Below are 72,089 nucleotides of genomic sequence, written 5' to 3'. Positions count from 1 at the left end.
ACTTTGTCCTACACTCGATGCTTGTGGCATCCCTCACGGCCTGCTCTCTCTTGCAACGTGTTGCTTTGTAAACATTGTAAGTGGCGTCCTTGGAGAAATTTTGGTTATGATTCTGTAAGAGACAGAGAGAGAGCCATGTCATTATTGAGAATAGATATTTGAGAGAAATTAGAGTCGAGTAGTGCTATGTGTTGTGTATGGTGCCTGCAGCCGAGTATCAACTTCTAATTTGAGCCGTCAGTGTATTCTTTTTTCTTTAATATACTTTGTTTATTGTTGCTAGTGAATTTTCATACAACCTCATAGCACAGTAAAAGTATTTTCAAAGTTATGCCAACTTTCAGATGATGGTCAGTCTATGGTGTGTAATCATAGTCAACTTATTTCGCTGTTAACCACTTATGTCTGCCAACTTTTCCAAGGTGTTGAGGTTCACCCAACCCCACACGTTTACCGTTGTTCTTCCACTCCTGGCCTTTGTGTAAATATTCTGACTTATGTGGGGGCAGCTACTGGTGTGGCAGCAGGGAAGGGCCCTGTGACTTGTTGATGAAAAGGTTTTTTCATCCGAAAAAGTAGCTTTGGACCAAATAATCTACATTTATTTTTATAAAGTCATTGGCAAATGCAAGCCATGCCATCACGTGTCTTTCATGCAGCTTGTCCTTCCCTGCTGGGACGCTGTGGTGGACGCCTACTTTGTGTAGACGCCGCCGGAGTGTCCTGGCAGATGCGCCCAGGTGAACCCGTTCCCTCACGGCCGCTGCATTCGTGAACAGGTGACATTCGGCCTCTGCTAGGATTTAAGCGTTGGCCTCCTTCCTTGTCAATCATGGTCTCCCTGGGCAAAAGTAATATCATGTATACAGAATTAAGAGTTCAAATATGTCTTGTCTACATTGCACACCCAAAATTAGTCATTTTAATATATCCCAAATGGAAGCAAACCATAAAAAATTACTCACCACAGCCAGTTTGCCAAGTTCTCAGACTCCTTCCAGTGGGTTAACCAACATTTCACAGTCTGCTTGGTGACACCAACCTCCTTTGCAATTTCTGACACATTGTAGACTGCAGCTCATAAGCCAATAATTTGCCTGTGACTCGCCAATCGATGTTATTTAGCGTCCAGCCTGGGCTGGGTATAAATCAGTGGCCAACCACTATTAGGCTAGGCCCTTATTCACAAAAGAGCCCTAAAAGTGGTTGTAAGTGGGATTTTGGGGTAAAAGTTGGTAACATAGCCAGTTATAGGCATTTTGCTCTTCTGAACTCAAAAATGGGTTTAGTAAGCTGAATTTTGAGAGTAAATGCTTCAAATAATGTAACAGCAATATCTATGCTTCTAGGGTGGAGAAGACAATTATGACATCTTCATTCATGTATGTGACAATTTTGAACTTCCTTAGGGAATTTCCAAATGGTCACTATTACAATATAGTACATATTTTTGCAAATGGTTGCTCGTGAAATGTGTAGTAAGTCTATCTTAGTCGCTAAGTTATGTTTTGAGGGGTGAAAAATACAATTACTGTATAACAATTCTCTACATACATCTTAGATCTGAAGATGTAGTTTTTAAATTTAAAATAGTGCTTTAATGCTGTCATCACGCCACAATGTCAATTACAGTATATACAATACAGTGGTCCCTCGGTTAACGAACATAATTCGTTCCAGAAGGTCGTTCGTTAACTGAAAATTTCGTTAATCGAAACCATTGTTTCAATGGATTTTTGGGTAATTGGTTCCAGCTCACCGAAAAATTAACCTAAAGTAAAAAAAAAAAAATGCAGTAAAGTACACTTACTTTGAGGTGTGCATGTAGAAGGCTCCTGGTTGATGATGATGATGATGGGAATTAGAAGTGGGGGTGGAGGAGAAGGGAGAAGAGAAGGCAGTGGGGTGGAAGAGAAGTCACCCCATGCTTCATGCTGCCATTTCACCCATAAAATTTTAAGTTCACTTGGTGTAATTCAAGATTATTTTCTTTAAATCAACACTGCACTGCATTGTATATTGTCAATATGTAAAATAAATTTCAGAATGAACAATAATTGTACAGTATAGTCTGGATTTACGCGGTCAATTGAACCTGTGGAGGTCCGCGTAAAACGAGAAACGAGTAAATGAAATAACAGAACATATGGGATTAATTGGAATAGAGACTGGGCCGACCCCCAAAATCCAAATTTTGCCGACACAATATGTACGTTGTAGTAAAAATAGTATCTTAACTTTATGATGGTATGCACACGCACATATCTTAATAAAAAACTACACTACTGTACAAATAAAGGTGTTTAACACTTACGGTAGTAAAAGAGATGTGTCGGCATACGTGGATGGGGACTGGTTCTGAGGCAGAGGGCAGATTACTGGCCCTCAGGTGAATCACTGTCACTATCCACCACAGTTGTCAGGGCCTCCCTGACAAATCCCTCAAAGTCCATGTCATCACTGTCACTATCACTGACTTGGGCTGGCTGTGGTGGGTTGTGGGCGAAGAAGTCTGTGATGTTACGCTGACGGCTAGTGTTGATGTTTTCATGGTAAATCTGGATGTACGGCTCCATAGTTTGTAACAGATGGTTGTTGAAGACTTCACAGCGTTGATTTGTCAGGGTCGTTGGAAAAGACGAGCTTGAGCTTCTCTGCAAACTCGATGGCATCTTTAACATTACCATGTGTTAACTTGTGTTCTTCTTGGGCTGCCGCAACACCTGCCTCCACAATGACGTCATCGTCTTCCAACATCTCGTCGGCTGTCACCTCAGGATCCCTGATCACCTCCATAATATCTTCGTTGGTGGTCACGGAGAAGCCTGCAGCTGTAACACTCTATGCAGCTTCTCTTGCAAGGTCACTGCCACTGCAACAGACTGAACCTCACCAGTCACAGGTTGCCTCTGCCTCCCACCTGGGATACCTTGCAACACATGCCGCCATGTGTGACAAATCGTTGCCACAGACAGCTGCTTCCATGCCTCCACCAAAAAATCAACAGCTTTCTTGACGTCAAATTTCTTCCAAAACTGTTTGACGTGAACTTCTTGCTCCGCCAACTCTCCTTGCTCGTCGTCGTCGCTCTCACTATCGGTGTCACTCAGGTTCCGCAACTCATCTTTGGTGTTAGTCAAGTCATTAAGGAGCCGAAATTTCTTTGCGGAGAAAGAAGCCTTAACATTGCAGATTAACTCCTGGTCCATGGGCTGGATTAATGACGTAGTGTTGGGAGGAAGGAAGACCACGTTTATGTTGGGGTGATGATCCAACTGTAGGGGCGAGTGTCCTGGTGCGTTGTCAAGGAGCAACAAAATGTTGAATGGAACATTCTGTTGCTCGAAGAATTTCTTCACGTCGGGAACGAAACAGTCATCAAACCAGGAGAAGGACAGACCAGTGAACATCTACGCCTTCCTGGAGGTTAGCCAGTGGACATTAATCTTGCTCACGTCCATGTTCTTGTAGGCGTGCGGCTTACGGGTTGTGTGGATCACCGAAAACTTGAGCTTACAGGTACGGGAGGCATTGGTGGTAAACAGAACGGTGATGCGCTCCTTCTGCAATTTCCGGCCCCGACACTTGCTGGCAGACTGGACAACGAAGATCTTGGTAGGTAGCTTTTTCCAAAACAGACCGGATTCATCCATGTTGAACGCCTGGTTGTCGGTGTACTGTGCTTCCTCCATAACTTCTCGTAAGAATGGAGGAAACTCACTCGCCGCAACACAGTCAGCACTACCACCTTCACCAACAATGTTAATGTTGGTGATCTTGTTCCTCTTCTTAAACCCTTGCAGCCACCCAGAGGAAGCACTGAAGGGTCTCGGCTCTGCAACTCCCATCTTGCGTGCCACTGCCATGTACAGTTCACGGGCGTACTCTTGAACTGACCGCGTGTCCACCGCCATGTTCCGTCTTGCCTGACGAATCAAATAGCTCACCAGCAAATTCTCAGTCTTGAGCAGCACCTTATTTTGAGAGTACTTCACCATCGAAGCACCTACATACTTTGTGATGCTCATGTGTTGTTTTATCTTGGCGGCATTCTTCTTGATCGTCCTGATCGTAGATTCATTAACGCCATGCTGGCGCGCCAAATCAACTTGCCTGGTACCTTTTTCCAACTCCTGCACGATCTTGTACTTAACTTCATAGCTTAAAGCTCGTCGTATCTTCTTAGGCTTGGGGCGGCTTGGTCCAGGTAGTTCAAGGTTTTTCTATGGTGGTGGGGGTCCAGCGGAAGCCATTGTTGAACAGATTAGCGGGCACACTAGAGAATTGTATACGCGGTAACTGAGAACAATGTGTAATGAGTGATTATCAGACCATAGATTACAAGCCCAGAGAAGTATAACACATATAACAGCGAATACATATAGCAAAGAGCGTGTAAAGACCTCGTGGTACCTGAACATACCAGGTTGACACACCCCAGGCCAAGACCCAAGGGACTTGACCTCATCCGCCAATTACTTGAATTAACGGGTGACCTGACCTACCAAGACACACCTGGGCATGACCACACCTGGACACAGCTGTCCAGATCTAACCAGTTTAGTGTTAATTGCTAAGGTCAAACGCCAGCTGTGAGCCCCCATATAAAGGCTCGGCAGCCCTGCCCACGGGTTCATTACCATTCTGATTCTCATACGGGTCTTATTCAGAGAGATTGGTCATTGAGAGGTCATTCTGGTCACTCACACAGAGTCACGCTCGTCCTCTCCCCCCCCCCCCAGTTCGGGAGGGGGACTTCCCGACCAGACCCCAGCTAAGCAGAGACTCGCATACGAGAGCACAGCCAACACCCACTGGGCCTACGTCAGGTTACACGTGAGTCATTGTCAGACCTATCTCTAGGGCGAGTTACCTACTGTCAGTGTATAGTAACGTAAAACATAATGTGCTAATACCCCGATATATTGATGATATTAACGTGTTCATGTCATTGAGTGAATTAATAAATAGTTGTATCGAAGGGGTGTTTGAGAAGTTGTCCCATAAGAAGAATAGATATGTGTATTGACATATAAGATAAGCGTATTGACTCGGAGTAAATAACATCCCTGCCACGCTACCCAAGTTCCTATCTTTACATTACTACTCTCTATACTTCCTACTTATATGTAATCTTCTTCTATGCAAGTTCTGTCTTGTTGTAATGGTGGCAGCGAACTATAACGTTAACCCACGCCCTCCTTGCTTAGTTGTTATAGTGATAGTGTACTTAACGTAAACTCATGCCCTCCCCCGTTTAGCCATAACACCTGGCTCGTCAATTTGAGTGTTGTTCAAAAGTGCGTGATAAGGAGTTCCTGCGTAGTAGCGTGAAAAGTGTCTTAGTGTGTCATCTTTACAGCTAAAGTGAATGTCTCTCGTAGTGGTATGAGCGAATTTTTACTAGCAATATGTCCAGTGCTTAATGTATTTCTCAGTGCCCCCCGCGATCTGTGTAGTTCTCAATATCCCTAGTGCATTTTAATTGTTGATCAGTGTTAAATGTACCCATTGTGTTTTAGTGATGGAAGCCGTGTCTGTACTAACTGTTATAACCTAACATGTCTTTTAACCTACATCCTCCTCCCTGTCCTAATCCTTATCTCACCCTCCTTATCCTTACCCTTCCGTCCCTGCCCTGCCCTGCCCCATCCTTCCCCCCCCCAGCAGCCCTGGCTTGGCCCGGCCAACCACACCTCAGCTCCTCCCCACCTCACCCGCCACGCCTCGCCTCCTCCCCACTCCACCTGCCTCGCACAATCCAGGGTGACCTCACTAATCCCCCGTCTTTTGTCCCGTAGCAATGTGTTCATGATGATGGTTAATGTAATGTAATATTGCGATAAATGCAGAGCTTCACACAGTGTTTTTATGCTAGTATGATTTGTGATGTACTCTTTGACGTGTAGTGATAAATGATATTCAGTGTAGTGAAAAGAGCTTCACTCCCCGACCCAGCCTGATGAGAACATTGTCGTGACGGAAACCATAGTTGTCAAATATTGACGTAACGTATAAAGTAAATTTATTTTTTATAGATGCACTTCCAACTAATCCATCATCCCTTTAGGATTGTTTCTCTGTCAAATGTCACACACAGTACCACCCCATGGTTCCAGCCAGACGTCAACCACAGTACATACGAGCAGAGAAGCAGCGTGATGAATGCAGCACCCAACCCACCACCCACCACGCCACTTCTTTCAAGTCCTCCCTTGGTCTAGGATTAAGAAGATTTTATATTTTTCTACTTTAGGAAGTTAAGGAGTGTGGAATGCTGCGCCACACAACGAACCCTGGTGAGCCCACCCAGGGAGGGATTCACCACTGTGGAAGGTGTGAGACAGGACAGTCTTTGGTTTCGCCGACACTCACGTATGGAGGGCAAACCCTGGTCCGCGGAACCTGCCTCACAAGTCATCCAAGGCGACGACAGCCCAAGCAGTGGACCGGCTTTAATCCCGGCCGGAGGGGCGGAATTGGAAAAATGAAGCTGTACAGGAGAAAAGCGCAGATGGAACAGAAAATCATCTGCAATATGTTGAAAATGATGTTGTACTGAGAAAAAAGGGCAGATGGAACAGAAAATTCATCTGGAATACGAAAATGATGCTCTAAAACATAAGAGGAAGAATGCAGATGGGACAGAAAACTCATCTGGAATAGCATAGAAACCAGGAGGAAGTGAGAAGTCAGAAGGTAAGGAGAAACGACCCACAAGGTGCGGTATGGAAGGAAGAAAGACATGCCATGTGAAGAAAGAAGACAGAAGATGAGCTGTGCTGACATCAAAAGAAAGTCGACGATGAAGGTGGATCATCAGAATGACCAACCCACAACCGCCGTTGTGCTGCCGGCATCCCCTATTTTCAGATACCAGCTGGATGGAAGACGTGCGCTATGCTGGACCCACACTAATGTTGTTGATGTACAATAAAAAGTTATAAAACCCTAACATGTGAACTAGGAGCACTTTTTATGTATTTGAAGTATTTCATTCTTTGATTTTTGTTGATATTTACTACAAAGAATGTTTTTTTTATTTTCACTTTTTCTATGAGTTCAATTGATAAATGTTTTGCACTACGAAATGCAATGTTGTAGACATATTACTGACTGAGATGGATTTTTATTTTGACATGGGCTGGTAAGGAGATGTAACACCTGTTGTTGTTGTTGTTGTAATTTGCAAGTTTGTCTCGGACACAATGCTAAATATGAAGGATCTTTTCATTCTATGTTCACTTACTGTGTTTTTTTCTCCTGGCATAGAAGCTTTGATCTTGGCGGGAGGTATAATGTCAGATCAAACTAGCGCCAGTAGAAAAACATACACCTATGAGATTATTGTTGTAAATGTGAGACTGTATTATCGCCTCAGGGCCTATCTTAGATACTGCACATGATAATACTGTCTACACTATATGTGTCATCAGTTCTCTGTGATGGAAGCTTTGGTTTTGGCGGGAGGTGTAATGAGTGATTATCAGACCATAGCTTACAGGCCCCAAGAAGTATAACACATATAACAGCGAATGCATATAACAGAGTGTGTGTAGAGACCTCGTGGTACCTGAACATACCAGGTTGACACACCCCAGGCTAAAACCCAAGGTACTTGACCTCGTCCGCTAATTACTTGAATTAACGGGTGACCTGACCTACCAAGACACACCTGGGCATGACCACACCTGGACACACCTGTCCAGACCTAACCAGTTTAGTGTTAATTGCTAAGGTCAAACGCCGACTGTGAGCCCCCATATAAAGGCTCGGCAGTCCTGCCCACGGGTTCATTATCATTGCGATTCTCATACGGGTCTTATTCAGAGGTCATTCTGGTCACTCGCACAGAGTCACACTCGTCCTCTCCCCCCAGGTCGGGAGGGGGACTTCCCGACCAGACCCCAGCTAAGCAGAGACTCGCATAAGAGAGCACAGCCAACACCCACTGGGCCTACGTCAGGTTACACGTGAGTCATTGTCAGAACTATCTCTAGGGTGAGTTTCCTACTGTGGGAAGTGTATTCATTCATGTTGTGTCCGAGAGTCAGTATCGAGTAACGTAAAACATAATGTGCTAATACCCCGATATATTGATGATATTAACGTGTTCATGTCATTGAGTGAATTAATAAATAGTTGTATCGAAGCGGTGTTTGAGAAGTTGTCCCTTAAGAAGAATAGATATGTGTATTGACATATAAGATAAGTGTATTGACTCAAGAGTAAATAACATCCCGGCCACTCTACCCAAGTTCCTATCTTTACAATACTACTCTCTATACTTCCTACTTATATGTAATCTTCTTCTATGCAAGTTCTGTCTTATTATAAATGCGACTGGCGTGGGGTAGGTCAACGGCTTCTTCCCTCCCGTGGCAGGGCATGTCATATTACATTAAACCAATCACAGCTAGCAGGGGAGGGAGGTAAGGATGCGTGGCCCAATCACAGTCCGATATGTCATATAACGTCAGCGATAATGCAACAGCGACACACTGCGCAACCTTACTCGCGCCGCTTCCCGCTTATGGTCAAGCATGGGCCACGTGAATAAAAAATGGCACGGCGTGTCTGGACCTTTCCAGCCGCTCCGCGAAAATGACCAAATTTACCGCGTAATTAAAGCATTTCAATTCCGGCAAGGCACCGCGTAAATGACCAAACGTGTTAACCAAAACTATACTGTACTGTATAAACGTAAAAATAGTTTATGTTCAAGAGCGTCTCAAGCAAGATGCTTCCTCCACTGAGCAGACACAAACTGACGCCATTCTGGGGGAGTCAAGTGACTGTTTGGTGCACTAAAAACTAGTTCCCTGTACTTCAATTGTTAAATAATTATTAAAATGACTAAAAATTTTAATATAAGACTTGGAAAATTATTGAATAGTACAACCTTCTTGATATTTACTCAAATGGTAACGAATTTAAGCCCTAAAACCGATTACTGTATTGGCAGACTAATACTACAGCTGGTGAGCAGGAGTAAGCATGTTGTGAAAAATTCGTAAGGAATTCGTTAACCGAATTTTTTTCGTTAACCGAATTGATTAATCTTATGGAAGGTAATTTGTTAACCGAAATTTCATTAACAGAGGCGTTCGTTAACCGAGGGATCACTATGTATTTATGCACAAAGTAGTGTGCCAGAATTATTTATGAGTTTACAAATATTAGGTATAATACAACTTATGTTAGAGTATACAATCTGCATATTTTTTAAATTTTCTCAAACTGCATGAAATGCCCACAAAGTTAATCATTGTTTTTATTGATGCAGATTATCTTAGGCTTATACAAACACGCATTTGTATGCTCCAGTCCATACCAAGGTATTCTTCCAACATTTGCAACGTAGTGTTCCACAGCCACTTTTGCACTGGCATGAAATCATCTCCATTAACCTCTTTGGCACTGGGTCTATGGTCATCAAAACAGGCAACAGATCTTCGTCAGTCAGTGCCCATCCCATGGTGTCTGGCAATGGAATATCAGGTGTTGCTCTGTTTGTCTGCTTCCTTATAATCAGTGATTAAATAATGAGTTCTCCTGATGTGGTATCTTAAGGCATTACTTGTTGGAGGTAGAGTTTCAACACATCAGTTTTCCCAACAAGTTCAGTCTTGCCTCATCTACTGATTCCACATCTCCTTTTACTTTGTATAACTTACAAATAAACCTTTCTGCTTCCTTCACCACGGAGTAGTGCATAATAATACTTGAATGCTGCCCATGCAGACCTTTTGGTGTGGCCACTTACTTTAGATGTAGTGTCACATGATCACATCCTATAGTTGCATGAAATGCAGGAGTGATGGCAAGCATTCAGGTGGTAAATTGGCAACAACATCCCTTACAGGGATAACACATTGTTTTTTGGCAGTTCCAGCCATCATCCAAATTTTGTTTATTGATATTTGAAAAGAATGTGCAACTAAGAGAGGCAAAACATCTGTATCCCTTGCAGATACAATTACAGTGTCAGCATCAGCATGCATTGCATGTAAGACTACTCTTGTGTCAGCTTCTTCATGATTGGCTGATAGTCCAGAAACATTGATATTTTTTAAATACTGTACTTCCTGCTCATTCTCAAATCCTCTTGCAAGTACCAAACATTTGTTATCTGGGGCATTGGCAATTATTTCCTTGGAGAAGAAGTTTGTCAAATCTTGTTTGTTTTCATTGAGGGCAAGGAAGTTTGCCTAGTTGTGTGGTAGAGGCACCTGCTGTCATGGTCACAATAGCATGGTTAGTCCGTTCAACACTTTATTATCCACATTAAGCTCCACCGCCCACAAAACATGTGTGAAACTTTTTGAGTCCACCAGTGGAGACGTCTGTTTTACCCCCACTTCAGGGCGTCTTAATCATCCGTTTTCTCTCTTGTACTGCCTCAAGGACTCGGGTATTTCTTAATACCTCATATGGTGTCCAGGATTTGAAATTGAGTGAATTAATTTATTGTACAGTGAATGGTGTTTACTTACTGTGAGAGAAAGCATTCTAGGGTATTGAGTATATGTTGAAGGCATCATATACCTTTAGGTGTAGAGTATATATTGTGAAGACGATGTGTTTTGAGTGCCCATTTGGCAGCTGTAAATCATTATGTTTCGTGTGAACTTATGCGATAGCATTTCAAAATTGAAGTCATATCTTTTTGATCTATGAACATCAAAGAATCCAATGAGAGTATAGAAATTGTTGTCAGTCCTGTATTATAGAAAATACATAGTGTACTGAAATGTAAACAAAACTCCTACTTATCGCTGGAATATAACGGAAAATCTGTTATCTGCTTGCAAAGCTCTGCCCATAGTACACTGCCTTTCTTAGTACTTGACATCAGTTTAATTCTTGCCTTTCAAAGCTCAGTCACTGCTTAGTTTAAAAAGTTAATCTTAGAAAACTAATATAAGCTTTTAGCCTCATTTTCACCTGCCGACGTGTAAGTTTAAACTTGGTAACTCGGGGTTGTGAGAGTGAGGCAGACTGTCCTGACCTCACTGCCTCACACTAAAGCACGACCCCATTCTGTAAATAGGTGCCAGATAGACCAAGGGAGGTTTTGGTAGGCCAGGACAACATCCACACTAGTATTTGGGAGTAGATAACGTCGTGAACACGGATTATGTGCTCTCAGCCAGCCGCTCAGAGGTGGCCAGAATTCACCGTCCACCTGGTGATCTCACAAGAGAAGTAAACACGACCAGCTCATAGCAGTGTTGTTTTGAATTAGTCCACCTCTAAGTAGAGATTACTTTGGGTGTGTTATTCATCCAAGTATCCCTGTATGTAATCTCCTCAGTTGAATGGGTGTTTGGAGTCAACATACTATGAGGGTCGCTAATTTTTCTTGGCAAATGTAACAAGGAGCCCAAGGAGGTATTCAGTTGTGGTGCTACCACTGCTATGTTACTGGCAAGAGCAATTTCTCAAGTAACCTGTATTGATGGTGCTCAAGTGTACTATATGTATGATTATAGTGTTGTGTTTTTTTTAAGGTACAGCAAGTAATGGTGTATGTTGGAAGATGTACTGTACCTAGTTGAAAAATATCTGAGTGGAGCCATGGAGATGATCGTGGTAGTTGTGTGCTACTGGAAGTAGTCATAAGTCTAGCATTATTTTAATAAATCATTTTTTATTGTATGTTTGGGGTAATATTCTCCTACAGTGTCCACTTTTGTCCCTTTCCATATCTTGGTACCAGTATTACAGATACTCAGTGTCACTGAATTGACCTAGTAGAATATAACTTATATTGCTGGAATTCTTACAAGATAGCAATTAATTTAAGTACATAGACATAAAATTTTTAGATATTAACTTATTTCATTTGAGTACAGGTTTGCCCTTACGACAATTATTTCTTTTACTATTTTTTACAATATGTATTTAAGATGGTGTGTGCATGTAAATGAGTAAAAATAAATGAAGAAAGTTACGTATATCTACTTGAAAATACGAGTTGAAAAACAACCATAATACCTCACAGCTTGGCCCAGTAGCCTGGTGGTTGCAGTGATGATTCTAACCTGGCTACAATGCCATGATTAATCACGATTAAGCATTATTATATCAGTAAACACTAATAATAACAGTAAATCCAGTGAAATATGGCAGGGAGGGAGGGAAGTTAAGTGCCCTCTCGTAATTTTGTCCGGACTAAAAGAGGTGTCGGACCATCAGTTCCTGGAAAATCGGTGGTGTACCTGTAGTTTGTTCAATAAATTGAGACATATTTTGCCATCTTTGTATTATTTATACATAAGTGGCACGGCACTGCACATGTATTATTTTCAATTCCAAATTAAATTTGCTAAGAAAATAAAATATTTTCAAATTAATTTTCACTTTCTGCACAGACAATCTGGCTACTTTGTAAGTCAGGTAGTGTGCCTGTCACTACACTACAGGCAAAGACCGTAATGCGATGAATCAATATTTGCTTAATCAGTTTTATGATGTTAAAAAATTAAAACCATTTACCACTCTGATATGGCTAAAGATCAGTTTTACAATGGTCGCTACCTGAATAACTTTTTCTGCGTTGTCACTGCTATGAAACTGTGATGGGCAATAACTGCATAATTCCGAGATATGATGACACAATCTCGGAATGGCATAACACATGTGACCCATGAGGGCTGCGCAAGAGGTTCTGCCCATCCCCGGTGATTGCCAGGCTAAGCAGTTGAACGTGTCACATTGGCCAGAGGACAGACAGATTCTCTTGAAGGCCACTCATGATAACCCAAAGGTTACAATACTAAAAATGTTATATATGTGGTATCATGGTGTTTGAATCACATGGATGTCACAGTGTGATGTGAGTAACAACTTTTTATTCAATATTAAAGTGAAGCCACCGCCGTAGTAAGGGCACAAATGCCACCGTGCCCGAAATCGAGTTACCACTACAGCAAGTTTTGATAAGTTTTCCTTGATCACAAAGTGTGTCGTATGTGGATGACCCAGCACCTGCTGTGAGTGAAAGTGAGGCGAGTGAACCTGAGGCTGGGCCATCACGGGGCCATAAACGTCTGTGCAGGCCTCACACAAGGAAAAGTATTGTTGCAAAAAGGCTTTGTAAAGAAGGTAAGGCATATACCAGTCTTATGACCAAAAAAATTACTACCAGCAAGGCAGGTAGGCCCCCACATGTGCTGATGAGTGTTTCTCGAAAGTCACCTTTTTCTCTATTTTAAAAAAATGTCAATTGTGCCCTCACTACTGTGGTGACCTAAATTACATTATATTATAAATACAGTACTGTACACTATTACTATTTTTATAACATGAGTTAAATGAATTACAATACTATTATTAATCATGTTTGCTGCTCTTGCTTTGAATCCATATATTGAATTCCCTCAATCTGTAGATTAGGAAGAACATCTTCAAGGAGTAAGCAGAGAAGTTTTATATTCTTTATACCATCTAATCCATTAAGCTGAAGATTCTGTAGTCTTCTGAAAACAAAACAAAAAACATAATTAACATTAGATAATACTTAGTCATTAATCAAACCTAATTTCTACTCCGAAGATTAAGGATTGGAGTACAAAATCCTATTCTCTGGTAGAGGGAACAAGAAAGACTTATGTATGACTTACACATACCACTCTGAGCATATCACAACAGTGAACAATATCACAAGGTGTGCAATTCATGATAGCAGGAGACATTACCCTAATGGATACATTGCAATCTTCTCAACCAGTTGAATCCATATAAATCCCGTGAGGCTAGTCAAAATGGAGCTTTAATTCTACAGCTTTAGTCCCTCTAACCTTATTCTGTCCACATGGGACTGCATACTCCCAACCCTGAGTTCCTTGGCCAATTTGGGACCATTCAAGATAAGAAGATACTGTAGTGAATACTCTCCCCTACAACTGCCACTGCCGTTAGTCGCTGATCAGCCGATCCCGTGGTGAGTTTCTCTGACAAGCCTAGCGGTCTGAATGCGTGGGGTCGGCCAAGCAGCGACGCTTACTTCCGGTGGACTCGTATATTAGCCCACAGCCTCGCCGTGAAGTCGATTCTACCCAGCGCTCTCAAACAGACAAGACCTCCGCATAACAAGCTCCTCACCACACAGCAACTCTCTAGCACTGCAGTGATATATATATATATATATATATATATATATATATATATATACACACACACACACACACACACACACACACACACACACACACACACACAGTATTACCCCGCCATTAACGCGGTTTCACTTACACACAGTATTACGTTTTCACTTAACGCGTTTTATCATATACGCGGTGCCTCGCCAGAGCTGAACTTTCACTTAACACGGATTTTTTCCACATATACGCGGTGAGTGTCCGGCTCGAGACGCTATTTTTAGATTTGCCCCACCCGCCACCCTGCCTGACTGCCTGTTTTAGCTCATAAAATTCATACAAATTACCCGGCCAGAATATAATTTACATTGCTGGAATTCTTATAATTTGGTGATCATTTTGAATATAAACATCATATATTTTGCATTAGACATACAAATTTTAGATAACATTTTTTCTCTGGGTAACTATGTTATCTTTTGTGCAAAATATATGACATTTATATTCAAAATATTCCTGGTCTTACAAGGAATCCAGCAATGTCAATTATATTATCCTAACTTTAGTTTGAGGTATTATTTATTACAAAAAAGTTAAGTATTCTGGTTTTCCCACACATCTCCTTGGGACGGTTGGTGGGGGGTGGGGGGGAGGGAGGGACCGACCGACCATCTGTTACCCCGTGAAGAATATTTTTTTTTTTTTATTAACTGAAGATATTTGTTTTAGCTCATAAAATTCATACAAATTACCCGGTCAGAATATAATTTACATTGCTGGAATTCTTATAATTTGATGATCATTTTGAATATAAACATCATATATTTTGCATTAGACATAAAATTTTTAGATAAAATGTTTAATCTGAGTAAGAATGTTATCTTTTGTGCAAAATATATGACGTTTATATTCAAAATATTCCTGGTCTTACAAGGAATCCAGCAATGTCAATTATATTATCCTAACTTTAATCTGAGGTATTATTTAATACAAAATGTTAAAATCTAAATTTTTCACCCACTCTTCTCTGGAAGGGATGATTGGTGGGGGGTGGGGGGGAGGGTTGGGACTGACCGCGCGGTTGGAAGAGGAGGAAGGCAAGGTGGGGTACTTTGATTGACAGATAGTGTCCTGAAGATTTTTTTTTTTATTAACTGAAGATATTTGTTTTAGCTCATAAAATTCATACAAATTACCCGGCCAGAATATAATTTACATTGCTGGAATTCTTATAATTTGGTGATCATTTTGAATATAAACATCATATATTTTGCATTAGACATACAAATTTTAGATAAAAAAATTTTCTGAGTAACTATGTTATCTTTTGTGCAAAATATATGACATTTATATTCAAAATATTCCTGGTCTTACAAGGAATCCAGCAATGTCAATTGTATTATCCTAACTTTAGTTTGAGGTATTATTTATTAAAATTTAGTGGTTTTCCCCAAAAAATTTCTCAGAGAGGGAAGAGCCGGCAGTGTAGTGTGAGAGGGGGAGGGAGTTGAGTCCATTATTTGAATGGACATTAACTTGGCGACTGTATTTCTCTATTTCTCTTAAGTATTAATTGTGTGCATGTACCATCATAAAATTAAGATGTTATTTTTACTACAACATAGTTATGTGTCTTCAAAAAGTGGAGTTTGGGGGTCGGGCCGGTTTCTATTGGAATTAATCCCATATGTTCTGTTGTTCACTTAACGCGGATTTCACTTAACACGGGACCCTCTGGGTTCTATTGACCGCGTTAAGTGGGGTACAACTGTATGTGGTATGAGGAACTCGAGAGAGAATTATTTTGTGATTTAGAATATTATTGATATGGATATGTATTTTTGTAAGCTCCGAGGAGGAAAACCTAAATATATTTTGTGGGTTTGAAATGGAATTTGCGCAGGAGCGAATGCATCCCAGCCCGGGGTGGAGAGACGCTACGGCGTTGTTTACATAACAAAGATGCATCGGGTGGGCCCAGTAATAGGTGTGTCCCATGTATTTCTTGCTCTGATAGGGTGTGTTTGATAGATTGAGCATAATAAATGTTATATAAAGAATGTGATGATCTTGTGAAGGTAGTCTGTAAGCCAGAATAAGGCTAATTCTAGCTTTGCTCTACAGACATTCACCCTGGAGTAAGTCGACAACAGCAGCCACTCCCCTGTGTTATGCTGGTGGGTTGGGTTTATTATTTATTGTTTAATTCCTACTACTGTGTGGTACCAATATGTGAATATGACAACAGTTGATGCTTGTTTTGTAAGTATAACGTAATAATGTATAATAACTAGTTATGTCTGATCTAGGTCCCAGCCTTTTCCTTCTCAGGTGATTTCTAGAGTAAATAAATGAGAGAAAACTACAAGGGTGTGTCATATCCCTGCTTTGTGCTTTGCTACACTTGGTGGAGATGCGGAGTATACAATTGCTTGCATGAGTAAGTAGAGATTGACCCCTATAGAGCAAAGAACAAGCAGCACCCAGGCAGTAGTTATTATAGCCAAAATCACCCGGGGAGGAGCACGGCACCACCGCCTCCAGAGGATCGACAGCGGAGGAGAGAGCTTGGACCGGTGAAGCAGTTACCTACACAGAGGAGGACGAATCTGGAAGCAGCCAAGCATGAGTTACCCATCCCCACATCACGTTCCAGAGGAGAATTTGATCGACTTGAGAAGCTCGGAGATAAGTGAATTGTATCATCAAAGTATCCTACCCTTATGTAATCAAGTGCAAAGACTCACAAACCAGATGGAACAGGGGGTGAGCAGTCCCACTAAGAGTGTTAAGATGAAAACTGGGGTCTCACAGTCTGAACAGAGGGGTGAGCCTATGCACAAAGAGGACCATGTTGATGTTTTCCCTCAAGTGGTAGCCCATGAGATGAGGCTCAGGACTTTTTCGGGGACTCCTGATAATTTAGACCAAATTAATGTAGGTGAGTGGATAGCTGAGGCCAAGCGTAACATAAGGTTGCTTGGCTACAAGGGTAGAGGGTCAGTCAACTATATTCTAAAATTTCTCACTGGTCCTGCTCAGAAAAGGGTAGAAAAACTGGCTTGGAGTGACAGTTGTAATAGTGAAGGGGTTCTCGCAGTTTTAAAGGATACTAAGGAAGTGGTTGCCAAAATGGGGACAGGATGAAGTCAGTCTCAACAGGTTCTCCCTGCTCTAGTGACTGAACACTATGATTAGAGCCAACTTCCTCATCCTGATCCTGAAATCCACTAAAATCGGGCTGACTAGGTAGAGGTTCTTGTAATTTTCCTACTGCCTCATTATCTAGAATATCCAATAATCTACTTTTCTTAGCAGAAGCAGGTTTGGTCTAATTGGGTATTAAGTCTCTTACCTAAACTTTCTGTGAACTTGGGATCTTTCCAGTGTTTTACATTTAGAAATTTACTCTTCAAGGCCTTATTCCATCTATTTAATTTGGATCTGCATTAATTCTTCCTTATCTCCTGCAGCTTGAATAATTTAAAAAAATTTGATCATAACTGTATGTATATTATGTATGCTGTATTATATATTATGTATGTATATTATGTATGTGCTCCATTTATATATATTATTTATTCAGCCTAGCTAGCAGCGTGTGGCAATGTTATTACCATGTCCCACATGCTTAATTAATGTGCCTGGTGACATATGGAAGCTGTTAATGTGTCACTTGCCATACGTCGCCTATAGAGCAGTTGACCAGCAGACAGGTTGAAGAGCGCTACTCCCCTTGTGTACATATCTCTTATCCAGTAAATCGAACCTACAAAATCTATACAGGTGTTTGTGTTCGCTCCTGTATATTGAACTTATTACCCAGAACACGAACATGGCGCAGTGAACCGGTTTTACTGGATAATTACGAGTGACAGTAAAATTTTAAGCGCTTATGACTCTCGTATTAACCAACTGGCCAGCCACCTCAAGAATTGTGCAACTTTGAGCAGGCCAGTGACAGTGATTTTCAAAAAGTGTTTAGTGCGCATTGTGTGTTTTCAGCGATATGTGTGACCTTGTTCTCAGCGATTCCTGCCAGACGGCATGTTCTGGCATTTCGTGTGAGTAGCTTTTCACATCCTTCTTCTCTCATCATGTTCAGAGGGCAAAATTGCGCCCTGGCTGATTCCCACCTCCCACAGCTCTCAGGACTGTTTCATTTATACAAGGCTACACACACACACACACACTGGATCATGCGATTTTATATATATTTATATATATAATCTAATTATCTGTGTATTTATCAATTTTACTGAAATCTTGTTGATACCACGGCTGGACCGTCAACACTGATTTGGTATTGAAGCCAGTGGATGAAGGGAAGTTATGTCTCGCGGCCTTATGAGTCATGAGCCGACGCCTCGGATGACCTGAAGTCGGATGATAGCTCAAAGAGAGATGGATGACCAGGCTGACCATGACGCTTCCAGGCCTAATAACATTCTGCGAGCGCCCTTCACCTCGATATTCAGCGTTGTTCCAGAGACAATTGCTTTAATGAAGCTTATGAGAGATGAAAGGCGCGAGGATGTAAGCTAACAGATACGGGCGGATGAACACAGACGGCGCGAGAGGCAGAGAGAGGACCACCAACGAGGATTGGAAGATAAAAATGGTTTGAAGCCTGATATTCTCACTGTTAACCAAGCCCTGGTTTCTAACACTGCTCGGTACTGACTGGTTCAGATACCTCATCAATGGTTCTCTTCACGCCCACCAGCCTCTCACCTAAAGCAGCAGCTCAAACACCGCCCATCTTGAAGCCTGATGAATTTCCAGACTTCGTGAATGGCGTATTATGGACTGATTATTTGCCAATGGTGGATTCCAGTTTGTCAGCAGCCCACAAATCAACTCATCCAGCCGCGTATGTGCTCGTCCTGAAATTCAGCTGTCTTAAACATGTTGCGGTACCTCCGGTTCGTTGTCTGTAGAGGAGTGTACTGGCTATTCTACAACGGCACACCCTCAAAGGACAGCAGGAATTGAAGTTCTGTGCCAGGAGGGAATTGTTTAGCTGCAGATGATGGAGGGCAGATTTCATGCCTTTTGGTGTAATGACTTACAGAGCCTCGGAAGAGGGTAGATAAAGCCCAGGCCACCACCAGCAATGTGAGGACCCAGTTGAAGCAGGCAAGTATCCCTACGGGTGCTAAGGACGAGGAGCTTGTCCAACGCCTCACCTCGACCTCTCTCTCTCAAGGATGTTTTGATGATATAAGTCAGCTCCATGAGGCTTTAGTTAGTGCTACCTCTGCCATCCGAAAGCCCCCTACAGTTGTACGCTACGGTGTCCCGCATAAGAAGGCGGTCTGCCTCCCACGCCCACCACGCCGGCCCACGCCCGGTTCATTTTTGTAACAACTGTGGTAAGCAGCACAGAACACAGGTGTGTCCAGCTGCTGAGTCTACCTGCAACAGTTGTGATCAGGCGGGCCACTGGTCACCATATGGACGTGCCCAGCTATACGTCCAGTGCAATGTAAAAGTGGTCGTTTGGGCCATCTACAGGACAAGTGTTGTTTAACGACAACCCAAGGACAGAAGGTCATAAAGCTTCAGTGCTCTACTAGTGGAGGGTCAGCCTATTGAAGTTGCTGTGGGAATCAGGAGGCACGACGACCCTGGACAAAGCCCGACCCATATTAGAGGGTGTACTCCTCGCTCCAGGACCAAAGCCCCCAGCACGCCAGCGCCGCCATTGTGACCTTGCACGCAATGTGCTGCTATCCTGTTCAGATGCTGCCCGACACCGGCAAGCTGAGGCCACGGGGTCATCGGGTCCCAGCATTTGCAAGCTTAGCCTTCCGCCAACACCAGACCGCTTCAAGGACCCCCTGCGCCACGCAGATGGTTCACAGATGGCCCCAGCCTGGCGGCTATGTCACCTAAGCAACAGGGTCATGCCGCCTGGATTGACGTACACGGTTCCAATTCTTTGTCAGTCCCACACATTGCCAAGAGCTGGGTCATCATCTCCCAGGACTCCCCAACACCGATTCTTGAGGTAAAATACCAACAGGTGTACCAAGGGAGCAGTAAACTACCCTGCTGCTGCCCCACTTATTTTCTGGCCAGTGCACACCTCAGTAGTTGTCCTGTTGTTTACAATCTCCACGCCTTTGCCTGGCCCACGACAGTCGTCATTGTGGGAGCCGAGACAACAAATGGCGCAGTAAGACAGACTCGTGTTCAGCCTGCATCAACCCTCGAAAGATCTCCAATGTCCAGGTGTAAAAGAGCCCCGCCAATGCACTACAAACCCAGCCACAGCAGCAGGAACTCCTTAGTGAGTGACGACAACCCCACCCGGCCCTTTGAGTCTGTGGGGTTTAATGATTTTTTTTCTAGTCAGAAAGTTCTTCCTTGTTATCGCTGCACCGGTTACGTTGTCATCAAGGCGGTAATGACAGTCATTTCTGCCGCCACCATCAGCAAAGCCAGCCACTATTTCCGGACGGGCGTTCTTGCACGCCACAACCATCGGAGGACCTGTGTCTGGGCGAGCCGACTTTGCTGAGTTCTCATCATGGGGGAGTCCGCACGGTTAAGTCATCGCCCCATCTGTGAGTCCAACGGTTGACGCTTGAGTGCCGTCAAATCCTTGCCCATCCTTGCGGTGGCCCCTTCTGGGAATATAATACCAGGCCTTCGATCAGGGTCTTTGAACTCGCGAACACACCTAACCACACCGGACGCCTGCCCAGGTTTTGTGGCGGACGCCTTCGGTTTTCTGTCCCTGCTCACCCTCAACTCTTCCCGCGAGGGCGGCTAAGACAGAGGATTGTGATCGCCGCCGAACGGTTCAAGACGTCAGTTACCCACTACAACGCATCACGCCTGCTTCTTCCCCAGGTTGAGGTCGGCACCTGTTCGTTCAGGACCTCGCACCTCCCTACGCTGGGACAGAAGAAGTATGGTCTCTCAGAAATACGGGGACTACCAGTATTACCAGTGGTCGGCGGTGGAGGAACCACCGCAACAATGCTGCCTTCTGCTGACCTCGCCACCAGTGTTGAGTCCCATACCCTTCCCAGTGATCAAGTCCCTCGACGCTCAGAACGGATCCAAAAGAAAAGGTCCGCTCAAGACTTTGCTATGAGCGTATAGGGGGGAGGGAGATGTATGTATATTATGTATGCTGTATTATATATTATGTATGTATATTATGTATGTGCTCCATTTATATATATTATTTATTCAGCCTAGCTAGCAGCATGTGGCAATGTAATTACCATGTCCCACATGCTTAATTAATGTGCCTGGCGACATATGGAAGCTGTTAATGTGTCACTTGCCATACGTCGCCTATAGAGCAGTTGACCAGCAGACAGGTTGAAGAGCGCTACTCCCCTTGTGTACATATCTCTTATCCAGTAAATCGAACCTACAAAATCTATACAGGTGTTTGTGTTCGCTCCTGTATATTGAACTTATTACCCAGAACACGAACAATAACAAACTGCACAATTCAATGGTGAAAACAAGTTGTCTGAGACACAGCTGCTATGAATTATGCAAGCCAAATAAGGATCTAACTTGGTAATCCAAGTGGCTCTACATCCTTGATAATTACATGTAGTATGGTCCCCTTGGGTCCTGGGTGAAACTACTACTACTGACGGACATTTCCTTGTATGTAGTGTATGAACTGAGCTCTCCAGTCCTTGTAGCTCCTCACTCAACACTAGTTCCCCAGGGACAATTCCATGGTCTCCTCCATCATCTAGCAGTTCAGACAACTGTCCTTCATCCTCCAGTTGGACATCACTCATCTAAACTAGGAGGAACACCATGTGTCACATTGTATTAATATTTCTTATTGTTATATAAGTCACCAGTGTGACAATCATAAGCAACTAACTCACTATATCATACACCTCTCCCTTTTCTTATCTCAATTATCCCTCAGCTCAATGAACTTATTTCTTGATCAAGCTAACTTAATTTTAGAAAACTTATATTTTGAAGGATCATCAAGTTCTCTATTTGTTGCCAATCAGGGTGCACAGACATCATCCCTTCAATTAATTAGCTTGAGTGATAATGCCTGAGTGAGCATCAAGTCACCCGGAAGGGTTGACAGTGCTGAGCTGCTACATAGCGCTCCATTGGTTAACATCGTTCACCATTACTCTAGCAAGATGTATTGGGTTGAGAATTCCACCCTGAATGGTTCTCATATAACCCATACTGAAGGTTCATCCCACCATAACTCTAGATTGCTAGTAAGACCGGTGGTCACCGTCCGGAAGGATCACTAAGACTAGCAGCCTCGCTAAAGTTCGCCTGGAAAGGCTGAACCCGCTACTGAGGACATGAATAAAATAGAGTTATGAAGAGAAAAACTTAACTCTGGCCTGCATGCTGAGAGTAATTAGAAAACCCAGGGCGGAAGCCCGAAAAGTTTTGTGAACGAACATGAGAAGAGGGAGAGGGATGGTGTTCAGACTTGCACGTGTATAATTGGGACAAAGAAAAATTTTATATACAGTACAGTATATATACATATATATCTATATATATATTCTTTCAGTGAAGACGAGCCCGGAAGGGAGAAAAACAACGTCATTCACTGAGTGACTTGAAAGTAGAGGATATTAGTTACTAAAGATCTACTGTCTTCCTAGATAGAGGATGAGTCGTGGTCACCATGGTGCTTGACCAGACTGTATAAAAAATTACCCAAACACAATATCTGAGAGACATAAACAAAATAAAAGTCACTCGATTTCCTCAACGTGCTAAGATGTATAAATACCAAATATAAAATCCTCGTGGCACTTAGTATTTCAGCTATTACAACACAAATTAGCGGAGCTTTCCTTATGCGTATTTACAGCTGATTCACCAGGCAAGAAGATGACAGTAGCAATGCGTGTGGTGGAGGGTGGGGTAGGGGGTTTTGAGAATTGCAATTAAATGCGAGGTAGCAACATGTCCTCCTAATATTACGTATTTAAGTAATTATTAGATGTTTTAATTGCATGTATAGTGGCCTGGCGAGTTAATGCTAGGCATTTACATAGTATAAAGCTAGATGGTGCAATCTGGATTGAACAAAAATAATATAATGCATAATAATAATTAAATTTAGATAAAAAAAAATTTAGGAAAATATTATTCATTCTTGGGAAATTATCAAGTTAGTTTGGGGAATTCAAGGTTTTGCTTTGTGGAAGCCTTGCCCACGAGGCACCCAATTACCGTGTGTTGCCACAAGGAGCCACAGCATTGAGTCTTTGGTGAATGGGCTGTGTACTGGCAGGGTATGACTTATGCAAGTTGCTTTCCTGTTTGCCACGAGGGCTAGCCAGCAGTGGTAGCTGAAAGCGAGAGGATATAAGCAGTGCTTGCACCTTAACACTAACATAATGCAGCCACACGCATGCACGCACACACACACACACACACATTGGAATTAAAATAGCATCCAGAGTGAGGGTTTTGTTGTGTGACTGCCTGGTGGCGAGTTAAAATCAGCTGTAGTGGAGCGCTTGGCAACACCGGTGTATGTTACCACTTCTTTCCACCCCATCTCTCTAATTAACCACACCACTCTGCTTTCTAACTCTATATTCTAAAATGTTATGTAATGTAATGTTGAAGGGATACATCATTGGTTATTTATACTTATACTTTTCAGATTTCTCCCTAAAAATACTTAAGCTTTCGTCTTTATTCAAGACATCTTCAGGTAATGAGACCCACTAATCCCCCACCCAAGAAAGTGTGACCTGACATGCCATCAGAAGGTCAGCAAAATGAACCACTAATCCCCCACAGCTCCATGTGAGTGGAAAATACCAGTCTGTACACAGCTTTATTCAAGCTCGTATCAAATAGATTTTTAGTTTTTAATATACAGTAAATATATTTCACCAAACTTTTCGATAAACTATTTTGGATTATTATAGTATAGAAATGGAGTTTCTAATTTAATTAGAGCTGCATTTACGGACTCCGGTACTTTAGACTCAAGGAAAACATCCCAGCACCCATAATCGTTCTGGGAAGTGGGCGAGTGTCCGTCTGTGCAAGATGTCATGTTTAAATACTCAGAAACTTCTCCCAGTAACTGGTAAAGAATTCGGGGATAGGGTAATTTTTTAGGGTCCTGCACCAAATGTTCAAGCTAATAGGGATATCCTGTACCTGCAAAATATTAAGAAGTTTGAAACAATGCTATGAAATTATGCACTTATGATATTCCTTTACAAATTACACCGAGTCACTTGAGTTATCTAGTGTTGAATTCTATTAGAAAAATTACAAATGACAAACACTGTCAGTGTCAGACCCTCATGGCAAAGAAAAAATAGAGGTTAGTAAATTTCCTAAGCAACACTAACAGGGCAAGCAAAAAAAAAAAAGTCAGGGCAAGTAAATTTCAAAAGTCACTAGCCTGGGCCAAACAAATCCTCAACACAATCTTCCCAGCCTGGCTGTGGTGGAGGTAAGTACCACCCGAGGCTAAAGAAATTATGAGGAGTATTTTCATTTAGCTGTACATCTGGGTATTTTGAAACGTGATGGTAAACGAGAGTTTGTGGGCGTCTTTAGTGATGGCGCCATTGCTGAAAGGGGTGTCATCAAAGATTTTTTGCTTTTAACTGCAGTGATTTTTAAATAAGAAACTCGGTAAATCTCCTTCCTGATGTAAACACGTTCTTATTTTTAACTACTCTGGGCCCATGCTTGGAGTATTAATGCTTCATAATCTCCTTACCACACTAGATAATTGATGCCATGCAAATCAAAATTAACAACTTACCTCAACCGTGCTAAGGCTGTTATACCACGCTCAGTCACTTTGGGACAGTTACTGATGTCAAGGTGCTCAAGAGAATTGGAATACTGGCAACAGATCCGGTCAATACACCAGTCATCTATGTTTGAACAGTTGGCAACACTGAGCCATTTTAGGTGCTGTAGATTCCCTGAAGAGATTAAGATAGTCACTAAAACTTTCATGTAAAATTTGTTATATGCAGTACTTGTACCTAAATTTGTAACAGCACCTTTGTTTTATGTAAATATTCACCCAAATTAATAACACCAACTTATTTACCAAGTTATTCAACAAGTGAGTCAACCTGTTGTTGGAGACAAACACTTGGCTTGCAACAATCTCAAAGGTCGAGTGCAGGTCAGCTGATTTATCAAAACAGCTGACTCACTCCCACGCCTCTCTCAGACAGAGAGAGGCCAGAAGATTCTTACCACTTGAACAGGGAAGTCAGACACGTAACTCAAGTGTTATCTCAAAGCGTTATTCACAACACTTCTCTGGAGAGAATTCAGAGTTTTTTCTCTCAGATTACATCTGTGTATATAGCTGCTTCAACAATAAACCCAAGAAAACAGCTGTAAGTGTTTACATCAAACCCAGCCACTTAAAGAGTTCCAGAACTTAATTAAAACAATTAATGTGATACCAAAACAGCTATCACAAATTTTCATAACCAAATGATATCCATAGTAAGTGCAGTACACTTCATCTTCAATAGATTCCTATTAAATTCCACATATAATATCATTTGATAATTCACTGATATGAAAAATCTTGGAATTTAATCTCCTGCCTTAAATATTCACAGCAACATTCATAAATTAATAATAATAATAATAATAAACGGTTTATTAACAGAGTTGCAGCCGGTGGCTGAAAATATACAGACTTACATTTGATTTAGACATAATGATGTAATATGCATTGAATACATTTACAGGGCTGTACAGTACATAAATGAGGAGTTGTTTATTATTTTAACAATAGACGGGATGGTGCTATTCTTATATCTATTGGTGCGGGCTCTTATGGGCTGAATTTTGTTGTAGTGGCGGACTGCGTGAGTTGGGTAGGGGGCTGCAGGTGGCAGGAGGTGGCGATGGCGAGGGTGGTGCAGTAGTCCACGGCCAAACCTTTCCAGTGCTTGGTGGTGGAGGTCACTGAGGGATGGCATTTCCAGGGTGGAGAGAGCGTTGATGTAGCCGGAGTATTCTGCACCGAGCATGATTCTGCAGGCCCTTTTCTGTACCTTCTCTAGCTGACGTTGTTGGGTGGAGTTGAGAGAAGACAACCAGGCTGGTGATGCATACGTTAGTTTGGGGAGAATAAAGACGTTGTAGATGGTCCTCAGCTCTGGCGTGGGTGTCCCAAGTGACCTAAGTCTTCGTAGCATGTATAGACGGTACGAGGCTGCCTTGACTGTGTTATTTACATGGGCCTTCCAGTCAAGTTTGTTGTCTATAGTTACACCCAGGAGTTTGACAGACTGCACCAGCTGGAGAGGATGGGTACCCACTGTGACTGCTGGGGCTTGCACTGGAGTGGTGGCGGTATTGATGTGCATGACTACGGTTTTGGTGTGGTTGATGGTGACCTTGTTCTCCGTAGTCCATGCCTGTAGCCTGTCCAGGGTGCCTTGGAGCGATGAGTAGTCTGGTGCGGTGTTGTCCACTGAAACCCCCACAGTGCATTCATCCACGTACTTCCACCTGTGAGGAGTGTCCGATAGAGCGTCGTTGATCAGGATGAGGAAGCACAGTGGTCCCATGTTGGTCCCCTGGGGAACACCGTAGGTGAGGTGTTGGAATGTAGAGACCAAGCCCTGATACCTCACTGCTTGGCGACGTCCGCTCAAGAAATCAGTGAGCCATGAGACCAGGTTGGTGGGCAGCCCTAGTGCAATAGCCTTGTTGATAACAGTGCAGTGATCAACAAGGTCAAAGGCCTCCCTGAAGTCCACAAGGGCAACGGCCAGTGATGTCTTACATTTCTGCAAGTTTTTGTGCAGAAAATCCAGAAAGCTCACCAAGCAGTGTGATGTAGAGGAGGATTACATGCATAACACCTTAGTTTCATAGCTATTAAGAGGTTGTCTCAAAACATTCAGCTAGAGATATACTACGTTGTATGCAAACACATAATTGTCACATCTCGGAGAACGTGTCAGCCACTGTATCAGGTATAAGTGAAGCTAACTGTATACCAGCTGTTGGGAATGGTATGTGGTGTGGAATTCCTCCTGACAATCTTGACTTAATTGTTGTCATGCAATCCCATCATACAGCATATGTTTTAGGTAAGACAAGTTTCATTATACAGTACTATAATTTTATTACAGGCATTAATTGCTACACAAATGGGTTAAGTTCCTGAAACACCAATTGTTTGGTGAATTTTCATATACGTAGTGAATAAAAGAACATGTGGAAAAAATAGGGTTCAGTTCCCTATTGACAAAGAAATCCCCAATAGCATACCCCAAAACATTAAATCAGTTCACTATCGCTATGAAAATATGCAGCTAAATCTAATAACAAAAAGCAAGATGAAAGTATAACACAGCCGCCATTTGCACAGACACTAGCTGCATCACACGTGGCATTCCCTCTTGCTCTCACACACAAATAAAAGTTTATTCCTTTTAATTGATTGATTGTGGTTGTTACAACCCTGGCGACACAACAGCTTAGGTCATATGTCGCCGAATTAAAATACAGGGTAAAGGCTTAAAAGACCAAAATCAAATAATGTAAGGGTAAAATATAAGTAACAAATATCATGGAACTTTCATAAAAACAAAACAAAACATTTAAACATTAATAGACAAAGCTCAAAGCTTGTGTAGAAGACTGGCTTCTTCCACGAAGGAGAGGACGTCAGCTTCCATGCTACCCCAAGCACCAAAGAGACAGAGTAAGACCCGTCTCCTTCCCAACACTAGGAGAAGTGCTTACGATGAAGATCTCCGAGACTGAGGCAATCCACCAGGAGGTGTCGAACAGTCAATGAGACCAGGCAGTCATCACAATGGGGAAGGGGGCGCCCTTTCCATTTAAAAACCATGAGTCGGCTGTGTGTGGCCAATACAGAGACAGGCAAAAGCAATCTCGCAGCGGCATAACGGTCCCTGATATCCCCCAAATACCCAATGCAGGGTAGATGTAACGGAGCTTGTTTGCTTCGACAGCATTGCACCTGCATTACCAACTCAAGTGGATGGCAGGCTTATTATTGGCTTCATATCAGAGGCAGGTAGAGAGGAATGATGTGCCACAGGGCAAGAAGAAGCTGCTTTCCCCACAGCATCAGCACGTTCATTCCCCTTCTCCTCCACATGGGCCAGAACCCAGCAAAAACTGACTTTCCACCCTCAACATTGGATGAGAAACAGCCACTGTAAAATATCTATAATTAAGGGATGGGGCGATGAGACACTAGCTAAGGCCTGGAGAGCACTAAGAGAATCACTAAAAATTTTAAAATCGCTATGAGGTTGGGTAAAATAATCTTGAGGGCAAGTAAAATACCCGAGAGCTCTGCTGTAAATATTGATGCCATAAATAAGGAGAACCGTCCTGAATGAATTTGGGAAAGACCAGAATTGTAAAGTAACGAATAAATTTACTTGAGTAACATTTTTGGGTAACTATTTTTTAAAAAGTTCTAAAAATTTTTAGTACCTGTATTTTCACTTTTACTTAAGTATGGTTTTCTAGTACTTTTACTCCGATACAATTGAAAAAAAAATCACTACTCGTTACATACCCCAAACAAACAAACAAAGAGTTTTTATTTCTGTGGTATAATAGTAATATACTTATGGTTAACAATTAATTTATTTATAAGGATACTACTATTTTGCCACAGAAATAAAAACTCTTTGTTAATTGTATTGTCTTGGGGGGAAAAAGAGGGTAAAAAGCCACACAAAAGATATGAAAAGGTCACACTTGGGAATGCATATCATTATTATTGCTTTATTTTAATAATATGATTAACTACTTGATTCCAGTATACATTGCATTTACATGCACAAAATCATATGTTTTCCCGTACAAAACCACATTAAAATCACTTTCAGTAATTGTATGACGAAACTAAAAAAAAAAAAAAATCCACAAAATATCCTTGTAAAATAGAGGTGCGTCTTATGCGGTGGTGCATCTTATATGCCGGCAAATACGGTATTTTACACAAGATAAAATTTTTAGCCATTTGTAATAAGTTCCCCAATTAAAACTAAAATTTGTATGTCTAATGCAAACTATAGCAAGTTTATAATTAAATTAATCACTATCTTATAAGAATTCCAGCAATGTAAAATATATTCTCCCCGGTCACTTTTATGACATTTTATAAGCAAAAAAAAAAAACTCAATCTAAAGGACATAAATAAACAAATAAATACTTCACTAAACCTTCAGCCCCAACTGTCAAACATGTCACTGTCACCTTCCTCCCCTACCCCATCTTCCCAGCCAGGGTTGGATGGTTATAGGCTTACAGTTTTTATCTTATATAATATCACAGACTAAAGTTAGGAGAATAAAATTTGCATTACTAGAATCTTTGCAAACAGCAAATAACTTGAATATAAATGTCATATATTTTGCACAAGAGATAAATTTTTTTAGCCCTTTGCAATAAAATTAATTAGAACATGTCAGTTAAGTGACATTTTATAAGAGAAAAACGTAAAAGTCACTCTGAAGGACAGATAAATAAGCACTAGACCTTGGCATCAACTGTCAAACATATCACCTCACCTCCCCCCCACCCTCATCTTCCCATCAGCTGATCCCTGGTAAACAGACCATTTCATATCCCATAATTTTAGCTGTGTTGATTTATGAGTGCTTGTTTTAACATAATACTACAAAAAAACAATGTTTTGTTTATTCTAGGAGATGGGCTGAGGTGCATCTGGGTAGACTCTTAGTCTTTTTAGTATTTTGTTTCTCTCAAGTACCAAACTAAATTACAGGTATTCCATTGAAACAACACTTCGATTTAGGGCGAATTCGGTTTAAAGCGACCTCTCTTGGACGAATTTCATGTTATATCGACGTTGTACTGTATTATATTGTATTTTAAAAGTATCATATATACCAGTCTTCATAGTAATGTAAAAGAAAGTGTATACTTTTTTGCATTAATGGAAGACTTACCTAGGTTGTATAGAGGCAGAATTGTTATACAAAATAAAAAAACAGCCAGTCTGTCCAACGTCATATTACTTTAACATTCATTTACTTACTACTACAAGGTACTGTAATCACCCTAAAATATGAGTACCGGTATAAAAACCCAAGAAATCCTTGATTACCCTAGATATTGCCAAATTTTTGCTTACCTTAAATTTCACCCAAACGAAGGTGTGATTACCCTAAAATGGGGTATCGCGAGAAAAAAGAAAGATAAAGAAAAAACTTCGAATATCAGAGCATTTAGGATTTGGGAATTTCAGATAAGAGATACCCGACCTGTAGACAGTTTGAATATTCCATCCTGGTCATGAAGACAACTCTAGATTCAAATCAGAGATATTAAGCAGGTTTATGATCCTTTAGTACATAAAAAGATTGTTTTTAACAGTTGAACTTTGCTGTGGGACATGCACATTGGTTGGGGGACTCACTGGCTATAGAATAACAGTCCATAGATAAGATTCACAGATCATCTCTGCAGCCACAGAAAGGTATGTATTGCATTCAATCATTCTCTTTTTTCAGATGTGGAGCCAAAAGAGCACACAATAAATGGGAAACATCAAGAGATAAATAATGATACAGGAAAAATTATAAAACTACAAAAAAGATACAGTGTACAGTACTGTATTGAGAGAGCTAGGTTAAGTGGGATTAATGAAACAGAAACATTGAGTTGCATCACTGAGTAAATATATAGAAGGAAACACCAGAAATGGGGTGCTATAGCAAAGCCATAGGACAAAAAAATTTTGAAGAAAAAAATAATTGTCAAGTACTGTACAATTTATTTTCAAATTTCATACTAAACTCCTTACTTACTCATAGATTCAAGTCCTTCATATATGAGATCAACTCCAGAAGCATCAATCTCTTCTACAAAGATATTTGGGATATAATGGCGAGACAGTTCATACTCCTCATTTTCATCTTTCTGATTCCAAATCGTTGCATTTTTGAAACGAACTTTGCCTCCACGATGAACCAAAAAGTGAGCAGCTGCTAAATCAAATCCAAGCACAGCGACACGATCTTCTTTAAAGCTGTTGAAAGAAAAAAAAAATTATCTAAACAACTCCTAGGAAAGCCTACAGTAAATTGTCCAAGGGGCCAGTACAGTATTCTGAGGCACAGGTACAGTACATTCATACTAGTGTTATTGCCGCTGGCTTCAGCTACAATGCTGGCGTGTGATGCCATTAAATCTTTCGACCTGTGACCTCGCCAGATGTATAAGTGTTTACAGACAAGTCCTGGTTCTGCTGAGTGGACTGTCTTCGACTGGTGGCGGTGCTGCCCGCCCCGCCATGAGACAGATCGCCCTCTCTAGCAATGCTGTGAAGACCAGCCTTCTGCTCGCACTGATGAACACCGACTCACAATCCTGTCCGAAAATTTGCGCTGGGACAATTTACGCAGTACTGTTGTCGCTTGGAAAACCATACTGATCTGCACTGACCCGCACTTGTAAGTACAGCATAAGTGATGACATACCCCTCGGTACTGAAATATAGTTGACTAATTACGCCTGCTCGTTTCTGCCTAACCCGGAGTAATAAGACAATGCAGAATGAAGCGAAGCTAAGATTAATAGAGTTATGAACTTTGAGTTATGTCAGTATGTTTAATAAATTGTAATTAAAATAAAATTGTGCGAGACTAACTAATTATGTATCAGATGGATCACCATGTAATATTATGAACATCTCCTCTGCAGGTTTTGACCACATCAATAAATGTTGAATGTGTCAAAAGGCGGGTTTCAATTATTCCCTTCGACTTGCCAGTCACCTGAACGTCCTTAACCAAGGCGTTTACACTAGTGTACAGTAAATACTACTAGCCGCCCCTTGACCAGTTGAGCCAGGGTTTATGAAGCACACTCCGACCCAGATGCAGTGGCCCTTCAACAGTTATACTATGATAAACACTTAACTAGCCTTCACACTAAACATGCTTCACACACATATACAGTATTTCACGTCATATAAAACCCACTTTTTGCCTGAAAATTGGTGAAAAAATCAGCCTCCGTCCTATATATGAAGTTGCAGTCACCCTCAAGCTAATGAATCCACCCGTTGCTGTCTCCAGTAGGCTAAATTCTACCTAATCCAACTCCAGAATTAAAATATGTTATTGCTTACTTTGACATTATTAGTATTTTTAATTAATTAAAAATTAAATATTGTAAATAAAAAAGGTCAAACTATAACTACTCTGTATTGTACTGATGACAATAACCTGAGACAATTGACGTCTGTACAGCAGACGCCCAACTCTTCAATGGTAGCTCAGCAGTAACAATTTCTGAACTCTTACAAGCATACCTGCAACATTTATTTTTCAATCTACAAATACCTGATACATATGAAGATTTACAGATAACTTTCTTCTCACATTTACATCTGTTAACATCACTGGCGGTATTGTAGCGAGGTTAGACTTGTCTCTGTAACCAGGCTACTGGGCCAAGGTGTTGCTTTTCAACTCGCATTTTTGGGTCAATATACATAAATTTCTTCATTTATTTTTACTGATATACATGCACACACCAACCAAGATACATACTGTATTGTGAAAAAGGTAAAAGAAATAATTGTCCTAAGGGCAAACACATAAAAGGAATAGACATTTCCTTACACACAAGTTAGCTGGCTTAATGAGTGAGCGGGAGGACGGCTGGGCGGTTGGTGGTTTGGGGGAGGTGGCTAGAGAATTGGCGGAGGCAGCGTCGCCATTCTATGGTGAACAGAGAGTACCAATGTACAGTATTTTCTTGATTCAACGAACTAATTTGAGCCACCCTTTTCCATTAAATCGAGCGCGATTCCTTTAAATTCCACACAAAATGCACTGCTTGGTGTGTGGGGTTTGTTTACATCTGCTCAATCTGTGTTCTGCTGCCACCATGTGTGTTGTTTACTGCTACTGTACCTCTCGGTCTACATCTCCGTCAACTAACTACTGTGCTTGGCATTATGCCGAAAGTCTCTCAGAAGTCTCAGAAAGGAAGTGGTGTGGGAAAGAAAGTCAAAAGAGGGTGGCTGGCTATCAATTCGAAAAAAATTTGAAATTATAGAAAAAAAAACACCGAACTCCCTAGTTTAAGGTAAGCATATTAACGGAATTAATCTCGATTTAGCAAACTAGTTCACTATATCGAGTGAAAAATAACAGAAAAAATTTCTTCCGCTAAATTGAGAGTTCATTATATCAGATTCTGTTAAATCGAGAGTACAGGGGGCTCCCCAAATTTGTGGGGGTTAGGTTCTCAAAATGGCCATGAATCGCCAAATCTGTGAATAACATTTGTGGACCCGGTGGGGAGGGGGGGTACATTTTACTTGTGTACAGTAGGATGTCGTTTAACGTGAATTGATTTAAAATTATTGATTTAAAGCAACACCCACAATTAAGGATAACATCAATTTAAAGCGAATCTTTCCTATTTTACGCGAATCAAATCTGGTGCATCATTTGGAAATACACACTATTTTAAGTTTTGCGAGTAATGGTTCCAACCAGATGCCTCTCTGGGCACTCTACAAGGCTGCCACACCCTCAGTTCTCACGCTGATGCTCTAGTGAACGGACATATAGTAATCACGTGTTTTTCGCGGGAATTACGTTCCTGAAACCCCCGCAAAAAGCCCAAACCGCGAATACTCTTTTAGGAATCACTGTACCTGTGGCCACTAAACAGCTCAGTTAGGTCATGCACTTAACCACCCCATGCTCTCCACTCACGGCCCAGTGGTCACACTGATCACTGATACACTGAATCGGCATTTACTAACATCATTATTTGAAACTCATATTGTAGTACAGTGGTCCCTCGGTTAACGAGCACATTTCGTTCCAGAAGGTCGTTCGTTCACCGAAACCATTGTTTCAATGGGATTTTGGGTAATTAGCTCCAGCTCACCGAAAATTACATACAAAGTAAAAATAAATGCAGTAAAGTACACTTACTTCGAGGTGTGTATGTAGAAGGCTCCTGGTTGATGATGATGGGAATTAGAATGAGGGTGGAGGAGAAGGGAGAAGAGAAGGAAGTGGGGGTGGAAGAGAAATCACCCCATGCTTCATGCCATCATTTCACCCATAAAATTTTAAGTTCACTAGGTGAATTCGAGATTATTTTCTTTAAATCAACACTGCACTGCACTATATATTGTCAATATGTAAAACAAATTTCAGAATGACCAATAATTGTACTGTAAAAACGTTAAAATAGTTTGTGTTCAAGAGAGCCACAAGCAAGATGTTACCTCCACTGACCAGAGATACAAACTGACGCCTTGCTGGGTGAGTCCATTGGCTGATTGGAGCACCAAAAACTAGTTTCCTGTACTGCAATTATGATAAATAAGTGTTAAAATTACTAAAAATTGTAATATAAAACTTGGAAAATTATTGAATACGTAGTACAACCTTCTTGATATTTATTCAAATGGGAACGAATTTAAGCCCTAGAACCGATTACAGTATTGGCGGACTAAGATTCCAGCTGGTGAGCAAGCGAAAACATGTTGACATGATTTCTTAAAAATTTCGTTAACCGAATTTTTGTTCATTAACCGAATTGAAGATTTTTATGGAAGGTAATTCGTTAACCGAAATTTCGTTAACCGAGGCGTTCGTTAACCGAGGGATCACAGTATAATAATGGAAAAACGTAAACACAGTTATACAGTATACAAAAAAATTTATTTACAAGGCACGTGTGGACTGAGACTTCTCGGAGCAGTGGGTGTCTGAGGCGGGAAAGGGTGGCATCTATGCCGTGCACCTCACAGGGGATCTACATGATATATATATATATATATATATATATATATATATATATATATATATATATATATATATATATATATATATATATATATATATATATATATATATATATATATATATATATATATATTTAGCAAAAAAACAGCGAATGGTCAAAACCGTGATAAAAAAAGAGAGAGAAAAACACGGGATTACTGTACTGTGTGACACTATCTCCTTCCACCACGCGCATCAACCATCGCCACTATGTCTGAGAGACCAGCCACTACATCATTAACTACCCCAAAGACCAAGAAATCAAGGCAAGCAATTACACTGTTGAGGAAAGTGAAAAGCAGGGGGAGGGCCAGTGAAGCAAGGCAGCAGACAGTACAGTGCAGTACCATGCAGTAACAGTACCATCCAGCTCTCAACTCGACTGCAGGGAGTGCTTGCTGCATATACAGTGGTCCCTCGGTTAACAAACGGTTCGATTAACAAAATTTTGGTTAACGAATTACCTCCCATAAGGACCTTCAATTCGGGTAACGAACAAAACTTCAATTAACGAAATCCTTACGACAAACACGTTTTGTTGTGAGCATCTGCTGAACAGCTGATGGGCTAGTCTGCCAATTCAGTAATCTGTTCTATGTTTACATTCGTTTCCAGTGGAGTAAATATCAAGAAAATTGTGCTCTTTAATATTTGTGCCTTTTTTATATTAAAATTATGGGTCATTCTAAAATTTAGCCATCCAAGTTCTGTCTACATAAAGTTTTTCAACTATTATTTTTGGCTCGATATATGTAACTTTATTCATTTATTGAAACGCATTTACATGCATACACTGTCCTAACGGCAAAGTTGTATTGTACATGTAATAAAAATAATGTACAAAATGATAACTAAAATTTTTGACTAGTGCAAACTATTGCATGTTTACATTCAAATTATTTACCATCTTATAAGAATTCTAGCAATGTAAATTATATTCTCCCCGGTCACTTCTATGACATTTTATAATGAAAAACAAAAACTCAGTCTAAATGACATAAATAAGCATATAAATACTTCACTAGAGATTCGGTGCTAACTGTCAAACATGTCACTGTCACTCCTGCTCACTCCCTCCCTCCTTCCCTCTCTCTCTTCCCCAGCCAGGGTTTTAGGCCTACAGTTTTTATCTTATATAGTATCTCAGATTAAAGTTAGGAGAATATAATTTGCATTGCTGGAATCCTTGCAAGAGAGCGAATAATTTGAATATAAATGTCAAATATTTTGCACGAGATAAAATTTTTTGCTCTTTCTATGTCTAATGGGAGCTATAGCATGTTCATTTTCAAATTACTGTAATCACTATCTTATAAGAATTCTAGCAATGTTAATTATATTCTCCCATGTCAATTCAGTGACATTTTATAGTGGAAAAAGTTAAGGACAGATAAATAAATACACACTAGACCGTGGCATTAACTGTCAAACATATCACCTCACCTCCCTCCCTCTCCCCCATCTTCCCAGCCAGTAAACAGACCATTTTGCATCCCTTAATTTTAGCTGTGTTGATTTATGAGTGTTTGTTTTAACATAATACTACAAAAAGCAATGTTTTGTTTATTCTAGGAGGTGGTCTGAGGTGCATCTGGGTAGACTCTTAGTCTTTTTATTATTTTGTGTTTCTCTCAAATACCAAACTAAATTATTCCATTGAAACAACACTTCAATTTGGTGCGAATTCGGCTTAAAACGGCCTCTCTTGGAATGTAACTCGGGTTATATCGACATTCTACTGTACCTTGTTTAGGCAGGCGGACAAGTTCAAGGGATTATGGCAACACCCACGATCCAAACACTGGCATCTCATTAACTACATCATTGTCAGAGAAAGAGATCGCCGAGATGTCCTCATCACCCGTGCCATGCGTGGCTCAGACCACTGTGACACTGATCATCGACTTGTCAGATCCAAGTTCTCACTTCACGTCGCCCCAAAATGGCGAAGGCAGCAAGCCTCCAGAAGAGGTTTTCATACTAAGCGTCTGGAGGACCCAGAAGTAGCACATGCTTTCAGAGAGCAGCTCGAACTTGGGCTTATAAACAACCCAACAACAAACAAAGTGAATCCCATATGCAGAATGGGATACTCTTAATACAGTGATCCCTCAGTTACCGAAATTTCGGTTAACGAATTACCTTCATAAGAATATTCAATTCGGTTAACGAAAAAAATTTGGTTAACGAATTCCTTACGAATTTTTACCAACATGTTTTTGCCTGCTTTCGCCTGCTCACCAGCTGTAGCATTAGTCCGCCAATACAGTAATCGGTTTTAGGGCTTAAATTCGTTACTATTTGAGTAAATATCAAGAAGGTTGTACTATTCAATAATTTTCCAAGTCTTATATTAAAATTTTTAGTCATTTTAACAATTATTTAACATAATTGAAGTACAGTGGAGTCTGCATTTACGCGGCTTTTGTTTACGCGTTTGGTCATTTACGCGGTGCCTTGCCAGAATGAAATGCTTTAATTACGCGGTAAATTTGGTCATTTACGCGGGTGAAGTATAAATTGTTTACTGCATACAGTCAACCCTCGCTTTACGCGGTCCCACTTTACGCGTTTCCAAGTTTACGCGATACCCTGCCGAAACCGGAATGCTCACTTTCCGCGGTGCATGTACCCCTTTACGCGGAGAGCGGCTGGCAAGCCGCACCATTTTTGGATCCAAACCTCCCGCCATCTCTCCCGCCATGTTGTGTAAGCGGCGCGAGTAGGTTGCGCAGTGTGTGTTTTTGTTGCATTATCAGTGATGTCATATGACGTATCGGACTGTAATTGGGCCATGCATCCTTACCTCCCTCCGCTGCTAGCTGTGATTGGTTTAAAGTAATATGACGTGTCCACCCGCGGGAGGGAGGGAGGAAAGACGACGCTTGACCTAGCCGCGGCAGTTTCATCCCTCCAGGCCACACCGTGTATACGTGATTCCATTGTTCTGTAAAATGGCTTCCGCCGGACCACCGCCCCCAGAGAGAAACCTTTCCTTACCTGGACCCAGCCGCCCTAAGCCAAAGAAGACACGACATTCCTTAAGCTACGAAATTAAGTATAAGATCATACAAGAGTTGGAGAAAGGAACAAGACAGGTTGATCTCGCGCGCCAGCATGGTGTTAACGAGTCTACGATCAGGACAATTAAGAAGGATGCAGCCAAGATAAAGGAGCACATGAACATCACAAAGTGTACAGGTGCTTCTATGATCAAGTATTGCCACAACCAGGTGCTTCTCAAGACAGAAAAATTACTTGTGAGTTACTTGGTGTGTCAGGCCCGACGGAACATGGCGGTAGACACGCGCTCAGTTAAGGAGTACGCACGTGAACTGTATGCTGCAGTGTCACGAAAGATGGGAATTACAGAGCCCAAACCCTTTAATGCTTCCTCTGGGTGGTTACAGAGGTTTAAGAAGAGAAACAAGATCACCAATATCAACATTGGTGGTGAAGAAGCTAGTGCTGACCGTGCTGCGGCTAGGGAATTTCCTCCGTTTTTACGTGAGATTATGGAGGAAGGACAGTACACCGACGACCAGTTGTTTAACATGGACGAATCTGGTCTTTTTTGGAAAAAACTACCTTCCAAGACCTTCGTTGTGAAGATTGCCAGCAAGTGTCGGGGCCGGAAGTTGCAGAAGGAGCGCATCACCGTCCTGTTTGCCACCAATGCCTCCGGTACCTGTAAGCTCATGTTATCGGTGATCCACACAGCATGCAAGCCGCACGCCTACAAGAGCATGGACATGACCAAGCTTAATGTCCACTGGCTGACTGCACGTAAGGCGCGGATGTTCTCTACGCTGTCCCTCTCCTGGTTTGATGACTGTTTCGTTCCCAATGCGAAGAAATTCTGTGAGCAACAGAATGTGCCATTCAAGATTTTGTTGCTGCTGGACAATGCACCAGGACACTTGCCCCTACTGTTAGATCGTCACCCCAACGTAAAAGTGGTCTTCCTTCCTCCCAACACTATGTCTATATTACAGCCCATGGACCAAGAGTTAATCTGTAATGTAAAAGCTGCATTCCCTACTAAAAAATTCAAGCTCCTGAACGACTACAACCAACACCAAGGAAGAGTTGCGTAACCTGAGTGACACCAACACCGATAGCAAGAGCGAAGAAGATGAGGATCAACAGTTGGCAGAGCAAGAAGTACTTTTAAAACAATTCTGGAGAACATTCAACGTCAAGAAAGCTGTGGACTTCTTGGTGGAGGCATGGGATCAGCTGTCTGTAGCAACAGTTCGTCACGCATGGAGACATGTGTTGCAAGGCATTCCGGCCGTTAGGCAGAGTCAATCTGTGACTGGTGAAGTTCAGATTGTTGCAGTAGCAGTGGACCTTGCCAGAGAAGCTGCGCAGAGTGTTACAGCTGCAGGCTTCTCCGAAACCACCAACGACGACATCCTTGAGGTGATAAGGGATCCTGATGTGACTACCAACGAGATGGTAGATGATGATGACGTCAGTGAAGAGGCAGGTGATGCGTCATCCCAAGAAGAACACCGCTTATCCCACAGTAATGTTAGGGGTGCCACCGAGTGTATCGAGAAAGCCAAGCTCCTCCTTTCCGACGACCCTGACGCAAACAGGTATGAAATCTTCACTACCCAGCTGTTGCAGACTATGGAGCCCTACATCAAGGTTTATCACGACAACATAAACACCAGCCGTCAGCAAAGCATAACAGAGTTCTTCGCCCGCAACCCACCACAGCCAGCCCAAGCCAGTGATAGTGACAGAGGTAGAGACAGTGATGATGACTTTGAGGGATTTGTCAGGGAGGCACTAGTAAGTGTGGATGACACCGATGAAGACTCACCTGAGGGCCAGTAGCCTGCCCTCTGCCTCGGAACCAGCCTCCATTCCCCTACGCCGACCCATCTCTTCTAGTAACGTAAGTGTTAACCCCAGCCTTGTTTTTTCTAACATAACCTTCATTTTATTCTTTTCTTATTGACTGTTCCCTTCTATATTATGTGTGGGTGAATACCATCATAAAGTTAAGAGGTTATTTTTAGTAAAACGTACGTATTGTGTCGGGAAAAAGTGGAGTTTGTGGGTCGGCCCGGTCTCTATTTCAATTAATCCCATATGTTATGTTGTTCACTTTACGCGTTTTTCACTTTACGCAGGCCGCTGTGGGTTGAATTAACCGCGTAAAGTGAGGGTTCACTGTATACTGAAGATATTTGTTTTAGCTCATAAAATTCATACAAATTACCCGGCCAGAATATAATTTACATTGCTGGAATTCATATAAGATTGTGATAATTTTAAATATAAACATCATAAAATTTGCATTAGACTTACAAATTTTAGATCTAATTTAAGAATTTTGATTAAAAAGAGCAAAAATTTTATGCTTTGTGCAAAATATATGACGTTTATATTCAAAATATTCCTGGTCTTGCAAGGAATCCAGCAATGTCAATTATATTATCCTAACTTTAGTCTGAGGTATTATTTATTATTAAAAATGTAAGCCTACTGTTTTCACCCAAACATTTCTCTGGTAGGGAGGGAAGGTGGGGGTAGGGAGGGAGGGAGGGACCCAGCGAGCGTGGGAAGAGGGGGGGGAGCGGAGGTGGAGTATTTTGATTGACAGATAGTGTATGGGTGAAGTATAATTTGTTCATTTACTGAAGATATTTATTTTAGCTCATAAAATTCATACAAATTACCTGGCCAGAATATAATTTACATTGCTGGAATTCTTATAAGATTGTGATTATTTTAAATATAAACATCATAAAATTTGCATTAGACATACAAATTTTAGATCTGGTGTAAGAATTTTGATTAGAAAGAGCAAAAATTTTATCTTTTGTGCAAAATACATGAAGTTTATATTAAAAATATTCCTGGTCTTGCAAGGAATCCAGCAATATAAATTATATTATCCTAAGTCTGAGGTATTATTTTTTACTAAAAATGTAAGCCTACTGTTTTCACCCAAACATTTCTCAGAGAGGGAGGAGCCAGCGAGTGTTGGAAGAGGGGGGGGGGGGAGTTGAGTCCAATATTTGAATGGACATTAACCAGCGACTGTATTTCTCTTAAATATTAATTGTGTGTGCATACCATCATAAAATTAAGATGTTATTTTTACTACAACGTAGGTATTGTGTCAGAAAAAGTGGAGTTTGAGGGGTCGGCCCAGTCTCTATTTCAATTAATCCCATATGTTCTGTTATTTCATTTACACGTTTCTCGTTTTACGCGGGCCTCCACGGGTTCAATTGACTGCGTAAATGCAGACTCCACTGTACAGGGAACTAGTTTTTAGCGAGCCAAACAGCCACTTGACTCACCCAGAATGACGTCAGTTTGTGTCTCTGCTCAGTGGAGGAAGCATCTTGCTTGAGACTCTTGAACATAAACTATTTTTACATTTTTACAGTACAATTATTGGTTATTCTGAAGTTTATTTTACATATTGACAATATATAATGCAGTGCAGTGTTGATTTAAAGAAAATAATCTTGAATTACACCAAGTGAACTAAAATTTTATGGGTGAAATGGCAGCATGAAGCATGGGGTGACTTCTCTTCCACCCCAATGCCTTCTCTTCTCCCTTCTCCTCCACCCTCATTCTAATTCCCATCATCATCATCATCATCATCAACCAGGAGCCTTCTACATGCACACCTCAAAGTAAGTGTACTTTACTGCATTTATTTTTAGTTTGTATGTAATTTTCGGTGAGCTGGAACCAATTACCCAAAATCCCATTGAAACAATGGTTTCGGTTAACAAAATTTACGGTTAACGAATGACCTTCTGGAACGAATTATGTTCGTTAACCGAGGGACCACTGTACAGTCAATTGAGTGAAGTGTGTAACAGAGTACAGTCAATTGAGTGAAGTGTGTAACAGAGACGTGACGACCGCCCAAACGACTAATGAGCCGATCAGTGGTGAAGATAAAGGAAACAGTTCTGTTCAAGCTTGTATCATATAGAGCTCTTGTTTTCTTAAAATATTTATTTAACCAAACTTTTAGATAAAGTAATCAGGATTATTTTGATGAAAAATAAATGGTGTGTCTAACAAAATTAGAACTGATTTTACTGACTCCGGCATCAACCTTTCTTACGTTTTTTTTTATAAAAATGGAATTCCCATCACTATACTGTATCACAGAAATATTTTGTTTAAGGATATCTCATTGGAAACGTTTTGTATAGAATTTATTAAGGATCATTATGGTATCAAATTCTTCTACCTATCACAATTTGCCATGCTTGAGTGAAGAAAGGGGGGAGAAAAGTGACCGCTCGACCCAGCCCCCCTTCACCCCCCAAAATGGTTCATCTACCACACTCTTCAGCCATACCCCACCATCACAGCCTCCAACACCAGTCATATACCCCTAACAAGGGAATTAAGACAGCAGACATAAGGAGTGAAGGTCTTATTGTGTGACAAATGTGTGTGTGTGACTGCAAGTTAAATATCAGCTGTTGGGGAATGCTTGTCAGCACTCATTTCCACTCCATCTCTCAATTACACACAGCTTTCTGCTTTCTCACTGCATATTTTAAAATGTTATGTAATGTAATGCTGAAGGGATACAACTTTGCTCATTTATACTTACACTTCCCACAGTTTCTCTAAAAATACTTTAGGTTTCATGTCTATTCAAGACATCTTCAGGTCATGAGACCCACTAATCCTCCGGCCAAGAAAGGGTGACCAGATGTTCCATCAGTAGGTCAGTAATGAGACCACTAATACCCCACCCTACCTCCACCTGACATTGTGTCAGATAAGGTACACAAGACCCACTAATCCCCTACAGCTCCATGGGAGAACCAATCTTTGCTGTAACACACAGTTTCATTCACACCCATATCATATAGATTTTTAATTTTCAAATATATTTATTTTACCAAACTTTTAGATAAACTATTCTGGATTATTATAGTAAAGAAATGAATTTTCTAACTTAATTAGAACTGCATTTACAGACTTTGGTTGCTTAGACTCAAGGAAAACATCCCCAGCACCCAGAAACATACTGGGGAAGTGGGCTAGTGTCTGTGTGTGCAAGATGTCTAGTTTAGACACTCGGAAATTTTTTCCATTAACCAGAAAAGATTCTGGGGATAAGGAATTTTTTCGGGTTTGAGAAAGTCGTCTGGTTAGCCAGAAATTTGCACCAATTGTTCCAGCTAACGGGGATATCACTGTACAGTAAAGCCTCTGATAACAACGGTTCAACTAACGAAGATTCATATCTAAGACCCTGGTTAATTTGGGACCATATTCAATTTACGCCATTATTTTCTTCATATTAACAACGAAATTAAAATAAAATATTGCATTTTGGCATAAATAATAACTAAATCCCGATATTAAAAAAAAAAAAAACCATGCCTTGCGCACGAAAGCTGCCGGGCTTGTAAGTGGTGACGCCAGCATCACTAGTACAGGAACTCCTCGACTTACGACCTACTCGACTTACAACCACCCAGACATACGACCGCCTCAGTCGAATAAAATATTTTTCAAATTACAGTACGTATTTTCGAGTCTCAACGTTAGTGATCGCGCTGTGTACTGAAAATTGTGTTGTTTATAATTCCCTTCAAAATGGCTGGCAAGCATAAAAGTGAGAGTTCTTGTGGAACTGAGAAGAAAAAGAGACACCCACTTTAGATTTTCTATGTATTATTTTCACATTTTCGACTTACGACCTGGTCGTCGGTCCCTAACTCCGTCGCAAGTCGAGGAATGACTGTACTGTATAAACAATCGCAGCTGGTGGGCCCTTTATTTTCACACATCTGAACAGGAAAAGGAGAAAAACTTTCTCAGGTTTCTTACAGCATTTTTGCATCCCTATTCAACATGAGCAAGAGAGCTTAGCCGAGAAACTAGATGTGTTAAAACGATATGAAAAAGGTGAGAGGTCTGTGGATATTATATGGAGCAAGCAATGAACATATTTACTGAAGAGGACCCATTAACAGAACAAAACATTAAAATTTAAATAAATGCAAATGACTTCTACAAAAAGATGTATAATGAGAAAAGAAAGCAGCTGTGCAAGGTTCTTTCGACAGCTTTATTATTCAAAGGCCTAAACCATCAACTTTATCTACACCATCAAATTCAGCATCATAAGCAACTTCAACAACTTCAAGTTCAGTAACAGTTTCAGCAACAGCTTTATGGAAAGCTAAAGCTTCAGCCAGAGTTGAACCTGATGACTTCGTCATCTGAGTAAAAACTCCCACAACGACCGTGTCGTATTTTTCTATTTTTTTTTTTATATATATAACATGCTCCCATGTTGTTCCATATTATTCCTGTAATGATGTGTTAAATTTACTATTATATATTCTAGTCGCCTTACCCTGTGCTGTTAAGGTTTTAACTGTCATTATTTGTTCAAGCCCATCTTATTTCTTTATTTAGTATTGTAACAAGCATTCTTTGTTCTCTAACGACCATCTGCATCATTAAATGGCCCACCGGCGGGTTTTTGGCGGGAATTTGGCCCTATATATAGTGGTCCACCTACTGACAGAGGGCAGTTCAGTCCTCTTGTCATACAGTTCTCATCCTTTGAGTGACACTCGTCACCTGTTACTTATACTTAATTTATTTGTGTTGTTCCTGTCGCCACCAATGTGGTATATCTATGTGAGTACCTATTTATGTCTCTATTTATGTCCATCAGTATTTGCTTAGTTACATTTAAGAAATTCAGTGTTGTTTCATGTCGGTTAATTTCAGTGTTAGTTTTCATATGTTTATGTAGTGTTAACATAATCCAATGCTTTATTTTTATTCTTTTGATGTTTCGATGTTTAGTATCATTTGTGTCTTAAAATTTCGATGGTGAATTAATTTGTTGTGACAGCCTACGAGGCTCTTTATTGTGTTAATATTTAATTAATTAAATTCTTAAAGGTTTACTTTATTTATTTTTATTTCCTTTTAATTTACTTCACTTTTTTTGTTTGGTTACGCCTAGAACCTGGATATTTAAGTAAATTAAGAGACGGCGTAACACTGTCCTTATGTTTTAGACTTTACCACTACTGATGAGTGGAATTTTTGTTTTACATTCATAAGTATTATTTAAAACATACATGAACAGTAATCAGTGATGCTTTCATATTCAAATGTAAAAAATTACGATATGTTTTCACATGTGCCCACTTACTGCACAAAGTGTACAAACGTTGGCATTCCCAATCATCTCGCTTTATTTATTTAACATTGGTGGTTAGCTACTTCTAGTGTTCCATTTATTAACATTAATTCAAACAGACATATTTTTTACATTAATTTTACTACAACAATAACCAGGGTCTTATTTTCTTCAGTTTCAAGTGGATAACTGACATTATGGGTGTAAACACTGACAACAATGCCATCTCTTATCCTCTTGTGTGTTTTAATATTCTACGTATTATTAATGAATTGTATTGTTCATTTTGCATATATAAAGATTAATTCAATCAAATACATATTCAGTAAAAAACAAAAATGAATCTTTTGTGCACATTATTAAAAAGATAAATGACGCGGCATCCTTTAATGCCCACGTATATGTTGGAGTTCCCAATCCATCTCTTTTTTTTTTTTGCCATTAGTGGTTAGCTACTTCTATTGTTCCATTTATTAACATTAAATAACATTACTTACTACATATTTATTCATTTTTTTACATTAATTTTACTACAGCTAAAACCAAGGACTTATTTTCTTCATTTTCTCGTTTACAACTATCGTCCCGGACTCCTGGCTGTAAGCATTAACGAAAACAATGGCGTCCCATCTCCTCTTGTGTGACCATATTATTATTCATTCATATTGTATAAGGTGCATTCATAAACATCATTTAAAGAATATAGTTTGCAATTTTCATTAATTGTATTGTTTTGGGGGGAAAAGAGGGTAAAAAGCCACATAAAAGATATGAAAAGGTCACACTTGGGAACCCATCTCATTATTATTGCTTTATTTTAATGGTAATAAATGATTCGCGATACGATGATTCACCTCACACTGCAATATTGGAGGACACATTACCGTCGTTATTCGAGGCTTTACTGTATAGGGTGATATTCTAGCAGGTGAAGATCCTCTTTTTCATTCTTGTTGAAAGCCAGGATACCGTATATCACGGCTTATAAGACGAAATTTGAACATTAAAAAAATCTGCCCAAAGTTAGGGGGTCGTCTAAACCACCAAGTTTAAAATTCTTACCTCTTAAATATTGTGGTTTAGTGTGTCAAGAGTGGTGATGAAAACATCATAAGCCACTCACAAGGTCTTACCACTAATTATTTTATACTGAAACTTATGTTTGGCAAGCTGGATTCAAATTAAGATTACCGGTATATTAAAATAATAAAAATGTATTATAAACCTGTCTAACATACCGTAAAAGAGATTTATACCCCTGTAATAAACACAGCTATCATCACACATCCCTCCCCACGCCCCCCCCATTTGCCAGTGAGGAGACAAGAAAGGGAAAGTGACCGCGAGATTTGGTTATTTTTAGCCGTGGAGGTGGTCAGTAATGCATACCGGTATCGGTATATTTACTCATAATAATATTTATCTCCTATAAATAATTGATTTAAATTTTATTTTTTTACAAAGAATATTCAGTAAATGAGTGCATTAATTCTTGAAACTATCGACGGTTAATTACAGACGCTCAAGTGACGTCACTAGTGTTTACACTACACCAGCTGGTAATAAATTAAAGAAAATAATTACAGTGTGTTTAATATATTACAGTATATTATAAATAAATAAATAAACAAATAATTCGGTAAATCTATTTCAAGTAAATGGAAAATAAGCAAACATGTTATTTACCAAGACGCGTCCCTCAGGGTGATATGGAGGGGAGATAACAAGGCTATTTATAGCCCGTCTGAAGTGGCCAGTACCCTAATGCACCATAAATAATTCATTGAACATTCATTTTTTGTACATAGTGTATATATATATATATATATATATATAATATATATATATATATATATATATATATATATATATATATATATATATATATATATACATATATATATATTATATTATATATATATATATATATATATATATATATATATATATATATATATATATATATATATATATATATATATATATATATATATATATATATATATATATATATATATATATATATATATATATATATATATATATATATATATATATATATGTGTAATAAATGTATGTAGTAAGTACATACTGGTAACCTTTTTCACTAAATCCTAATGAAACATCACAATTAGAATACGGTGGTTGCTGTTGAACCACATGTTATAAATAGTCACACCACCCAGACGAGGGAACACTCCCACCACGCTTCAGTGACGTCACTAGTGTTTACACTACACCAGCGGGTATAATTTGATGACATTACTTGAAGTGAATTGGCCTTATTTTAAAAAATCAAGGATGGTTGGTAAAGGACTACTGAGTCAGTGGGTAAGTGTCACATTTGGGGTACTGGTCTTATACAGCAAATAGAGCTCAAAAGCTACTTTTTAAATGGAAATTTGGGGGGGGCGTCTTATGCACCCCTTGCTTATAGGCCGTGATATACAGTAGTAGCCTCCTGCCATGAGGCCAGGAAGGCACCCTCTTGTCATATTCTGTTATATAGTAGGTCATAGGCAGCAACCAAACAGGGAAGATATTGGAAGCATTTTGTATTGTCTAATGGTAGACCCTGCTGCCATATGGCATTACGAAAATTGTGACCAAGTCCCAGGTTGCTGATCTATCTCTCTGCCTCATTTACACACAATTACAGGGTCTCAATTGTCTCTCTTACTTTTGACAACACAACAAATATAACCGTACTCATTCTTGATCTGTTTTATTCATTCTATTTTATTCTCCTATGTCAGTTGATACTAATATTGAAGCGGGACCTTCTCGGATGGGTCCCACTGGTCGGGAAGGTTGGACAGAAGAAGAGCCACCCCAGATATGAGAGCAGTACTCCAAGTTAGGATGAATGAATCCCTTATAAACTTGAAGCAACTGCTCAGAAGCGAAGTAGCTACAGGATCTGTACAGCATTCCCAGCTTTTGGGAAGCAGCTTTAGCAATGTTGAGAATGTGTGGTTTCCATGACATATTAGAGGAAATGGTGAGGCCAAGCATATCTAATTTAGAATTTGGCAAAATGATTGCATCCTGAAATGTGATTGGTGGAGCATATGGTATAGGTACGTTGGAGGTGAATCTTGCAAGCTATCGCCGGCAACGGGGAAGTGATGGGCTATAGGGTACACCACACTTGTCTGAGACAAGGATGGCTGTGCCTCCATGATGCTTCTGTTCTGGATTTTGAAAAGAGTAAAAAGCCAAATATCCTCTGGGAAGGGGATGATCATGGGCACCTAACATTGTCTCCTTGAGATAAATGCATACGTAAAGAGTTGCCAGACAACATCAAGGTGATGTTTCTGCCACCTAACACAAACTAGCTCATCCAACCCAAGGATGACGGTGTCATTTAAACCTTCATGGCTTACTACCTTCAGTGCACGATGAGGGAACTTGTTCACCAGACTGCAAACAACCACAGAAACATCAAGGAATTTTGGAATGCCTTCAACATTAAGAAAGCCATCGTCCATATCAACAAGTCTTGGAAGGAGATGTCACAGCAAACCATGAACGGCATTTGGCGCAAGATTTGGCTCGAGTGCGTGCACAGTTTTGTAGGATTCGGTGATGTGGGAACAGTGAGAAAGTGCAGCAGGACGTTGTTAACCTTCCTCAAGAGACTGGGTTTGAGGAGGTGGACAGGGCATACCAGTATGTTCACGATCTGCTTCAGTCACACATCCAGGACCTCACCAATGAAGAACTCATGCAGCTTCAGCAGCAGAGGTTTCATGAACAAGTGGAGAACCAGCCAGAGAGCTACCTGAGACCCAGTTCACTCTCAAGGTTGTCATTGAAGGCCTTGACCTTATTCATAAGGAGCTCAACTTTTTCCATACCAAGGACCCTCACAAGAAAAGGAGTGACGAGGCATAGTGTGGAGAGAGATCAGAATCTACATTGAGGTTCAACAACAGCTGAGGAGCAAGTCCAGATAACCCACCATAATCCTCCTCCTTCAGACCCATCACCACCTTCAAACTGCTTCCTGCATCTTCAGCTTTCAGTCCAACTCCTTCTACCAGCAGTTTTTCTTCCACTCCTTCCATCTCTGGTATGACAGTGGTGTCCTTGGCAGACAGCTGTGTAAGACCCTTACTCAGCCCACATCTGCTTGCCCTCTTGTGGTGGTGAGCTCAAACTGCCTTCCCGGCCCAGATTGCCCTCCCATAAGGTAATGTACCAAAGTTAAACAGGATCTTATTTTTTTCATGTGTTAGGTAGTAAATTATAATAGTTATGTACTATTTACCATTAGTTAGGTAAGTTTTGTTCTTGTTTGTGAACCGATTTTGTGTTTTGGGGTATAACATTGGGGTATTTTTATCATTGGGTAACCAAATCCTATTTTTCCCATATGTTCTTTTATTTGAGATACAAAAATTCACTTCGTTTTTTTTAAACCTAACCTATTCATATTCAGTATCAAGGGATAACTGTTTTGTAAAACATGGGATTTTAGTTACAACCCTGCCCATACAAATCAACAATAATATCTCATACATAACAAATAATGTAAATTAAATACAGTACTGTACTGTAATGTAAGGTTAAAGAATAATGAAAGTAATGTAAAAAATGAGATTTGAGCTACATATTTTTGAGATGAATATGTGTATTGGGATCCCATTCATAAGTTGGGATTCGTACCTGTAGTTACCAATTTATTAGCCATACATAAAGTAAATAATTATGTCTTACCTTTGATCTGCAACATTTATTTTCTGTCTGAGATTTTTGTACCATTCTTTTATCGCTGAAGGTCTGAGGTCAATGCCTTTTTGTAGTGCATGAATTAAGTTGAGATTCAGACCAGTGCTTGGAACAAAGTGATGAAATATACCACGCCATTCCTTTTTGGGCATCAACTCTCTGCAACATTTAAAAGAAAGTTCGCACAGATTAATATGCAAACACTGCCAAATATTGTTCTTTTTATCTACAATGACAATCTTGAAAGTATCCCACACAAAATCTTTTATAAATTTGCTGTGATGGAACAGTTTTCTAAAATTCTCAGCAATCATTTGCTTTTAGGGTAGGTAGTGATTACCTCATGGAGTAGTGACTGCCTTGCCAGCTAAGAGGGTTGAAAATAGGAATGGAATCCAGCCATGAAGCTTGCTTCAAATTTGTCTGATGGTAACTAGGACACCATTCTTTTGTTATCATGGCTAACCATTTTAAGCAAGGAAAGTGGCTGTAAAACAGTAAAAATCACTACGACACTTTGATACAATGTTTTTGGATTATAAGATATTTTTGTGACTTATGAGTCATCAAGTGTAATCTGTAAATTATAATACCAATTAGCACCCAAAGGGAGAGCTCATTGCCCAGTGTGTGTGTGTGTGTGCAATACAGTACTTAGCATGTTATGCCATAACTTATCAACTTGAATTTCATTAAAGATTAATACAGTCAACCCTCGCTTTACGCGGTCCCACATTCCGCGTTTCCACGTTTGCGCGGTACCCTGCCGAAACAGGAATGCTCACATTCCGCGGTGCGTGTACCCCTTTACGCGGAGAGCGGCTGGCGACCCGCGCCATTTTTGGATTCAAACCTCCCGCCATCCGTCATGTTGTGTAAGCTGCGCGAGCATGGTGCGCACAAGGTCGCCCAGTCATCAAAACATTACCGAGTTCTTCACCCGCCACCCACCACAGCCGGCCCAAGTCAGTGATAGTGATAATTATAGTGAAGATATGGATTTATATGGACTTTGAGGGGTTTGACAAAGAGGCCCTGCAAGCCTCTATGGTGGATAGTGATACAATTGATACAAGTGATACAGGTGAGGGCCAATAATCTGCCCTCTGCCTCGGAACCAACCGCCCATCCCCGTGTGCCCAGCCATCTTTTCTACTAATGTAAGTGTTAGAAACCTAATATTATTGATATTTCTCTTAATTATTAATTGTTTGTGCATACCATCATCAAGTTAAGATAATATTTTTACTACAACATAGTTGTGTGTCGTCAAAAAGTGGAGTTTGGGGGTCGGCCCGAACTCTATTTCAATTAATCCCATATGTTATGTTATTCACTTTACGCGTTCCTCACTTTCCGCGGCACCCTGTGAGTTATATTAACCGCGTAAAGTGAGGGTTGACTGTATACTAATGAGGGCACATATGGCACAAAAAAAAAATGGCAACTCAGCACAACTTAGTCATGGGTTCAATCAGAGCCCTCTTTTTATCCCAACAGTTCAGGAGTGAAGGTTTGGAATTACAACAAAAGTTTACCATAATAAGCGTGTAGGTTCCATAAGATAAATTATATTAAGAGAACAAAGAATAAACATAATCCTTAATAAACAACTATTATTGGCACTGTGTATAAACAATAAACCACCTTACTACACAATAATTGATTGCACTTTACACACCATGAATAATAATAGAGCAGCACTGGATATACAGTAGAAGTCCAAAAATCTGGACTGCTTGGGGATTGGGTCGGTCTGGATTTTCGAATTTTCCGGATTCTCAGGCAGTACTTTTAAAATTCAAATTTAAGGAGGAATAAAGAAGAGATGAACAGGTACATTTTGATAGTTTATGCATTAGCAAATATAGCATGCTTCATTTATCAAAACGAGCAGTTTTAAAGAAAAAGCTGTGAATTCTAGAATTGTATTCTTTGCCTTTTTTATATCATAAATTGTAGACTTTCCAATGTCGTATGTTTCCATTAGAACAGTATTGCTCACACCACGTTCTAGTTTCTTAATTATTTCAAGTTTGTCACTCAATTTCAACGTGTTCTTCTTTCTCTTCACACAAAGAAGTTTATCTACTTTAGGAGCCATTATTATGGGCTTGTACAGTACTCTGTAAATGGAAAGAGTAGGACTCAAAATTACATACGTTGTCACAGTTTGATTGCTTGGTTTAACGAGGCGACTGCGTGGTCGCTTGTTGTCGCTGTGCAGCTGTGGTGCTCACGCATGCGCACATACACACAAAAGCCAGCTAAATTTAAAAAAAAAAAAAAAAAAAGTTTGAGTTTTCGAAAAGTCTGGATTCTCGGGTGGTCCGGATTTCTGGCATCCGGATTTTTGGACTTTTACTGTACAGTGCAATAGCTCACCTGGGACTAAATGTTGGATTTGGGGGAGAAAACTAATTATTTTTCGATAATGTTTTATTAAGCAGGCTCCAAATGAACTAAATAATATCGGAATTATGGTGACAGTGCGGTCCGGGAGGCGAGTTGTCCATTTGTCCTCCCTCCTCCACCACCCGCCATTTCTCCCGGACTACGCACCCAAATGTAGTTTTGTACAGTATCTTAATACAGTATAGTACAGTAATTCACATTCTATTCATATAATTCATTAGTCAGTAATTAATGAGGAAACCGCTACCACCAGAAGGAGTTGTTCAATTTCGTTCATTTTACCACAGATATTCATTATACACAGATGTTCATGATACAAATTATATATAATTTTTTCTTTTATTTAAAATTCAGTAAGGCGTAAAAAGGTGGTGGAGGTTTGAGGAGGGGGGAGGGGGGAGGGGGACTGACCGCATACCCCCCAAAAAGGTTCATCTTCTCCTACTCCTCCCCATCCCTGCCATTCCTATTGTAATAACTTTTACTTTTTTATTAATTAATATAGATATGTTTACTGTAATAATCTGTGCTTATTAATACCTGTACCCTTCATATACAGTATAATACTTTATATAATGTATCAGTACTGTGATGATTAAATAAAAAAAAAAGGAAATTTGGCAAGGGCTAAGCTTACCCACCACCTACCCTCCTCCCAGTAGAGAGGTCTGGGTGAAAAAATTGCTTATTATTTGGCTTGTCGTGTAATTTTTCTGTCAAATTAATAATTATGCATCATATTTTTTCTAATGTGTTTAATATTTTATATTACCAATGATAAAAAATACATCATAAGAGGCTGATCATTGGTGAAAAGGGGAGTGCCAGTTTCCCTGCCTGCACCTTGCCTCCCTCCAACTCACAGTATCTCACACAAAATAATATAAACTAGATGTAGTGTGAGTGTGTGTGTGATGTGGTGCTGGGGTATTAATTAATGAATAATAAATAAACAATATTGTATTGTTAATGACAGTACAGTAGTTTGATATTATATTGCTTATTTATTAATTAATACCACAACACACCCAGACACCCCCATATTGTATAACATAAATTTATGAGTGGTTAACTAATGCACAAGTGTGTGACTGCATGGTTGCGAATTAAAATATCAGCTGTCGATGAGCTTAGTGCTTGGCAACACTGGTGCATGTTACCAATCTTTTCCACTCCAATTCTTTAATCCCCCACACCTTTCTGCTTTCTCACTCCATATTTTAAAATATTATATAGTGTAATGCTGAAGGGATACATCGTTGCTTATTTATACTTATTTATCACAATCTCCCCAAAAAATACTGTACTTTAACTTTCATGTTTATTCAAGACATCTTCAGGTCCTGAGACCCACTAATTCTCCTTCTAACAATGGGTGACCTGACATTGTATCAGGTCAGTAATATGAGACCACTAACACCCTGCCCTACCTCCACCTGACATTGTTTCAGGTCAGGTCAGTTACATGAGACCCAATAATCTCTCACAGCTCCATGGGAGTGGAAAAACCCAGTATTTGCTGTAACACACAGCTTCATTTATGGCCATATCATATAGATTTTTAGTTTTTAAATATATTTATTTAACCAAACTTTTAGATAAACTATTCTGGATTATTTTAGTAAAAAAAATGGAGTCTCTAACTTAATTAGAACTGCTTTTACATACTCCAGTAGTTTAAGCTCTTGGAAAACTCCCCAGCACACAGAAACATTCTGAGGATGTGGGCTAGTGTCGGTCTGTGCAAGATGTCAAGTTTAGACACTCGGAAAGTATTCCCAGTAACCAAAAATATTTCCAGGGATGGGTAATTTTTCCGGGTTTGAGAAAGTCGACTGGTTAGCCGGAAAACTCTCATCCCCGGAAGTGCTCTGCACCAATTGTTCCGGCTAATGGGGATATCACAGTAGCTTGATTTTTATGCCTATGTTTGGTAAAACTGTCAGCCTACTCCTGCAGTGAAAGTGGATATTTGACCTGAACCTCAAAGTGTTTGATATACCGGTACGTAGTTTTTTTTTCCTCTCTTTTGATTATACTTCTATAGGGTCTCAGTGAACAGTTCCAGGTGGGTGTGGAGTTCTCACCCTTGAGCAACTTTAATAAATCATGATGACTGTCTTGACCCCTTTAAGGAAGCTCATTTGTCATATTTCTCTGATACTGTTGGTCATTTCTGTATGAAAATGTTGTTTATTATACTTAATGACATTTTATATGTTGCTTTGTTATGATGATCCCGATATTTTAAGATCTATATTGTTCAAAACACACATTACAGAGTTCAATTTTGCTGACTCGGCAAATTTGAATTGTTTATTAAGGACGGATTTCAACAAGGGAATGAGATAATGTATATGATTAGTTTTTTTTACTCCACAGTATATATTATGTGTTGAATAACCCTTAAGCCCCGGGTTGGGGTGGTGTAGCAGCAACCCCCCCCCCATGCACAGATAAATCGAGAAAAAATCAACCTTAAGAAAAATAAATAAAAAATAAATACATAAGTAATTGGCGGGGCATGCTGGTAGGCCGTTCTGGAACGTCACCTGGGGCCTAAGGGTTAATGACTAGATAGTCCAGTATTTTCTTGATTTAATGAACTATAGTAATTCGAGACAACCCTGTTCGTCAAATCAAAATTTCTGCTAAATCGAGCTCTCGGTCAACTAAGTATACACTAGAGCACCTTAGCTTTCATCTTTATTCAAGACATCTTCAGAGGCAACTGAATTTAGAGGGATAGAATGTCAGGCCACCCATTCTTGGGTGGGAGATTATTGGGTCTCATTACCTGAAGATGTCTTGAATAAATACATAAGCTAGTGTATATTTTGGGAGATTGTGACACATAGGTAGTAGGCAGCTACCAAACAGGGAGGTACTAACACCTGGGAAGATATTGGAAGCATAATGTATTGTCTAATGGTAGACCCTGCTGCCATATGGCATCACAAAAACTGTGACCAAGTCCCAGGTTGCTGATCTGACTTTCTGCCACTACACACAATTGCAGGATCTCAATTGTTTTTCTTACTTTCACAACACAACATACATATACAGTGATCCCTCGGTTAACGAGTGCCTCGGTTAACGAATTACCTTCCATAAGATTCTTAGCTTCGGTTAACGAGCATTCCCTCGATTAACGAATTCTTAACGAGCGCCCCTCCACATGTTTTCGCTTGCATTTGGCGGTCCACCAGCTGTAGTATTAGTCCGCCAATACAGTAATCGGTTCTAGGGCTTAAATTCCTTACTATTTTAGTAAATATCAAGAAGTTTGTACTATTCAATAATTTTAAAAGTTTTTAATAATTTTTTTTAGTCATTTTAACAATTATTGAACATAGCTGAAGTACAGTCAACCCTCGCTTTACCCGGTACCACATTCCGCGTTTCCACGTTTACGCGGTACCCTGCCGAAACAGGAATGATCACATTCCGCGGTGCGTGTACCCCTTTACGCGGAGAGCGGCTGGCGAGCTGCGCCATTTTTGGATCCAAACCTCCCGCCATCTCTCCCGCCATGTTGTGTAAGCGGCGCGAGCATGGTGCGCACAAGGTCGCTCAGTCATCAAAACATTACCGAGTTCTTCACCCACCACCCACCACAGCCGGCCCAAGTCAGTGATAGTGATAATTATAGGAAGGATATGGACTTATATGGAATTTGAGGGGTTTGACAAAGAGGCCCTGCAAGCCTCTGTGGTGGATAGTGATACAATTGATACAAGTGATACAGGTGAGGGCCAATAATCTGCCCTCTGCCTCGGAACCAACCCCCCATCCCCGTGTGCCCAGCCATCTTTTCTACGAATGTAAGTGTTAAAAAACCTAATATTATTGATATTTCTCTTAATTATTAATTGTGTGTGCATACCATCATAAAGTTAAGATAATATTTTTACTACAACATAGTTGTGTGTTGTCAAAAAGTGGAGTTTGGGGGTCGGCCCGGTCTCTATTTCAATTAATCCTATATGTTATGTTGTTCACTTTACGCGTTTCTCACTTTCCGCGGTACCCTGTGGGTTGAATTAACCGCGTAAAGTGAGGGTTGACTGTATAGGAAGCTAGTTTTTTGCGCACCAAACAGCCTGTCAACACACCATACAGGCGTCAGTCTCTGTGTCTTTTCAGTGGAGGTAACATATTGCTTCAGTCTCTCTTCAACATAAATGCTTTTTTTCTGTGTTTCCAAGCAAATTATTGGTCAATTTGAAATTTATTTTACATATTGACAATATATAATGCAGTGCAGTGTTGATTTAAAGAAAATAATCTTGAATTACACCAAGTGAACTAAAATTTTATGGGTGAAATGGCGCCATGGGGTGACTTCTCTTCTCCCTTCTCCTCCACCCCCATTCTAATTCCCATCATCATCATCATCCAGGAGCCTTCTACATACACACCTCAAAGTAAGTGTACTTTACTACCTTTTTTGTTGACCTTAGGCAATTTTCAGTGAGCTGGAACCAATTACCCAAAAAACCATTGAAACAATGGTTTCGGTTAACGAGCAACCTTCTGGAACAAATTGTGCTCATTAACCGAGGGACCACTGTATTGATTCTCACTATTGATTTTTTAATTTTTGTATTTATTTATGGCTCTTTATCATGGTTTTTATTTTTTTTATTCTTATTATTAATACTGTATCTTCTTTATTATAATTGTTATTTATTTTTATTGATTTTTATTAATTTTATTAATACAGTATTCTTATTCTTATTATAATTATTTTATTATATTTTTGCTCCCCAGGACGTGATGTGGGTCACTATAAAATGACCTGGCATTTAATTGCAATTCTCAAAACCCCCTCCTTCACCCCCCACCATACGCATCATGACCTTCATCTCTTGCCTCAGAGCGAGCAGTAAACAAAAGTCAACTCTTGAGGGGTGGAGATGGGTGGGTTATCGGCGTCGCATTCCGAGCTATATCACAAAAACTGGTTTTTAGACAAAAACGACTTTTTGTTCAAGTCGGAATGCGACGCTCAGCAAGAATACCCGAGCAGGAGGTGGAGAGGGAGGTGACTTTGCATACAAGGCAATTCTGAAGATCCAATCTGGAGTGCATGGTGTTACCTGGGGAGAAAATCTTTTGGCAACAATAAATCTCAGCATTTTGCACCTGAACTTTAACTTTCCCAACATAACCAAGGGGTACTAATATTGTAAATGGTATTGGTCTCACTTAGTTCCCTAAAGGTTTCAGTAGTCAGATCTCAGTCTTGGGTTTAGTGGTCTCAATTATCTCACTGTTAAGTACCTCACCTTTCAGTTGGAGCATTCCATGATTCTCTCTTCTCCTCTTCTGGCACATACCACAATTTTTTGTGACTACTGCCTTTATCAGTACCAAATGTTGAAGACACTGACAAATTCCTGGAGTTAAGCAAGCCATAATTTGGGGAAATTTTTTGTACTTGTTTTAGTTGACACAGCATCATACGAACATCTGCACAGAGAAGAATCTGAAAATACTATAATCATTATTATTGGCACCAAATATGTCACAGTTTAACATTTTGGGGTGAACCACTGACATTTTTAAATACTATTGTACTAATGTTCATTTCACATAAATTACATTACAAAATTTATTTTTTCATACAGGTGAACATTGATGGAGCTTTAAATTTTTGTTTAACAACGTCCAAAAAAAAAGACAATGGGTGGATACGCAGTTTTGTCTGGCTACAGGGAGTTTTCAAAAAAGAATCTGAAACTACAGCCACTCCTCGACTTACGACCTACTCGATTTACGATCACCCGAACATACGACAGCCCCAGTCGTACCCAAATTGTTTAAAATTACGTGTTTTCGAGTCCAGACGTTAGTGATTGCGCTATGTACTGACAAATTTTCGTTTGTAAATCCCTGTAAAATGGCTGGCATGCTTGAAAGTGAGGGTTTTGTGGTGCTGAGAAGAAAAAGAGACACCCATTTTAGATTTTCTATGTACAGTGAGTTCTGCTATAACGCGTGTTTTGATAACGCGAATTTGCTCTAACGCGATTTATGAATTCGGAACAATATTTGTATAACGCGAACGCTTGTTTGCTATAACGCGATTTTTGCTTACTATTTCTCCAATTTTGTGGTATTAACTGTGAATATGGTAAAGAAGAATATCTCCAAAAGGCGTTCTGATGATAGAATTCCCGGTGATTATCGTAAAAGAAAGGATATAACACTTGAAGAGAAGCTCGATGTTATCAACCTCAAAATCACCCTTCTCCCCCATCAAGTTACATTCATATTTTTTCAAGGTAAAGTGTTAAATTTACTGTATGATTTCATTATTAGATATGAATGTAACATTTATTTAGACTGTGCTATCCTTTGTGTTAGGCTAACTACTAAATTTTTTCGATTTCGAGTAATCTGCACCTAACCCTATTTTCTCCATAAGCCCTGTTATTTCTATTACGCGATTTTCTATAACACGATATTTTACAAGAACACAATTATCGCGTTATAGCAGAACTACCTGTACCGGGAATGTATTATCTTCGCATTTTCGACTTACGAACAATGCAAAATCAATCAGAAATGAAGGATTTACTGTGAAATCCCATTTTACATTTGAGCTCTGAATTAGCAGATCATGCACTGCATAAACATAACACTAAGAATAATACAGTAATAACACTTGTGACTGGGACCAATGTTTTGATCAGTGTACCTTCTATGTTGTACCTCCTGCTTTGAAAGAAAGAATACAGCCGCTCCCTGACTTACGACGGAGTTAGGGACGGACATCCAGGTCGTAAGTCAGAAATGCTTAAATAACACATATAGAATCGAAAATGGGGGTCTCTTTTTCTTCTCAGCACCACAAAACACTCACTTTTAAGCTTGCCAGTCATTTTAAAGTGAATTACAGATGAAAATTTTGTCTGTGTACTGACTTTGGGAGTCGAAGATACGTAATTTGACCAAATTTTGCTATGACTGAGGCAGGTCGTAAGTGCGGGTGGACATAAGTCGAGTAGGTCGTAGGTCGGGTAGAAACTGTAAAGAAAAAAGGTTCTAGCTACCTCTGGTAAACTATTAGACAAAGGAAAATAGTATTGAAAGACCCAGAACAAATTGCAAAAGTAATTATTTTAATGTTATTCAACTTGATCACATGACTCAGATGAAATAGTAAAAGTATAACTGAATAAAAAAAATTGGGAACACTGTCTAAATCAGGGGTGGGCAATTATTTTTGATGGAGGGCCACTTCATGAATGGTGGCACACTTCGCGGACCACACACTTAATGTGTATTGCTGCTATGTCCACTCAACTTCCAAAATTTTCCTTTCTGTAATTAATAAGAATTTTTTTTTCTGATTGCCAAATGCAGTGGCGGGCCACAGAAATAAATTGGCGGGCCAAATGTGGCCCGCGGGCCGTACTTTGCCCACCCCTGGTCTAAATGCATGAATTCAAAATAGCCATCAAATAACCGAGTTATACCTAGTGGAGCTGATTTTATCAACATATTTGTTTTGTGACACAACTTGTATAGCCACTCCTCGACTTACGACCTACTCAACTTACGACCACCCGGACATACAACCACCCCAGTCGTACCAAAAATTTTTAAAATTACGTATTTTCGAGTCCCAACGTTAGTGATTGCGCTGTGTAGTGACAAAAATTTCCTTTGTAATTCCCTTAAAAAATGGCTGGCAAGCTTAAAATGAGAGTTTTGTGGTGCTGAGAAGAAAAAGAGACCCATTTTAGATTCTCTATGTATTATTTTCTTATTTTCGACTTACGACCTGGATTTGGGTCCCTAACCCCGTCGGAAGTCGAGGAGTGGCTGTATATATTCCACAATAAAGTAAGTGAGTGAACATGCTACCCGTTTCACTGCTACGCCCATCCTTACATTTGATCAGCCATTATAGCTCAAGGCACTTATGATACAAGAAAGCAGTCATTCTGAAAAATTTCATTAAATCTATTGTATTGCATCTTGGAGGCTTCCATACCCAAATTAGTTACCTTGGATATATTAGTCACATAATGTCAGGGTCTGGGCTTCAGGAGTTGTTAAAAACTGTCTATGCCAGTAATGCTGTGCCACACATCCTCAGTAGTAAGACAATTGCCAGGGCTGGCCGTGGGTATCTTCTTGTCAGTGCTGCTATCCACATGCTACTTGTAACAAAGGTCTTTAAAACTGTGTTACCAAACAAAGCAGAGGTTGTAGATGCACTAAATGATGATTCAGTCTCTGTAGATGATGATTTGTAAAGCAGTTCACCCGAGCAAAAGCAAGCTCCTCCAGACATACTGAAAAAGCCCAGAGACTTTATGATGACCTGATGGCTGGAATAATCACATTGGAAGATGTAGAGAAATCGGCCACATTTGAACAGATACAGAATCAGCTTGATATGGCCAAAATCACGAACCTCCAAGATTTGGTTACAATACTTAAGAATGATTTCTATTCTCCAAGCATTCATCAGGGTTGAACACACAGGAAATTGTATACTGCATCTGACTGTGATGTGAAAGATGTTACCATTCATAGCTGCTTCTGGTCATAACCATTACACCAAATCATTTTTTCTGTATCTGCAGAAAATAGATCATCTATACTCTATATGATCTATTTTCGGCAGATTCTAGAGGAAGAACATCCAGAAGTCTATCAACATTTCCTATAAGGCTTCCATGTAGTCAGAAGATCAGCTAGGTTCTGGACTGGGTTATCTCCTGACCTTGTCATAGAACAAGTATTGATGCGACGCCTCAAGTCAACAGGTGGAGTGACTCATGGGCGAGGTATGGGTGAGACACAACGTCTGGTATGGCTGCTTTCAAGCAGCGTCACATCTGAAGTAAACTTAACAATGCAAGAGATGTTTGCAGTCACCCAAGAAACTAGCGAGCATAACATCGACACATGATTGATTGATACGTTTATTGAGATACAAAAAAACATTAATACATCTCAAAGGGATGAAGTGACATAAGTCATCCTCACCCCAGTCATCGACACATCATATACCAGAATGATAAGGGATATGTCTGATACTCACAAGATGGTTAGCTTCTTGACTTCAAGGAATCCCTTCACAGATAATCACAAACTGTACAGTTTGGTTACTGGGGTGGCAGCTGATGAGTCCATTAATGCTGACCAAGCATCAGATGTTGGTAATAAAGTCCTTCAAAACATGATTGAGAAAATTGTAACACAACACTCTTTCAAACGTAAAGAACAAGTGATCCCTCTCAGCAGCAAGAATGCTATAAAAATCAAAGATAATGATATCATCATTGATACCCGGCTCATGTCCAAAGACTTGTTACTGTAGGCTCACAAAATGGCAATCTAGCCGAAGCACTTGAATATGAACTCTGCAGTTATCCACCCGCACTCTGAGATCAGGATAACTCCACGACTCACAACAAACTCTGCATTGGCTGATGCACTGTGGAAGATGATGCCACCTGATATGCCTATTCCATTAAGTGATGTCCAGTATGTACTGGATGGCGGTGCATTGCTCCATAGAATAATGTGAAGTCAGGGAATGACATATGATGATCTCTGTCAAGCCTACACAAGGTATGTCTCATCTCATTATGGCAGAGCCATAATCGCATTTGACAGATATCCTGAGGGACCATCAACTAAAGATATGACTCACCAAAGACAAGGTATGAAGTATGTTGGTGCTAGTGTATAAGTATCTGGTTCCATGGTGTTAATAAACAGAACTTCATCTACCTGCTAGTTGATCATTTGACTCAATCAGGTTGTTGTGATAAACATGCCAAAGCTGATGCTGGCTTGGTTATCATGCAGAATGCCATTGCTACTGGTCATAAGACTCCTACTAAGCCTACAATCGTGGTTGCTGATGACACAGATATTCTACTTGTGTTAAGCTGGCATATGACACCAGAAACTCCATCCATATATTTCAGACCTGAACCTCATCAAAGCAGCAAAACAGCCTCAAGATGCTGGAATATGTTAGTAATGCAAACAATGCTTAGTTCAAAAGTCTGTGATAACAGTTTGTTTGTGAATGCTACTCTAGGGTATAACACCATGTCTTCTTTGTATGGTGTGGGCAAGATGATAGGTCTCAAATTAATTCACACAAATAAGGTATTCCTGGAGCAAGCACAAGTGTTCTCTTAACGTGACCTGTACACAGGCAGATAGTATTAAAGCTGGGGAAAGTACATTAGTTCAAATCTACAGAGGTCTCCAAGGTTACACATTGAATTTTCTTTGGTTAGAACAATTCTACCAAAAGGTAGGCAGTAGTACACAGCTAGGGTAGCTACTTAGGTATTAGGATATTTAATTTTAAGGTAATAAAATGGTGGCGAAGGTGTAGCTATTTATTGGGGGAGGCTGGAGGCCAAATAAAAAAAATAAATAAAAAAAGTAGTACCCTGTACATCATTTGTGAAACCTGAAGTGCCCCCATCTTCACCAGCTGCTGCAGCATATCACAGTTTGTGTGTATATTTGCAAGTTCAGGAGTGGATGGATAATGCAACTAGTATCACCAGAAGATTGGGGATGGTACAGACAGGGTGACAAGTTTCTTCCATTTCTCACAGACAGACCCCCAGGTTCCACATATTTGCTTAAAGTAGTCAGATGTAACTACAAAGCTGGATGTAATACTAGACAGTGTACATGCTGCAAGAATGGAATCTATTGCCCCACAGGCTGTGGCCGCTGCAGAGGTGTTTGTACTGACATGTCACAGTCAGATGATGAGGATGTTGATGAATGAATAATCAACTCCAAAGATTTTCTCACTTACCTATGGTATACACATAATTATTATTATTATGATTCAATTTCATATAGTGGCCCTAATTATCATGTTATGGTAGATTATTATGTTCTATACAGTTCATAGTTTTCCACAGTGAGGTATTAATACTGAATAATGCATTTATAATATAAAATCAAATTTTGCTTATTGTCTTTTTATAAAATTTTCAAACAATACAGAAAAAACACAAAGTTACTCAAGTATCATAATTGATTATCCAATTTCTAATTGGAATATGATACAGTAATACCTCGGTTTACGCGGTTCTCGTTTACGTGTTTTGTCATTTACGCGGTACCCTGCCAGAACCGGAATGCCCAATTTACGCGGTGCATCTACTCATATACGTTAGGTTAGGTTATGTTATTTTTTATTTATTTTTTTTACATTGTTTGACCTTCCATTTTTTTCTCATATCTCAACTACGTACTGCTCATTTCTGACAGCAATGAAAGTCATATTTGTATTTAACATGATGATTTATACTATAAAAACCCATTTTGGTGAATTTATAGTAAAGCACTTAATTTTCTCTCGCTGTTATTAATATGTATTTCGTATTGTTTAGACGTTTCTAAGACATTTTTCTTCTATAATATTTCCGCCTGAAATTAAGGATAATTGAAATATTAATTTTCCAATATTATTACTGTATATTTGGTCAGTCACAAGTCTCGCCATTTGTTGTTTACATCTCGAGGAGAAGCTCTGAACCCCCTCAGCCAGTGCTCCGTTACCTCCGTGTTCGCTTCCTAAGCATCTACAGCGCCTGTGCAGGGGTGGTGTGGGAGTTCGTTACTGGCTATAGCGAAAGGAGACTTATTATTGGGCAAGAATTTTTGTCTTAGCCAATGAACAATGAGTGGAAGCGTCGTGAGCGGAGATTTGAATTTTCAGTACCAGATATGGCTGAACAGGTTGAAGAGCTGTGTTGACATTGTGATAGAGATTATTTTACGTCAATTGCGGAGTTTCACCAGAAAAATAGTGAAGGCATTTAATTTTTTAGAAAACATGGTTATCTGTTTATAACAAACAATAAACACGACTTGCCGCACAGATTCTGCATTCAAGCATCCCGCCTGTATCCTCCTCAAAGTGACCGACCACCACGAGTACCACTTCAAATCGATTCAAACATTGACAACCGAGATGAACCTGATTCTTCTTCTGAAGGCGCTCCCAGTTTAAGCAGCCAGGCCGAGTCTGTTTGGCCACCCCCCTCCCTCCCCCTGCTATATCCCAACGCCCTACCAGCCTTACTACACCGGGATTTATTCAGCAAAACATTCAAGTGATCAGTGAATGATTGACTACCAAACAGTGTTCCTATAGTGCACTCCAAGGAAAAGCACAAAAACACAGCAGTGTAATACTGAGTGTGGCTGGATCTGACCTAACCTGACCTGACCTCACGGCTTCACCTGACCTCCTGAAGGATGGAGCACACCTGCATCGCCCCAAGCTACTGTCCTGGCCACGTGGCCACACACCTGCTCAACTGCATCCAGCCCATACGAGCACGAACTGATTGCTATAAGAACAACCCAGTCCCAACCATTGTAAAAATTATCAACACCTCATTATTATACTGTATATCATATTTGTATCACTTATGTTACTTGTATATCATTTGTAAACCAAGAGACCCATTCCCCAATAATGTAATAGCATTTTTTTAGACTTCCGGCTGCCATGCTCTTTCAATAAACTGTTAATTATTATTATTAGGTTAGGTTGGTTCGTTGGTTTCTATTGTTTTGTATGGTGCTTTACATAGAAAAAAGGGGCAGATTAAGTTACGTAATATTTCTGTCTGTATTAGATATGTTTTTCCTTAGGTTTTAAACGTTTTTTGCCTTGTTCTCCATTGGAAATCACCTACTTCTGTGATTTACCCAACAAAAAATCCAATTTTGACAGAGTACTGCATCAGAGGCTTCTGAGAAAAGTTAAGGCTCATGGTATCGAGGGGAAAGTTTTAAATTGGATAAAATCATGGCTCACCAATAGAACACAGAGGGTCAGCTTAGATGGTGTTAAATCTGAGTGGGGCTGTGTAACCAGTGGGGTTCCCCAGGGGTCAGTACTGGGCCCATTCTTGTTCATAATCTACATAAACAATCTACAGTAGATACAGTGGTCCCTCGGTTAACAAACACAATTCGTTAACCGAAAACTTCGTTAACCGAAACCATTGTTTCAATGGTTTTTTTAGTTAATTGGTTCCAGCTCACCGAAAATTACCTAAAGTAAAAAAAAAAAAAATACAGTAAAGTACACTTACTTTGAGGTGTGTATGTAGAAGGCTCCTGGATGATGATGATGATGATGTGAATTTGAAGTGGGAGGTGGAGGAGGAGAAGGGAGAAGAGAAGGAAGTGGGGGTGGAGGAGAAGGGAGAAGAGAAGGCATTGGGGTGCAAGAGAAGTCACCCCATGCCACCATTTCACCCATAAAATTTTAGTTCACTTGGTGTAATTCAAGATTATTTTCTTTAAATCAACAACACTGCATTGCATTATATATTGTCAATACAGTATGTAAAATAAACTTCAGAATGACCAATAATTTGACTAGAAACACAGAAAAAAACGTCTATGTTGAAGAGTCTTAAACAAGAAATTCCTTCCTCTGAACCGATAAACAAACTGACGCCAAGCTTGGTGTGTTGAGTGGCTGTTTGGTGCGCAAAAAACTAGTTTCCTGTACTTCAATTATTTTCAATAATTTTTAAAATGACTAAAAAATTTAATATAAAACCTTTAAAATGATTGAATAGTACAACCTTCTTGATATTTACTAAAATGGTAACGAATTTAAGCCCTAGAACCGATTACTGTATTGGCGGACTAATACTACAGCTGGAGAACAGCCAAATGCAAGTGAAAACATGTTGGGAAAAATTCGTAAGGAATTCGTTAGCCGAAATTTTTTCGTTAACTGAGGTGAAGAATCTTATGGAAGGTAATTCGTTAACCGAAATTTTGTTAACCGAGGCGTTCGTTAACCGAGGGATCACTGTACTGGGATCAGCAGTAACATAAGCAAGTTTGCTGGTGACACCAAAATAGGGCAGCAGATTAATTCAGGGCAGGATGCAAATGCACTATAGGAGAATTTAAATAAACTGCAGGAGTGGTCAGAAAAATGGTAAATGAAATTTAACACCAGCAAGTGCAGCGTACTTAATATTGGTAGAACAAATACTGTCAATGTATACAGACTTAACAACATCAACCTAGAGAAGTAAACTTGTAAAAGGGACTTAGGGGCACTTGTAAACCCGGACCTACAGCCTAGAAAACAGTGCATTAATGTTTGAAATAAGGCAAATAGAGTATTAGGTTTTATATCTAGAAGTGTAAATAATAAGAGTACGGAGGTCATATTGCAACTACAGTATATCTTGCTCTAGTCAGGCCGCACCTTGATTATGCTGTTCAGTTCTGGTGCCCTTATTATAGAATGGATATCAATTCACAGGAGTCGGTGCAGCGAAGAATGAAGAAAATGATTCCGGGACTTAGAAACCTTCTATATCAAGATAGGTTAAAGAAATTAAACTTGCATTCCCTAGAAAGACGAGGAATGCAGGGAGATATGACTGAAGTATTCAAGTGGGTGAAAGGAATCAATAAAGGAGATATATGGTAGGTAAAGTTCTTATAATATCCAAGCAGGATAGGACTCAAAGCAACGGATTTAAGTTGGATAAGTTTAAGTATAGGAGGGAGATAGGAAGGAACTGGTTCACATATAGGGTGGTAGACGAGTGGAACAAGCTTAGCAACTTTGTAGTAAATGCCGGAACACTGAAAAGTTTTATGGAGAGGCTAGATAGAGTCATGGATGATAGAGAGAATCCAGGTAAAAAAGTCACAGGAAAAAAGTCTACAGAAAAAAGTCACCTAACCTAACCCAACCCAACCTAACTTAACCTAACCTACGTGCATCAATATGCAAGTCATGTATTGTCAGTTAGCTGTTTTAAAATATTTTTAGTTTTATTACCTTAAATGTGACTTTTTTTCCTGTGACTTTTTCCTAGCCAAAATTGTGACTTTTTTCCTGTGACTTTATTACCAATCACCAATAGAGAGTGGTTGTAACTCTAGAAAGGAGCTGCAATGTACAGGCCAACCGGCCCATTGCAGTCCTTATTTTCTTATGTTTTTATGTTATCTTCCCTTAAGATTGTTGAGGGGAGGGGGGGTTATCTCAAAAACGATCGATTTCCGGCGGAAATGAATATTAAATTCGTTCGAAACTCATCAAAAACCATAGTAAAAACACATCTTTAATATCTAAAGAAAGAACAATGCTTTTCTATAAAATTACCCCCATTTTCAAAAGTCAATTAGGTGGTGGCAACTACTAAATATTTACCCTTAATTTCCTAGCCCTGGGGCAGACCCTCTCCCCCGTCATATTAACAGAATATACTTAGCCAATCAGAGCACACTCACGGTAAAACTGCTTTCGTAGCAACTTAGCAGGTCACGGCAAAATATCCACTACGTTAACAATTTACCTGTGCATATCACAGTTTGTGATATATTATTAAATACCTTGGTAATCATACCTTTAACACACACGGTGACAAATTTGAGGTTAATATATAGGACTAACCCGCCGGGGCTGCATAGTGTCGTTGCGGCCGTATCATCTCACGTCCAGAAAATACTTCAAATTTCACCATACCATGGAAAGTTCTTTCTGCTTAATATACCGGGGAAGTTAGGTAAGGTTAGGTAGGTTTGTTTGGTTTGGTTGGTAAGGTCTGTTCTTCATATCCACAAATGTTAAGTAGCGTTTATTTTAAAAATATATATTTTTTAACATATTTCCACAAACTACAACAGTGTTCACTATAATATAACAAAGAGAATCCGGCGTTTTTTTATAATTGTTTTCAATCAATTTCGCTCGCGGGTTAGTCCTTTATAATTACCAAAATAGATGAGTCAAATTAGATGTTTCTTTACGGCAGTTTTACAACCTCTCAACTATCTTCACTACCATCACAACGTTTGAAGTCGGCTTGGGAGGGGTCTAGCGATCAGCTGTGTGAGTAAACAAACAAGTCTTGCCAAATAATGGTAATTCTTAATTTATCATTTCACTAATCAGGTCACTAGCCTTTCGGGTCGTTTTATTTTTTATTTTGTTCTAAACTTTATTGTTCAGTCTTAGAACAGGAGAAAACCGGAGTAAAGTAGGATCACAGTGGGTCAAGGGATGCAGTGGATAACACCAGGGATTCTATACAGTATGCTTAGAAGGGTGACTCACTCCACTTCCAAGGCAGTGATGCCGTTTATTCCTCAACTCTATGACGTCAATTTTCTTTACGTTTTCTTTGGGTATTAATTGACATTAAAGAGCATAAATTTTAGGTATAACTATTGTAATGTCTTGGCAAACTATAAATATGCACATACAAAAACCCTACAATCATATAATAATATTATAACATAACATGGGAACATTAAACACTAATTGAAAAAATTAACAAACAGAAGTTAGCATCCTCTGATTTGGTGTAAAATTTATACATCCACCCTGGAATTTCACAGCTTCAGACAAGGCTATTAATGTATTAATAGAGGGAGTTTGCAGAGCGTTTCTGGATTTTGTTTTCATTAAATTCAATCTAAAAAATAGTTTCGCTGCATCTACATTGGAAGTTGGAAGAGACAATACCTGCACTGCAAATGTACAAAGATCCTTAAATTGGGAAACGCCTACACCTCCCTTAAGTTTCCCTAGTTTTGTATACTTTTACTTTTTACTTTTATCCTCTTCGCCACTAATCGGCTTGTTGGCCGCTTGGGCGATCGGTCACGTCTCTGATTACTTTTCCTTTTCATTTACCTTCTTCACCAAAAGATCGGCTCGCTAGCCGCCCGGGCGATCGGTCGCGTCTCTGTCACGCACTGTTGGCAAATACTGGGCATACACCGGCTCCTGAATGTACCTGAACCTGTTCCAGTGTTGGTCAAGTCTGGTCTTGAAAGAGCTCACACTTGGTGTCATCACAACATTTTCTGGTAGATTGTTCCAAGAGTTCACAACTCTCACTCCGAACAAGTTTGCTCTCACAGTTTTCTGGACCTGCGGCTTCTTCAATCTTGAGTTGTGACCCCTTGTGAGGCGAGCGTCCGCCAGCTCCAAGTAAGGACACTCAACTGAGTAGTGCTCCTTGAGATGCTTATATACTTCAATTAGGTCGTCACTTGCCCGTCTGTAGTATAAGCTAGGCTAGGCAGGTTCAGGCGCTCCAATCTCTCAGGATAGTTGAGGTGCCGAAGTGCAGGTACCAGTCTGGTGGCCCTCCTTTGAACATTTTCAACCAACTGACAGTCCCTAGCATATCTCGGGGACCAGATGGGGTGACAGTACTCCAGATGGGGAAGCACTTTACTCTTGAAGATCGCTACGAGTGACGGACCTTCTTATAAAACCCAATAATATATTTGCCTGATTTACCTTCTTCTCGCAATGGCCCGAAAACTTCAGCTCATTGTCAACATACACACCTAGGTCCTTCTCACATTCAGTCTCAAATGGTGCAGTTTCTTCACCCCGTTGGGACATATGATACGCCTCCTTACCGTTGGTACGCCCCAGGTGCATCCTCTAACACTTCGTGACATTGAATCTCAGAAGTCACTTCTTTGATCATTCTTGGAGCTCACAGAGATCCTTCTGCAGCTCTTCACAGTCCGCTTGGTTCTCAAATTCCCGAAATAACTTGGCGTCATCGGCAAACATTTGTATGGAGGAGTGTACAACCTCAGGCATGTCATTTATAAAACAAACAAACAGCGGGCCCAATACACTGCACTGTGGTACCCCGCTTGTGATGTAAGGGGCACGTTTTCCCTTTATCTCCTATTTCATCTTTTTATTCTCTTCAATACTTATATACTTATATTCTTGTCTATATTTTCTATTCATCTTTTATTGGGTATATATACTAATAATTCTATATTCTGAGTCTTTCTCTATATAAGTATCTATATTATATTTCTTTGCTTATATTTTCAAAGTCAATATTCTTTTCTTTACTTCATTCTCCTTTCATATATATTATTATATTTTCTGAATTTTATGCCCTTACTTTCTCTCAATTATATCCTGTTTTAGTTATATTCTAAACCATGGATTAATCTGGGAAACCATGTCATTCTTACTATAGCACTTATTATATTTACAACGGTAGCCTGCCACCACCCAGACTTTTCTTAGAATATAACATATCTCAATGAACTGTTCGGTTGCGTGCTAGCGAGTTTCTAGGCACGTGAGTTACAATAGTTCTTTTCTGAGAACCAATGGGTAGAAGGAATAGAGTGGTGATACTCGTTGTTTACTAATTCAATATTTATTAACATAAGGAGTAAACAAGATGTTAATCAAGTACACTCAGACCAGACTGGACCACTTAGGTCTTCTTTACCATTCATAAAATAGATCTTTAATTACTTATTACATCATTAAACAACTGTTGTATTATTTCTTTGACAAATCAGATGGTTATTTTAACGTTCAGATAGGACTGGACCCTCAGGTCTTACTTTTACAAGTAGCAAAATAGATCTTAAATTCTTGGTTACAACATTAAACTATCATTATATTATTTCATTGTCAATACAGATGGTTCTATGACACACTTGACAATATCCCAAATTAACTTATTATTTATAATATCATGTTAGTTCGGAATGAACAACATGGCACTTTTCCCTCAATTGATTGATGTACTCAACTCGCATAACATATTTACTGATACTATCCATATTTATGGGTTCACTACTCAACATGGGATAACTATATTTCTGCTAATTATCCCCAATCATATACAACAATAATACTTTGGCCCATATAACCGTAAGGAGTGGCCCTGGGAGTCACACTGGTGTCACCACAACTAACGAAGAGTGCTGTTAGGGTCGGTTGGAGTCCGATACACTGCGAGGGAGTTCGGGCCTAGTTCCCAGGGTGTGGACTCGCACAGTTTAATCCTGCCAAATTAACGACATCTTCCAATACAGCCAGCTGGTAAGCAGCTATCGGTCCCCCGGTGACTGTCGGGTATTCAGCTAACACACACTGTGCCTGAGATATGATGGACAGCGTCAGAGATGTCACAAAAATACCTCAATCACCAACAATATTTCATCTAGCAACGACAGACGATGTTTACGTTACATTAATTCTTTCACTGGGTAAATGATAATTTCACTGTTACAACATGAACGACCTTCTTATAAGACCCAATAATTTATTTGCCTGATTTACCTTCTTCTCGCAATGGCCCTAGAACTTCAGCTCATTGTCAGCATACACACCTAGGTCCTTCTCACATTCAGTCTCAAATAGTGCAGTTTCTTCTTCCCGTTGGGACATATGATACTCCTCTTTACTGTTGGTATGCCCCAGGTGCATCCTCTTACACTTCGTGACATTGAATCTCAGCAGCCATTTCTTCGATCATTCTTGGAGCCCACAGAGGTCCTTCTGCAGCTCTTCACAGTCCGCTTGGTTCTTTATTTCCAGAAATAACTTGGCGTCATTGGCAAGCATTTGTATGGAGGAATGTACACCATCAGGCATGTCATTTATGAAACAAACAAACAGCGGGCCCAACACACTGCCCTGTGGTACCCCGCTTGTGACAGGTACGGATGATGAAAAAATTTGCCCTCACAGTCTTCTGGACTTGCGGCTTCTTCAATCTTGAGCTGTGACCCCTTCTGAGGCGAGCGTCCGCCAGCTCCAAGTAAGGACACTCGACTGAGTAATGCCCCTTGAGATGCTTATGCACCTCAATTATAGAAAGTAAATCGACAGACTAAGTTACTTTACACAGCGGTGTTTGAAAATGAGGCTACGAACTCATTACAATCTGCCAAGTTTTCCTTCTCAAACTAAGTAGTGACTGAGCTCCAAAAGACAAGAACAA

General features: G+C 40.0%; 1 protein-coding gene across 12 annotated transcripts; it reads right to left on the bottom strand.

Annotated features, from left to right (window-relative positions):
- Window positions 1-12,837: 12,837 nt before the first annotated feature.
- LOC121879020 (distal membrane-arm assembly complex protein 2-like) lies at window positions 12,838-68,397 on the bottom strand. 12 transcript variants are annotated; one of them, XM_042385478.1, is made up of 7 exons: window positions 68,073-68,397; window positions 60,303-60,593; window positions 57,573-57,781; window positions 49,855-50,025; window positions 30,933-31,153; window positions 24,886-25,051; window positions 12,838-13,484 (listed from the first exon to the last, which is right to left on the bottom strand). In XM_042385478.1, the coding sequence occupies exons 3-7, from the start codon at window positions 57,746-57,748 to the stop codon at window positions 13,343-13,345; spliced, it is 876 nt and encodes a 291-aa protein (XP_042241412.1). In that variant the 5' UTR covers window positions 57,749-57,781; window positions 60,303-60,593; window positions 68,073-68,397; the 3' UTR covers window positions 12,838-13,342. The 12 variants fall into 12 exon arrangements, with proteins under 12 accessions (XP_042241412.1, XP_042241411.1, XP_042241414.1 ...); XM_042385477.1 differs by having other exon boundaries at window positions 57,573-57,772; XM_042385480.1 differs by having other exon boundaries at window positions 57,573-57,772; window positions 68,121-68,397.
- Window positions 68,398-72,089: the final 3,692 nt, after the last annotated feature.

This window comes from Homarus americanus, unplaced genomic scaffold (genome assembly GCF_018991925.1).
Source record: "Homarus americanus isolate GMGI-L3 unplaced genomic scaffold, GMGI_Hamer_2.0 scaffold4060, whole genome shotgun sequence".
NCBI lineage: Eukaryota > Metazoa > Arthropoda > Malacostraca > Decapoda > Nephropidae > Homarus > Homarus americanus.
This window is presented reverse-complemented; position numbering and strand designations above follow the sequence as displayed.

What these genes read in the sequence shown, in the direction of transcription:
- LOC121879020 (XM_042385474.1), bottom strand. An exon ending in TGGAATGCTCCAACTGAAAG is followed by an intron (nt 50,026 to 57,572) that starts GTGAGGTACTTA and finishes TAAATGTTGCAG; the next exon opens with AGAGTTGATGCCCAAAAAGG. An exon ending in ACAGCCTTAGCACGGTTGAG is followed by an intron (nt 13,485 to 24,885) that starts GTAAGTTGTTAA and finishes TTTTGTTTTCAG; the next exon opens with AAGACTACAGAATCTTCAGC.